This window comes from Oncorhynchus mykiss, chromosome 30 (assembly GCF_057628025.1).
Source record: "Oncorhynchus mykiss isolate SJ-2025 chromosome 30, ASM5762802v1, whole genome shotgun sequence".
Classification (NCBI taxonomy): Eukaryota; Metazoa; Chordata; class Actinopteri; order Salmoniformes; family Salmonidae; genus Oncorhynchus; species Oncorhynchus mykiss.
In genome coordinates this window covers 10,219,945-10,291,103 of record NC_143051.1, presented here as the reverse complement: position 1 = coordinate 10,291,103, position 71,159 = coordinate 10,219,945, and the positions used below count along the sequence as shown (strand labels likewise).

Genomic DNA, 71,159 nt, shown 5'->3' with positions numbered 1-71,159 from the left:
AGGGTTTAAAGGTCAGACGGCAAGACAGAGAGAGAGAGTAGACCTAGGGTTTAATGGTCAGACGGCAAGACAGAGAGAGAGAGTAGACCTAGGGTTTAATGGTCAGACGGCAAGACAGAGAGAGAGAGTAGACCTAGGGTTTAATGGTCAGACGGCAAGACAGAGAGAGAGAGTAGACCTAGGGTTTAATGGTCAGACGGCAAGACAGAGAGAAAGTAGACCTAGGGTTTAATGGTCAGACAGCAAGACAGAGAGAGAGTAGACCTAGGGTTTAATGGTCAGACGGCAAGACAGAGAGCGAGAGAGAGAGAGAGAGAGGCCACACAGGCCCGTCTACCCTACAGGGGGATCTAGGGGGGCTCAGAGTCACCTTTTGTTTATAACGTAAACAACTTCGCATACCTCCCTTTCAGCCATTCTCTTTCTCTGAATTAGCTTCCTGGAAATATACAACAACATAATATACAGTGGGGCAAAAAAGTATTTAGTCAGCCACCAATTGTGCAAGTTCTCCCACTTAAAAAGATGAGAGAGGCCTGTAATTTTCATCATAGGTACACTTCAACTATGACAGACAAATTGAGAAAAAAATTCCAGAAAATCACATTGTAGGATTTTTAATGAATTTATTTGCAAATTATGGTGGAAAATAAGTATTTGGTCAATAACAAAAGTTTATCTCAATACTTTGTTATATACCCTTTGTTGGCAATGACAGAGGTCAAACGTTTTCTGTAAGTCTTCACAAGGTTTTCACACACTGTTGCTGGTATTTTGGCTTATTCCTCCATGCAGATCTCCTCTAGAGCAGTGATGTTTTGGGGCTGTTGCTGGGCAACACGGACTTTCAACTCCCTCCAAAGACTGGCTAGGCCACTCCAGGACCTTGAAATGCTTCTTACGAAGCCACTCCTTCGTTGCCCGGGCGGTGTGTTTGGGATCATTGTCATGCTGAAAGACCCAGCCACGTTTTATCTTCAATGCCCTTGCTGATGGAAGGAGGTTTTCACTCAAAATCTCACGATACATGGCCCCATTCATTCTTTCCTTTACACGGATCAGTCGTGCTGGTCCCTTTGCAGAAAAACAGCCCCAAAGCATGATGTTTCCACCCCCATGCTTCACAGTAGGTATAGTGTTATTTGGATGCAACTCAGCATTCTTTGTCCTCCAAACACGACGAGTTAAGTTTTAACCAAAAAGTTATATTTTGGTTTCATCTGACCATATGACATTCTCCCAATCTTCTTCTGGATCATCCAAATGCTCTCTAGCAAACTTCAGATGGGCCTGGACATGTACTGGCTTAAGCAGGGGGACACGTCTGGCACTGCAGGATTTGAGTCCCTGGCGGCGTAGTGTGTTACTGATGGTAGGCTTTGTTACTTTGGTCCCAGCTCTCTGCAGGTCATTCACTAGGTCCCCCCGTGTGGTTCTGGGATTTTTGCTCAACGTTCTTGTGATCATTTTGACCCCACGGGGTGAGATCTTGCGTGGAGCCCCAGATCGAGGGAGATTATCAGTGGTCTTGTATGTCTTCAATTTCCTAATAATTGCTCCCACAGTTGATTTCTTCAAACCAAGCTGCTTACCTATTGCAGATTCAGTCTTCCCAGCCTGGTGCAAGTCTACAATTTTGTTTCTGGTGTCCTTTGACAGCTCTTTGGTCTTGGCCATAGTGGAGTTTGGAGTGTGACTGTTTGAGGTTGTGGACAGGTGTCTTTTATACTGATAACAAGTTCAAACAGGTGCCATTAATACAGGTAACGAGTGGAGGACAGAGGAGCCTCTTAAAGAAGAAGTTACAGGTCTGTGAGAGCCAGAAATCTTGCTTGTTTGTAGGTGACCAAATACTTATTTTCCACCATAATTTGCAAATAAATTAATTCAAAATCCTACAATGTGATTTTCTGGATTTTTCTCATTTTGTCTGTCATAGTTGAAGTGTACCTGTGATGAAAATGACAGGCCTCTCTCATCTTTTTAAGTGGGAGAACTTGCACAATTGGTGGCTGACTAAATACTTTTTTTGCCCCACTGTATGTGCAACAAATAATTAAAGAGCAGGAGTAAATAACAATAGCGAGGCTATAAACAGGGGGTACCGGTACAGAGTCAATTTACGGGGGCACCGGCTAGTTGAGGTAATATGTACATGTAGGTAGAGTTATTAAAGTGACTATGCATCGATAATAAACAGCGAGTAGCAGCAGTGTAAAAGAAGGGGGGGGGGGGGGTGCAACACAAATAGTCTGGGTGGCCATTTGATTAGCTGTTCAGGAGTCTTATGGCTTGGGGGTAGAAGCTGTTGAGAAGACTTTTGGACCTAGACTTGGCTATACTAGACTCTTTCCAACGAAACCCAGAAGAGGAGAGGAGGTGGTTTAGAGGAGGAAAAGAGTGTATTGGTAATGTAACCCAGAAGAGGAGATGGTTCAAGGGGGAAATGAAGACGTCATATTTGGGATTGGCTGCTATTTGATTTGATTTGAATGAAAGGCTTTGGGCCAGTAACAGAAAGGGTCACTGGTTGGAAAAGCCAAGAAAGTGACAAGTCTGTCCTTGTCACAAACGCACACAGGCCCACCTCCAGCTCTGTCTCCCAGCGGTTGATGTCCTCTGTAGACTGGTTCAACTTGTCCAACTCTCCCTGTTTACACACAACACACAGGAGACAGGGAGGAGGGAAGGAGGCAAGGATAGGAGAGAGAAAAATGAAGAGGAAGGAAAAGAGAGAGGATAGAGAGCAAAAAGAAAGTGTTGTAGAATTACATGAAATGTGTTTATAAAAGGCCAAAATGCTCCTGTGCTGAGAAAGGACAAGCAATGTATCTGATCTAGCCTATATAGGTATCTGATCTAACCTATAACCTAGGTCTACTCTGCATTGAACATTCCATTTTGTGAATAGTGATTGTTATATTGTTGTTTTAAATGACGACTATCCCAATCTAATCATCGCATTAGGAATAGTAGGCTATCTTACACACAGTACCAGTCAAAAGTTTGGACATACCTGCTCATTCAAGGGTTTTTCTTTATTTTTTAAAACTATTTTCTACCTTGTAGAAAAATACTGAAGACATCAAAACTATGAAATAACACACATGGAATCATGTAATAACCCCCCCCCCCCAAAAAAAGTGTTAAACAAATCAAAATATATTTTATATGTGTGATACTTCAAAGTAGCCACCCTGTGCCTTGATCACAGCTTTGCACACTCTTGGCATTCTCTCAACCAGCTTCATGAGGTAGTCACCTGGAATGCATTTCAATTAACAGGTGGGGCTTGTTAAAAGTTAATTTGTGGAATTTCTTTCCTTCTTAATGCATTTGAACCAATCAGTTGTGTTGTGACAAGGTAGGGGGGTATACAGAAGAGCCCTATTTGGTAAAAGACCAAGTCCATATTATGGCAGAACAGCTCAAATAAGCAAAGAGAAACAACAGTCCATCCTTACTTTAAGACATGAAGGTCAGTCAATTCTGAACATTTCAAGACATTTTTAAGTTTCTTCAAGTGCAGTCGCAATAAACCATCAAGCGCTATGATGAAACTGTCTCTCATGAGGACCGCCACAGGAATGGAAGACCCAGAGTTACCTCTACTGTAGAGGATAAGTTCATTAGAGTTAACTGCACCTCAGAGTGCAGCCCAAATAAATGCTTCACCGAGTTCAAGTAACAGTGTAACTAACGCCTGACGTCGGGAGGAGTGGACCAAAGCGTGAAGTGTTCATGATTATTTTTATTATCAAAAAACACTCGAACAAAGTAACTAAATGAAAGCGACCAGTTCTGTCAGGTAACAGAGACTAAACAGAAAATAACTACCCACAAAACACAGGTGGGGAAAAGGCTGCCTAAGTGTGATCCCCAATCAGAGGATCAAAAGAGACTTGCTCGGGCCAAGAAACACGAGCATTGGACATTAGACCGGTGGCAATCTGTCCTTTAGTCTGATGAGTCCAAATTTGAGATTTTTGGTTCCAACCGCCGTGTAGCTGAACGGATGATCTCCGCATGTGTGGTTCCCACCGTGAAGCATGGAGGAGGAGGTGTGATTGTGTGGGGGTGCTTTGCTGGTGACACTGTCAGTGATTTATTTAGAATTCAATTCACACTTAACCAGCATGGCTACTGCAGCGATACGCCATCCCATCTGGTTTGCGCTTAGTGGGACAATCATTTGTTTTCAACGGGACAATGACCCAAAACACACCTCCAGGCTTGTGTAAGGGCTATTTGACCAAGAAGGAGCGTGATGGAGTGCTGCATCAGATGACCTGGCCTCCACAATCACCCAACCTCAACCCAATTGAGATGGTTTGGGATGAGTTGGACCGCAGAGTGAAGGAAAAGCAGCCAACAAGTACCCAGTATATGTAGGAACCAGAGCCGGGGGGCCCTATACGTTCACTACGCAAATTGCGTAGGCCCCCGCAAATTACACAAATTATTACACAAATTACCCCCCACTTGTGGCAAAGCGGGTGTCAATGTGTACAACTTGGATGAGAGGATAAAGCGGAACCATCCTTCTGGTCATGAAAAGAGAAGAAGAAAAACGCCATGAAAGTGAATCCCAGGAACAGCAATCAGGTAAACTTGTCTTCTCTCCTCTCCAAGCAAAAAACAGTAACGTTAAGTTGATGTGCTAGCTGGGCAGTGCGTCTCTCTCTAGTCTGTCTGTCTTGCTAACCTAGCTGGGCAGTGCGTCTCTCTCTAGTCTGTCTGTCTTGCTAACCTAGCTGGGCAGTGCGTCTCTCTCTAGTCTGTCTGTCTTGCTAACCTAGCTGGGCAGTGCGTCTCTCTCTAGTCTGTCTGTCTTGCTAACCTAGCTGGGCAGTGCGTCTCTCTCTAGTCTGTCTGTCTTGCTAACCTAGCTGGGCAGTGCATCTCTCTCGTCTGTCTGTCTTGCTAACCTAGCTGGGCAGTGCATCTCTCTCTCTAGTCTGTCTGTCTTGCTAACCTAGCTGGACAGTGCATCTCTCTCTAGTCTGTCTGTCTTGCTAACCTAGCTGGGCAGTGCATCTCTCTCTCTAGTCTGTCTGTCTTGCTAACCTAGCTGGGCAGTGCATCTCTCTCTAGTCTGTCTGTCTTGCTAACCTAGCTGGGCAGTGCATCTCTCTCTCTAGTCTGTCTGTCTTGCTAACCTAGCTGGGCAGTACATCTCTTGGTCTGTCTGTCTTGCTTGCCAGCCACTTCCAGGGCTGTGTTTGGTTTCGTTGTGCCTGACAAAAGTGAGAGTGAAATACAACTATTTATTACGTTGGATAAACGTCAACGGGCAACGGTGTTTATAACTGCAGCTCGGGAAAGATAACCGTGTCGCGCGTGAACATGCGTTTATATGCACGAAATGAAACTCGCGCTTTCCAGCAGCAACCTCTGGGGGGACCAGTCCAGACAATATATGGGCGTGATGGCTCTCGTCATAGGCGCACATCATTTTAAAACAAGCCAATGATTATCTAGTCTCTCAGTCAAGGTTTACTTACAACTTTGGACTAATGCAATACGGAAAGCAATGGATTGCCATTGACTAGCGATGTATATATTGAATTTAAAATGTTGATTAGCTGGGCATACTGGGCAATACGGATGCACATCCCTCAGTAAATAATAACCATAAAGTATTCAACCAAGCCATAGTATAAATAATATTTTATATTTCAAAATGTATAAAATGAAATCTGGGGGAGCCATTTTGAATGGGCCTGATGCAGCCGATAAAATTAATAAAAGTATTGTTATCTATAATTTACAGGTGCTATGCTTAAGTTTGTCAGTAGAGGAGATGCTGGATAATCAGCCAGTACAAGCACAGACTCAGTTGATCCACATCCAGCCTCAGCCAGTACTAACACAGACCCAATACAGTCGTCTTCAGCAAGTACACAGACCCAGGTGACCCAGGTGAAGTGCAGGCAGCCTCAGCCAGTACTAGCACAACCAGAGGTGTACAGCCAGCATCAGATACAAGCAGCTCAGACCCTAATAGAACAGTTGCTGCTCCACCAAATGACCCAGCTGATTGGCCCCCAGTCTTAACAGACTTTATGAGGACTGAGTTAGTGCTCAGAGGTGCATTCAAACCAGGACTGGGTTTCTCTTACCCTAAAGACAAGTCTAGGAGAGGTTTCCATTCAGGCTTATTACAGAGACAGATGGCTAAATGGAGAAAAGATTACCAGGAGCTGGCTAAATGGGGAAAAGATGACCAGGAGCTGGCTAAATGGGGAAAAGATGACCAGGAGCTGGCTAAATGGGGAAAAGATGACCAGGAGCTGGCTAAATGGGGAAAAGATGACCAGGAGCTGGCTAAATGGGGAAAAGATTACCAGGAGCTGGCTAAATGGGGAAAAGATTACCAGGAGCTGGCTAAATGGGGAAAAGATTACCAGGAGCTGGCTAAATGGGGAAAAGATTACCAGGAGCTGGCTAAATGGGGAAAAGATTACCAGGAGCTGGCTAAATGGGGAAAAGATTACCAGGAGCTGGCTAAATGGGGAAAAGATTACCAGGAGCTGGCTAAATGGGGAAAAGATTACCAGGAGCTGGCTAAATGGGGAAAAGATGACCAGGAGCTGGCTAAATGGGGAAAAGATTACCAGGAGCTGGCTAAATGGGGAAAAGATTACCAGGAGCTGGCTAAATGGGGAAAAGATTACCAGGAGCTGGCTAAATGGGGAAAAGATGACCAGGAGCTGGCTAAATGGGGAAAAGATTACCAGGAGCTGGCTTTCATAATCAATCAAAAACAACACTGTCTGTTGTTTTTGCTGTAAGCTCTTTTCTTTTCTAAGTATCACCCGGTCTCTGTCTGAAAGAAACCTAGCATTCAGGGGTTCATCAGACAAACTCTTCCAACCAGATAATGGAAACTTCCTAAAAGACGTTGAATTACTGGCAAAATGTAACCCAGTAATGCAAAATCATCTCAGCAAAATTAAAAATGGAGAGACGCATGCTCATTACCTTGGGAAGCGCACACAGAATGAGCTGATACAGATTGTGAGTGACAAGATTCTAGAAGCAATAGTGACTAATGTAAGAGACTCAAAGTACTTCTCCATTTATCTTGGACTGTACACCCGACATTAGTCAACCGGAGTCAAATGTCCATTATTCTGAGAAGCTTGGCTTTAAAAAGAAAGCCAGAGATCAAGGAGCACTTCCTCGGGCTTTGTGAATGTTGAGGTTACAACAGGCTTGAATCTGTCCACTGTCAACATAGATAAGCTGAACGAGCTGAAGATTCCATTTGAAGATCGCAGAGGGCAAGCTTATGATAATGGGGTCAACATGAAGGGCAAGCGCCAAGGGGTACAAGCCAGACTGCTCCAAAAACATCCCAGAGCCGTGTTCATCCCATGTGGAGCACCTACTCTAAACCTTGTCATTGCAGATGCTGCCAAATCTTCAAAAGATGCAGGTGGGTTTTTTGGGGCCATGTGTAAAAGCTCTTCACCTTCTTTTCAGCTGGCACACAAAGATGGAGTGTTTTGAAGAAACACCTGAACATAACTGTGAAGTCATGGAGTGACACTGGGAGAGTAGGCTCCAAACTGTTCATGTAATCAGGTATCTGTCACGGCCTGACCTTAGAGATCCTTTTTATTCTCTATTTTGGTTAGGTCGGGGTGTGACTAGGGTGGGCAACATATGTGTTCTATTTCTTTGTTGGCCAGGTATGGTTCCCAATCAGAGGCAGCTGTCTATCGTTATCTCTGATTGGGAATCATACTTAGGCAGCCTGTTTTCCACCTGAGTTTGTGGGATCTTGTTTTTGCACAGTAGCTGTATAGCCCTGCAGAACTTTATGTTCGGTTTTGTATTATTATTTTTTTTTTTTTGTGTTAATTTGAAATAAAAGTAGAAGTTTGCCTACCATGCTGCACCTTGGTCTAATTTATCTCTAAACGATCGTAACAGTATCAGGCTTCTGAGGTTCGGGAGGCATTACTGGAATCCAGACAGACGATCAACGATCCTGTGGCCAAAGTGGAGGCACAAGCACTTGCGGAGGATCAGTTGCAGTTGGATCCTACCGCCTCTTGATTTGCTGTGTCGTATGGTGTGAGATACTGACAGTGTCAAACAAGGTGAACAAGCTCCTCCAATCCGCCTCAATGCAGTTGGATATCATAGTGAATTGAATCTCAAATGCAAAGGCTTCCCTCACTACATACCGGGAAACTGGATTCTCTGAGACCCAGAGAGCAGCCAAAAGCATTTGTGAAGAAATTAATGTGACGGCTGTTCTGAAAGAGAAGAGACTGAGTCGTTTTGAGCTCTGAGGCTCCTGATGAACCAGTGACTGACGCATTGGAAAACCTTCAAGTCAACTACTTCAACATTGTGGTCGACTCTGCTGTGACGTCCATGGATGAGAGAATTGAAACACTCAACCAGGTGAAAACCAAATATGGAGTGCTGCTGAACTTCAGCACTGCCTCTCAAATGTCCAGTGAATCTTTTAAAGGCTCACTGCATGGAAGTTGAAAACACTCTTAACCTTCAGAGATGACTGTGACATCAGTGGAATGGATCGGGCACACGAGATTCAGAATAGACCTGACTGCATTTGAGCTGCTTTCCTTTCTCTGTGAGAAAAACCTGGAGGAACTCTATCCTAACCTTTTGGATAGCCCTTAGAATTGCAGTCATCCTACCAGTAACAGTAGCATCGGCAGAGAGGAGATTTTACAAATGAAAGCTCATCGAAAGCTATCTGAGGTCTTCCATGTCACAGGAACGTTTGAGTGGTCTGGCCATCGGGAGCATAAATCATGAACGTTTGAGTGGTCTGGCCATCGGGAGCATAAATCATGAACGTTTGAGTGGTCTGGCCATCGGGAGCATAAATCATGAACGTTTGAGTGGTCTGGCCATCGGGAGCATAAATCATGAACGTTTGAGTGGTCTGGCCATCGGGAGCATAAATCATGAACGTTTGAGTGGTCTGGCCATCAGGAGAATAAATCATGAACGTTTGAGTGGTCTGGCCATCGGGAGCATAAATCATGAACGTTTGAGTGGTCTGGCCATCGGGAGCATAAATCATGAACGTTTGAGTGGTCTGGCCATCGGGAGCATAAATCATGAACGTTTGAGTGGTCTGGCCATCGGGAGCATAAATCATGAACGTTTGAGTGTTCTGGCCATCGGGAGCATAAATCATGAACGTTTGAGTGTTCTGGCCATCGGGAGCATAAATCATGACGTGGGGAAACACATGTCCTACGATGACATCATTGTGGTGATTTTTGCCTCAAGAAAGTACAGAAGGGGAATATGTTGATGGTAAGATTTGAATTCAAATGTTTACACACTTAGTAACATTTCAGATTCCATGGCAGAAGTGCATTTGTGTAAATGACTGCTTAGCTATGTGACATAGTTTCTCCATTTCTTCCAGATAGACTGGTACCCATGCTGATGCTGGAAATGCCCAGGCTGTAGAGGGAACCAAAGTGAATCACAGCTGCGTAGGTTTTATTAGACTATTTTGAGACGTATAGCTGCAGTCCTGGCCTATAGGCTTATGTTTACATTGTATAGACAAAGATAATTGTATAATATTGTGAGGACTGGACTAATTGCCAGGCAGCAGAGCCAAAGTTCTGTTTTATATTTTATTATTTTATATTTTCTACAATTTCTTATTTATGTTAATATTCACTTAAGATTCTATAGAAAATATTATATTCAATGAATATTGTTGTTTTATACCTCATTCTGTTCTGTATAGGTCTACTTATTACTAGACCGACAGACGGTCAAACTGTTTTAAAGGAGGGAGGATTGTAGTGGGAGCACTAGGGTATCAGGTGTGACTGTGTGGCAATGGTAAATGGTTTACATTGCTCACGGGTCAGGTAGGAGGGGCCCCTTTGGAGAATTTTGCTTAGGGCCCCAGAGAGGTCACGACCGGCTCTGGTAGGAACTCCTTCAAGATTGTTGGAAAAGCATTCCACTTGAAGCTGGTTGTGAGAATGCCAAGTGTGCAAAGCTGTCATCAACACAAAGGATGCCTACTTTTGAAGAATCTAAAATATAAACTACCTTTTGATTTGTTTAACACTTTTTTTGTTGTTGTTGGTTACTACATGATTCCACATGTGTTATTTCATAGTCTTGATGTCTTCACTATTTCACAATGTAGAAAATATAAAGAAACCCTTGAATGAGTAGGCGTGTCCAAACTTTTGACTGGTAATGTACTTCTGCAAATGGGAGGATGCTTTATTATAAAGGTGAATTTTGTGGGGGGGTGAAAATGAGCTTTCCCAAACTTGAAACCCATGAAACCCATATGTCTTAAAAGGTGATATGGCAAATCTTTACTCAGTCTAGTCTTTTTTAAGACCACAGAGATCATATATGAAATGAAAAGGGATTATATATGTTTGGGTGTCTATCTAAAATGATAACTGTCGGCTAATCACTGTACCTGGATCCGGGGGTCAACCACGTCGTCCTCGGGAGATTCACACTCTTCCACTGGCTTGATTCCCTTCTCTAACTTCTCCATTTTGTGGGGGTTCTCAGAACCAGGGTCCTCCGTTAAACACAAAACAAGACCCCCGCCGAGATGAGACTTTAGCGGCTAGTTGAGTTCAGGCGGTCCGTCGCCTCTTTCTTCACAGGGAGAAGATTCGAGTGTATTCCGTTATAATAGTATAAACACACAGCAGGCTCGCAAACACACGAATATACTGCAGACGTCCGGGATAGACAGAAAACAGCAGGAAAGCGTGTCTGTTTGTAGCTCACCACTGAAATGAATCCCAACAGGCGGTTTTGCTGAAAGCAACCTTCCCGGACAGAGACAGCGACCGGGAGAGTGAGTGAGTTTAATGAGAGGAGAGAGCGCGAAACATTTGTGGAATGAGAGCTCGGATACAACGAGAGTTGGGTTTAGTGCGTCCTCTGCTGACTACCAAGATGAATGCAGATGTTGTAGTGCGAGTGACCCAGAGAGCACGGATTTGTTGTGTTATCATTCAGGAGTAATGAACAAAAGACCTCAAGCTAAATATCTAATACTAAAATGTATTTTTCCTTTCATATTTTGTAATAGGGAAATAGGGAACGTGAGCTGGGATTAGACCGTCGTGAGACAGGTTAGTTTTACCCTACTGATGATGTGTTGTTGCAATAGGATAAACCAGCTATGTAATAACGTTTATATAAGCAGCTTTGTTAACATTTTGTTACAGAAGAACAACAGAATAGCTGATAGTTGTCTGTCAATGAAGTGACATTATTTTCTGTATTTACTGATGAAACACCATCTGCAGCCTGCTAATGGATGTCGGTGGTGGACGGACACAGTGTGGGTAACGGGTCACTTTATGCGTGTGTGTCCTACGTAACAACTCATTGGAGTGATGTCACATTAATTGATGAGGTGTCACAGTTCGCTCATGCCAAACATACACACACACACACACGCGCGCGCACTAACACATAGGCAATACACATTTCATGAGGGGTCACAGCGTTCTCTGAACTGTATGGATGACACTGACAAAGGCTGTGACGTGTATATCTACTCACCCCTGAATGAAATAAATACTAAAAAGAAACAATCTCCATTTTGAAATTCTATAAAATGTTGGTCGACGCACCTATTCCCGAACGCATTGGGCACAATAACTCCATGGTTTAATTTAAGTCAAGACTAAGTTAATTCTACTTAAATTAATCAACTTTTTTTTGTAAATGGCTTCCTGGCAAATTGCTTTAACTTCGGATGAATTTGTTCTAGACTAGGGAGTCTCAGAGTAAGGTAATGTGAGGACTAACCATTTCATCTTTGTGAAGCCAAATGAGATGAACTACGTGTATTTCGTACTGACCCGAGGATGCTTTAAAAAAACAGGGATGGGACACTAATACAAAAGCATTGATTGGAATTGGAGCAAGTAACCTGAACCAAACAATGGACGGAGGTCAAAGAAAACATTCAAAGAATTTTAATGACTTTGAAAAAAAACCTCTTGAAGCGATTAGTGTCAAACCACCAAAACAAGAAAAATAATGCCTTTGTTACCTGGCGACAGTACACTCAGCACAGGACACAAACTCATTTGAGATTGTTTATTATGTCGAAGCTTAAATTTAAAAAAATGATAATGTAGGAGAAAAATCCCTGCAAGGTGAAGTCCCCATAAAGTAACATTCAGTCTAAACCACCATCAAGTGAAATAAATATGTTAGTAAAGTGTATAAAAACAATAGAAGTACAATAAGTACAAAGTGAAATGCATAAACGGTTGTTTTTGTAGTGGCTCTGCTTTAAACATACTGTCCACGTGATACCCATCCAGGCCTGGGCAACTCCAGTCCTCGGGGCCTGATTGGTACCACACTTTTCCCCCGATCCCTAGCAAACACACCTGATTGAAACTAATTGCATTCTAAACTGAAGACCATGATTAGTTGATTATTGGAGTCAGGTGTGTTAGCTGGGGCTTGGGGCCAAAGTGTGACACCAATCAGGCCCCCGAGAGAGAACTGGAGTTGCCCAAGGCCTACATGGAACACTAGATCCTTATCTCACCCATACAGCAGTTTCAAATGATGTTATCATCGACTCCACATGGACCACTAGATCCTTATCTCACCCATACAAATTAAAAAAGTAAACAAAAGGATGCTACAACAACTTCCATCCAGTAAGATACTGCATTTATTGTTACAAATCCGAGTCACTTTTAAATGTTTGTTTTCTTGTTGTAACACAACACAGTGGGGCCTAAATGTATTTGTGTGACAGAAATGTAACACAAACAATATCCTACATAATTACTAATATAATTTCTTTATTGTCTTGACATTCTAAGGTCCTGTGGAAAAACGTAAAAAATGAACTTAAAGAAGACAAAGGCTCTTGCTTGTGGGCAGTGTTTCAAGGCCGGTGGTGGACCCCCAGTAAGACCAGAGACGGATGAGCTGGGGGACTTTTTGACCGAGATCATTGATAGCCAGCAACCCCTGGAAGGTATCGCCAACAACAAACATTTGGACAGTTCAGATAGGGGACCGTTCATATCTTCATTTGGTAGGACACATTCAGTCAACATGTGCCGTCCCCGGACTGCAGGGAATATGTCATGTTGTCAGTCATCTCTTGCACTCCCATGTCACGTTGTCAGTCATCTCTTGCACTCCCATGTCATGTTGTCAGTCATCTCTTGCACTCCCATGTCATGTTGCCAGTCATCTCTTGCACTCCCATGTCATGTTACCAGTCATCTCTTGCACTCCCATGTCATGTTGCCAGTCATCTCTTGCACTCCCATGTCATGTTACCAGTCATCTCTTGCACTCCCATGTCATGTTGTCAGTCATCTCTTGCACTCCCATGTCATGTTGTCAGTCATCTCTTGCACTCCCATGTCATGTTGCCAGTCATCTCTTGCACTCCCATGTCATGTTGCCAGTCATCTCTTGCACTCCCATGTCATGTTGTCAGTCATCTCTTGCACTCCCATGTCATGTTGTCAGTCATCTCTTGCACTCCCATGTCATGTTGTCAGTCATCTCTTGCACTCCCATGTCATGTTGTCAGTCATCTCTTGCACTCCCATGTCATGTTGTCAGTCATCTCTTGCACTCCCATGTCATGTTGTCAGTCATCTCTTGCACTCCCATGTCATGTTGCCAGTCATCTCTTGCACTCCCATGTCATGTTGTCAGTCATCTCTTGCACTCCCATGTCATGTTGTCAGTCATCTCTTGCACTCCCATGTCATGTTGTCAGTCATCTCTTGCACTCCCATGTCATGTTACCAGTCATCTCTTGCACTCCCATAAGAAAAATTATGTAATAAACTTAATTCTTGAACATATAATGTTCTTTAGTGCAGCAATGTCATCATTTTCTAGAGGTAGATGATTACCATATATTGATCACCATAGCTTGATTACCATAGCTCGATTACCATAGCTTGATTACCATAGCTTCATTGTGAAACCATGCTGTTTGAGGTCATTGTGAAGCCCTGGGAAGCCATGCTGTTTGAGGTCATTGTGAAGCCCTGGGAAGCCATGCTGTTTGAGGTCATTGTGAAGCCCTGGGAAGCCATGCTGTTTGAGGTCATGGTGAAGCCCTGGGAAGCCATGCTGTTTGGGGTCATTGTGAAGCCCTGGGAAGCCATGCTGTTTGAGGTCATTGTGAAGCCCTGGGAAGCCATGCTGTTTGAGGTCTTTGTGAAGCCCTGGACAGCCATGCTGTTTGAGGTCATGGTGAAGCCCTGGGAGGCCATGCTGTTTGAGGTCATTGTGAAGCCCTGGGAAGCCATGCTGTTTGAGGTCATTGTGAAGCCTTGGACAGCCATGCTGTTTGAGGTCATTGTGAAGCCCTGGGAAGCCATGCTGTTTGGGGTCATTGTGAAGCCATGCTGTTTGAGGTCATTGTGAAGCCCTGGGAAGCCATGCTGTTTGAGGTCATTGTGAAGCCCTGGGAAGCCATGCTGTTTGAGGTCATTGTGAAGCCCTGGGAAGCCATGCTGTTTGGGGTCATTGTGAAGCCATGCTGTTTGGGGTCATTGTGAAGCCATGCTGTTTGAGGTCATTGTGAAGCCCTGGGAAGCCATGCTGTTTGAGGTCATTGTGAAGCCCTGGGCAGCCATGCTGTTTGAGGTCATTGTGAAGCCCTGGGAAGCCATGCTGTTTGAGGTCTTTGTGAAGCCCTGGACAGCCATGTTGTTTGAGGTCATTGTGAAGCCCTGGGAAGCCATGCTGTTTGGGGTCATTGTGAAGCCATGCTGTTTGAGGTCATTGTGAAGCCCTGGGAAGCCATGCTGTTTGAGGTCATTGTGAAGCCCTGGGAAGCCATGCTGTTTGGGGTCATTGTGAAGCCATGCTGTTTGAGGTCTTTGTGAAGCCCTGGGAAGCCATGCTGTTTGAGGTCATTGTGAAGCCCTGGGCAGCCATGTTGTTTGAGGTCATTGTGAAGCCCTGGGAAGCCATGCTGTTTGAGGTCATTGTGAAGCCATGCTGTTTGAGGTCATTGTGAAGCCATGCTGTTTGAGGTCATTGTGAAGCACTGCTCTTGCAATTATGACAATGCAGCATCTTCTTGGTTGAAAGTGCAATGTGTTTCTGAGACACTGGAAATGACTCCTCCATACACCAAACATGTGCTCCACTGCACCTCTGGTGCGGATATGAACTTGGTTGTACCGTTGTTTCTTAGCTCCTATTGCATGAAGATAAGGAGGTGAACAAGAAGTTGGTCTGTGCGTACCCACTGTCACCATGGATACCCACTGTCACAATGGATACCCACTGTCACCAAGTATGATTCCACTATGTTGTCCTCCTTCGAGCTGAGCATATAAAGAGGAATGTTGGAAAACCCTTGAGTCATGAGTTGCGCCTTTCCAACGTGCAACAATGTTGGAGATCTGCAAAATTGGGAGTGCACACATTTTGTACATTTATTGAGAACCAGTTTTTATTCCTTTACTCCTCAGCATCTGCTGTAGATGGACACTTGATGGAAATATGACATTCATCTATAAAGCCAATGACTCCTAGGATGTTCCCATACTCATAGAAATCTACCTGGTAGTTGGCCTGGGCAGCAGCATCAGGAAATGTTATGTAATTCTGCATACATTCTGTTCACTTACACTACACAAATCTCTTGTTTCACGATGGAAGGTTCCAGATGCCAAAACCCTCAAGGTGATCAGTACTTCTAAGGAAGGAGGGATTGGCTTTCCCCTAAGAGAGTCAGATAAAAGCCTTGGCTCAAGGTGATCAGTTCTTGTAGGGAAGGAGTCTAGGATTAGGCTTAATCTATGTCTGTGAAATCTAGCCATAGAGTTCAGTTTTCAGGGTGCCATATCTATGATATCATCATTTAACGGTGGACCAGTGGTTCATTTCACCAGAGAGGGGCAATATAGATTGGGTGCTGCTGCCACCTAGCGGTCAGAAACGGTACTGGCTATGTCAGGTCCACACTGTACAGCAGGGATCATCAACTACTAGATTCAGCCTAGATTATTTTTTTGTTGAGCTGATGGTGGCGGGCCAGAACATAATTACATAAATCTGTAGACTGCAAATTGACGAAAGAATCCCTAACAGATATTGACTAAAACATAATAATTTCAAACCTTGTTTATGTTCGTACACAATCACGTGTCTCTCTATTATGCGTGGGAATATTTGGGAACAGTTTTCTTAAATTAAAAATCACTTGGAGCTGATTTCCTGGTGTTTTTACAATATTTTATATCCAACAATGAAAATAAATATATATTAAAAAAACAGTTTTTTGTGGGGTTTTTTGCTCAGAAAACTTGGGGGGCTAAATGAGACCACCAGTTGGGGAACACTGCTGTACAAAATGTATTTATGGTAGCCTACACACCCATATTCTGTGCGCTTTATGAACTGAAAAGCATCCCTCATTCATTCAAAGGCAAGAGGTTGTGGAAATAACCTTCAGTAGCCTAAACAACATTGGCAAAAGGTGTTAGTTAGCCTATTATTAAAATACGAAGCAATAAGTAGCCTAGCATAGGCTACAGCTTTTAGCCTACTTGTTGTGATTACACTTACTGTTCGGTATTATAACATTTATAGACAGTGCCTATAAAATACAATTGGGCATATATAGGATACAATGAATGTATTATTGGGAATACATCTGAAACGACACACTAGGCTATTCCCATGCTCTGTTGAGAATAAAAGCACAGAATCTATTGATGACAGCCCGGTGCTGCTTCTCAGCCTGTCGTCATCGCGTTGAATCGTTAACGGACGTATTAACGTTCCAGGCCCTGTGCGTAACGTGTGTAGGCTATGCAGACCCAGAACCGACAGCGTCCCGCTGATCTCATCGGTTAACGGACTAAAGAAAGGATGAGGGCTTGAGAAAACACCGTATCGTTACCGAATACCGTGACGGAAGTGTAATGCAACAGTGAAGATATCTTGTCGCTCACGCCATGCGGATGGCGCGTTAGGTGAAACTGTAAGCTAATGTATGTCCGGTCAGCTGTTTTTATTCACCGAGAGACAGCAGCATCACCGGGACGTGTGCACGAGACCACAGACTAGCCTATACCGGCGATCCGGACCACCACAAACGGGCAGGACTAACGGAGAGGAGGACGCAGAGAGAGAAAATAAAAGAGTGTGAGAGTGAGAGATGGAGTTTAAGCAGCTGGTGGAGGTGGCGGAGAAGTGGTGTTCGTCGGTTCCGTTCGATCTGATCTTCGCGGAGGAGGATGATGAGAGAAGACTGGACTTCTACGTAGAACCGGGAATCTCTTTCTATGTCCTTTGTCCGGATAACATGACGGGAGGGATTGAGCATTTCGTAAGTGTGTGTTCGCGCGCGCACGCGTACGCGTGTGTGGTTTCGGTGTTTTGAGGTTTGCCTCGGGTCCCCCGGCGCAGTGTGTGTCTGTGTGTGCGCAACGGGAATGATGTCACTGCACCTGACAATAGCACGCATGTTGTTTTGGCAGCATTATTTAGGCCGCCTGTCCTGCGCATGGACACAAGCCTGTAATAGCAGTGCTGTTGTTGTTTTGTTAGAGAAGCGTCCACTGCTCTCTAGTCCCCACTCTCCATCAGCCCGCCGGGGTCAGAGGACAGGGACCACAGTTCTCCTGGCCTGGCGCCAGGTGTAAAAATAGGCAGCAGCTGCGGTACCAGAAGGTCTCAGAGCCATGCATCCCCTCTTAGCAACTGGCAGTAATACTTCATGTTGTATACATTTTATATGCAAATATGTAATGCAAGTAGAGCGTCACTCAGCTTCTCCCCTCTCTGGTCTGTCTGTGAATGTTTACTGCACTAGGCCCCATCCTACCCTTCCCCATCGCCCCCACTTTCTCACCCTCCCTCTCTCTTTCTCAGTCTGTCTCTCTCTCTATCTCACTATCATTCTCTTTCTCAGTCACTTTCTCAGTCTGTCTCTCTCTCTATCTCACTATCTCTTTCTCTCTCAGACCTCCATCTTCTTGTTATTGCCCTGTATCAGGACAGACTTCCTGTTACAACCCCTGTATCTGGACAGACTTCCTGTTACAACCCCGGTATCTGGACAGACTTCCTGTTACAACCCCGGTATCTGGACAGACTTCCTGTTACAACCCCTGTATCTGGACAGACTTCCTGTTACAACCACAGTATCTGGGCAGACTTCCTGTTACAACCCCTGTATCTGGACAGACTTCCTGTTACAACCACAGTATCTGGGCAGACTTCCTGTTACAATCCCTGTATCTGGACAGACTTCTTGTTACAACCTCGCTATCTGGACAGACTTCCTGTTACAACCCCTGTATCTGGACTGACTTCCTGTTACAACCCCTGTATCTGGACAGACTTCCTGTTACAACCCCGGTATCTGGACAGACTTCCTGTTATAGCCATATATCTGGAAATACTTCCTGTTATTTCTGGACAGACTTCCTGTTATAGTCCTGTATCAGGAATCTAGAAAAAAAGGCGAGGTGTTGGCTAGCGGAGTAGAAAACTTGAAAATAAAAGAGAGCCGCACACTAGGAGCTCAGAGCTAGGAGCTCTGTCTTCATCAGGGTATAACTTCCTTCATCAGGACAGACTTCCTGTTAAAGCCCTGTATCTGGACAGACAGACAGGTCTGATGTATCCATCTATCACTGGTTCTCTGTTCAGACACTCTCCTATAGCCATCCCTAGCACAGCTATAGGTGGCCCCCTCCCTGATATTCAATATACCAACTAACAAACCCATTTCACCCATCTCCCACACACACACAGATGAGATCCTGTTACCATGCCGATCAATACTGCTAGGGGGGGGGGGGGGGATCCTGGTAAGCTCATCTGTGTGTCAAGGCTTTAGTTCAGGAGGCTAACACAGGTTCAGTTACACATGTGTGATTCACTTACGTCCATGTTTGTCTGAAGTTGTTATCTCTCTCTCTGTGTTCTACTGATTTGAAGTTGTTATCTCTCTCTCTGTGTTCTACTGATTTGAAGGTGTTATCTCTCTCTGTGTTTGAATGTTCTGAAGATGTTATCTCTCTCTTTGTTCTACCTCTAGTGACTGTTCATATCTACCAACATCTACCATATACAGTATAATATAATAATAACATCTACCATATACAGTATAATATAATAATAACATCTACCATATACAGTATACTATAATAATAACATCTACCATATACAGTATAATATAATAATAACATCTACCATATACAGTATAATATAATAATAACATCTACCATATACAGTATACTATAATAATAACATCTACCATATACAGTATACTATAATAATAACATCTACCATATACAGTAATAATGGTAATAATGTGGTAATGTGGCTATATGGGTCAGGTTAATAACCTGTGTGTGTGTGTGTGTGTGTGTGTGTGTCTACAGCATGTATGGAGTGAGAGTGAGGACTGCCTGCCATTCCTCCAGGTAGCTCAGGACTACATCACTTCCTGTGGAAAGAAAACACTTCTAGAGGTCCTGGACAAAGTGTTCACTTCCTTTAGACCTGTAAGTACATAGACAACGCTATACACAATATTACAACTACATTACTAAAGAATACAGCATAACAACTGTTAAATGTCACCCTCTCCCTCATGTCTTTACATACATTACTAACTGTACGTCCACTGGATAAGAATGTCTGCTAAATGACTCAAATAGGCTGGATACCTTTTGGGGGGGGGGGGGGGGGGAGTGGTAGAGGGTCTTCTCTTTCATTTAACATAACCAGATGTGTTAGTGCAGGGCTGGAACTAAAGCCTGCACACCCTGCCGCGAAGCTCTTCAGGACTGGGTTACACTTGTCTTTGACAGGGAGGATACACATCAATCTTGAAGGGCTGGAGTTAGCTTTAAAGCTCTCTTCTCCCTTTCTCTCGAGTCTCACCTCTCTCTCCCTCTCTTATTTTCTCTCTCTCTCTCTCTCCAGTTGCTGGGTCTACCGGACATAGATGATGAGACGTTTGAGCAGTACCATGCAGGCATGGAGGAGGAACCAGAGGCAGACCACCAGCAAATGGGAGTCAGCCAGCAGTGATGCCCACAGATGAGGTGTCCAGTAGGGCTACAATAACTACCCATTCCCCTGGTCTCATCACCTACAACAACACACAGGCCCAACGCCCCTGTAGCGACTATAAACAGTCATAATGTATACTCACACACACACACAGGACAGCCTGCTTCTCCAAAGCTTTGCTCCCCAGATTGTGCAGTCCCTGCCTCCCTCCCCCACACACACACACACACACACACACACACACACACACACACACACACACACACACTAGAGGTCGACCGATTAATCGGAATGGCCGATTAATTAGGGCCGATTTCAAGTTTTCATAACAATCGGAAATCTGTATTTTTTGGGCGCCGATTTGCCAATTTAAAAAATGTATTTTTTATGTATTTATATAAACCTTTATTTAACTAAGGCAAGTCAGTTAAGAACAGCTTCTTATTTTCAATGACGGCCTAGGAACAGTGGGTTAACTGCCTCGTTCAGGGGCAGGACGACAGATTTTCACCTTGTCAGCTCGGGGGATCCAATCTTGCAACCTTACAGTTAACTAGTCCAACGCAATAACGACTTGCCTCTCTCTTGTTGCACTCCACAATTTGCCTGTTACGCGAATGCTGTAAGCCAAGGTAAGTTACTAGCTAGCATTAAACTTATCTTATAAAAAACAATCAATCATAATCACTAGTTAACTACACATGGTTGATGATATTACTAGATATTATCTAGCGTGTCCTGCGTTGCATATAATCAGACTAAGCATACAAGTATCTAAGTATTTGACTGAGTGGTGGTAGGCAGAAGCAGGCGCGTAAACATTCATTCAAACAGCACTTTAGTGCGTTTTGCCAGCAGCTCTTCGTTGTGCGTCAAGCATTGAGCTGTTTATGACTTCAAGCCTATCAACTCCCGAGATGAGGCTGGTGTAACCGAATTGAAATGGCTAGCTAGTTAGCGGGGTGCGCGCTAATAGCGTTTTAAACGTCACTCGGTCTGAGCCTTCTAGTAGTTGTTCCCCTTGCTCTGCATGGGTAACGCTGATTCGATGGTGGCTGTTGTGGTTGTGTTGCTGGTTCGAGCCCAGGGAGGAGCGAGGAGAGGGACTGAAGCTATACTGTTACACTGGCAATACTGTGCCTATAAGAACATCCAATAGTCATTGGTTAATGAAATACAAATGGTATAGAGGGAAATAGTCCTATAATTCCTATAATAACTACAACCTAAAACTTCTAACCTGGGAATAGTGAAGACTCATGTTAAAAGGAACCACCAGCTTTCATATGTTCTCATGTTCTGAGCAAGGAACTGAAACGTTAGCTTTTTTACATGGCACATATTGCACTTTTACTTTCTTCTCCAACACTTTGTTTTTGCATTATTTAAAACAAACTGAACATGTTTCATTATTTACTTGAGGCTGAATTGATTTTATTGATGTATTATATTAAGTTAAAATAAGTGTTCATTCAGTATTGTTGTAATTGTCATTATTACAAATTAAATTAAAAAAAAAATCATCTAATTAATCGGTATCGGCTTTTATGGTCCTCCAATAATCGGTATCGGTATCGGCGTTGAAAAATCATAATCAGTCGACCTCTAACACACAAACGCACACACAAACACACACACACAGCCGTGCCCCAGCCTTGCCATAGAACTAGATTATTATGACCAATCACAACAGACAGCAGTTATACATATAGTAGACTACAACATGACTAGAGTTACTGTTACTAACCACCTGCAGGCTGGTTCTAGCATGGTAAATACATCACTCCCCAAGCCGTCTCAGCACCCCCCCCAAGCCGGCTCAGCACCCCCCACCCCTCCAAGCTAGCTCAGCACCCTCCCCCCAAGCCGGCTCAGCACCCCCCCGCCCCCCCCCCAAGTCGGCTCTGCACCCCCCCCCCCCAAGCCGGCTCAGCACCACCCACCCCCCCAAGCTAGCTCAGCACCCCCCCCCCCCCCCCCCCCCCCCCTCAGCCGGCTCAGCAACTCCCCCCCCCCCCCCCCCCCAGGACCTACAGAGAACCTACAGAGAACTGTCAGTGTCAACCATGTAACACCGTACCGTAACCATCCACTGTACCACACAATGTTAACCAGCACATTGCTGTGTCCTTGTAACAATGTCAGCGGTGAAAGTAGAGGGAGGAATAGAACAGAATTGTAATCCTACGGTAGAAACTGTTCCATGTGTACTGCTGTGAGGTCGGCTGCTCCATCTATGTGTGTGTGTGTGTGTGTGTGTGTGTGTGTGTGTGTGTGTGTGTGTGTGTGTGTGTGTGTGTGTGTGTGGCACCACCATCAGTGCACTGCTTTGCTTTTACTTTCCCCACGGCCCTGAAGGAGTAGGATGAGGTTGTGATCACAGGGGCAAGGTAAACTGATCCTGGATCTGTGTCTACAGGCAACGTCTGTCTACCTGGGGCGGCAGGGTAGCCTAGTGGTTAGAGCGTTGGACTAGTAACCGCAAGGTTGCAAGTTCAAACCCCCGAGCTGACAAGGTACAAATCTGTGGTTCTGCCCCTGAACAGGCAGTTAACCCACTGTTCCTAGGCCATCATTGAAAATAAGAATTTGTTCTTAACTGACTTGCCTGGTTAAATAAAGGTTAAATCAAAATAAATAAAATACCTGCAGTCACCTTCTTCCACCACACTGAACCACACATGTATCTACAGAGCCTTCAGAATGTACTCACACCCCTTGACTTATTCCACATTTTGTTGTGTTACAGACTGAATTTCACAATGGATTAAATGCTCAAAGAGATATTCATTGTCTGTTTTTTCACCCCATCTACCAATAACCCTTCTTTGTGAAACATTGGAAAACCTCTCCGTGGTGTTTGTGGTCTAATCTGTGTTTGAAATTCACTGGTCGACTGAGGGACCTTACAGATAACTAACTGTATGTGTGGGGAACAGAGATGAGGTAGTCATTCAAAAAATCACGTTAAACACTATTATTGCACACAGAATTAGTCCTTTTTTTTAATTAATTAGCAAAAATGTCTAAAAACATTATTCCACTTTAACATTATGGGGCGTTTGGTGAAGGACAGTGACACAACATCCTCAATGTGATCTAAAACTCTGGACCTCGAAGCCAGTCCCACTGCATTTTTCAGTGTTCGTCTCTAAACAGGGACTAGTTTAGACCTGGGACACCAGGTGGGCGATTCCCCACTAATCAGGGACTGGTTTAGACCTGGGACACCAGGTGGGTGATTCCCCTCTAATCCGGGACTGGTTTAGACCTGGGACACCAGGTGGGCGATTCCCCTCTAATCAGGGACTGGTTTAGACCTGGGACACCAGGTGGGCGATTCCCCTCTAATCAGGGACTGGTTTAGACCTGGGACACCAGGTGGGTGATTCCCCTCTAATCAGGGACTGGTTTAGACCTGGGACACCAGGTGGGTGATTCCCCTCTAATCAGGGACTGGTTTAGACCTGGGACACCAGGTTAGTGATTCCCCTCTAATCAGGGACTGGTTTAGACCTGGGACACCAGGTTAGTGATTCCCCTCTAATCAGGGACTGGTTTAGACCTGGGACACCAGGTGGGTGATTCCCCTCTAATCGGGGACTGGTTTAGACCTGGGACACCAGGTGGGCGATTCCCCTCTAATCAGGGACTGGTTTAGACCTGGGACACCAGGTGGGTGATTCCCCACTAATCAGGGACTGGTTTAGACCTGGGACACCAGGTGGGTGATTCCCCTCTAATCAGGGACTGGTTTAGACCTTGGACACCAGGTGGGTGATTCCCCTCTAATCAGGGACTGGTTTAGACCTGGGACACCAGGTAGGTGATTCCCCTCTAATCAGGGACTGGTTTAGACCTTGGACACCAGGTGGGTGATTCCCCTCTAATCGGGGACTGGTTTAGACCTGGGACACCAGGTGGGTGATTCCCCTCTAATCAGGGACTGGTTTAGACCTGGGACACCAGGTGGGTGATTCCCCTCTAATCAAGGACTGGTTTAGACCTGGGACACCAGGTGGGTGATTCCCCTCTAATCAGGGACTGGTTTAGATCTGGGACACCAGGTGGGTGTAATTAATTATCTGTAGAACAGAAACCCAGCAGGCTTCGGACCTCGTAGGGTAAGAATTGAATAGCCCTGCTGTAACAACAAAATGTGGAGTATTTCAAGGGGTATGGATACAGTGCTTTCTACTCTAAAGGCACTGTATCTCTGAACATGGCGACTATAATACATTTAACTTTCTCTCTGAATAGTCTTTACTTTGTCCTATAAACATGTCTCTTGATTTGTATTTAAATGATTTATAACTTGTTTTTTGTTCAAGCTAATCTAATGTGTGTTTTCTGTTTAACCTCCAGTGTGTATGAAGCTATTCAATAAAACTGTTGGAGGAAGCAACGAGTCTGACTTTCTATGCAAATACACCGTACATATTAAATAAATCTATATTACATATTTAGTGGTCATGTCTGACTGGCTTTTTATAAACACCTACTATGTCTATACAGGGGTTCCCAAACTCCCTGCATGGTTAGTTTTTTTTCCCTATCACTACACCATTCATTCAAATAATAAACTAATCATCAAGCCGTGATCATTTTAATCAGCTGTGTACTGTTCGGGCAAAGACCAACACGTGCACGCACCGCTTGGGGTCGTGAAGACATCGTTTTGGAAACGCTGTGTAATGATCTGTGTCCGTGCAACTGTTGCTCATGGGGTTGACGTCACTTGACCTGTCACACACACACAAGAGGAAGAGGGCATTAGGGCAGCTCCTGCTTCTCTCTCGTCAACAATCACAGTCAGCAGACTAGATAGACTACAGCAGAGCAGCTCGAACTCAGAGCGACGCCGCTTTCTTTTAGACACTCGTGAGATTGTAATAGCCTATATTTTAAATTCAGTTTGTAATCGAGAAGTGTGCATATAGTCACTAAAGTGGGTCAGTCGCGGTGTAGGAGTTGTTGAGTTGTTGTGCGGCAAACCACCCATGACCAAAGCGCATGGAATATTGGAATAATTCTGCGACGCACGAATACACGTCGAACTGAAGCAGCGAGTTGGGAGTGCATTTTGTCCATCGAAAATAATTCCGTTCTATATTGGAGGTTACTTTTATTGACTTTTCAAACCACTGATATTTCTTTGTCTGTTTCCCTTTGTTTTGGCTGTCTACACGACTGCTGGACTGGACACAGTCATGCGCTCTCTGTCTCTCTATTGTGACATCGAGTTTCCAGCATTTTTCCTAGGCTATTTATGGTTTATTTGAATAGGGACAGATATAATCAAATTGATATAGCGAATAAACAATTATCTGAAACTTTGCACAGTGTGTAGGACCATTTTCAACACCTGACCCTCGATGGGATTTTGGAAAGCTTTATGAGACTGTAGAGGACTGGCTAGAACTTCTGTTTCACAGACCTTACAGGACTCCACACAGACCTTACAGGACTTCATATTTTGTGGACAACAGGACAGGAGCCATCATGGGTGTCAGGCAGAGTAGCCCCATGGCTGAGAGTCGAACCCGGGCATATTCTAGCCCAGTCCCCTCCTCTGGAGGCAGCACTACCCCAGTGTTCAGATACACAGCTGGGCCTGGTGGGCCCCAAATTCACTACACCGGATGGAACCGACCCAGCTCCTACCACCAGGTGTGTATGAGTGTAATGGAATTGGTTTGGGACAACAGTTACATGATGAGTAACTGCCTGACACATGGAGATTTGTTTTAGCTCACCAAGCCAATGCCAAGGCTTTAGTTCAGGAGGCTAACACAGTCTTGTTTTAGCTCACCAAGCCAATGCCAAGGCTTTAGTTCAGGAGGCTAACACAGTCTTGTTTTAGCTCACCAAGCCAATGCCAAGGCTTTTAGTTCAGGAGGCTAACACAGTCTATGAGGTACACAGGTTAAAAACATGGTCAGTTATGCCTGTGTAATTCAGCCATATCTATGTCCAGTATCTTGACGTTGTGTGTGTGTGTGTGTCCACCAGATTAATGTAACTCATGGCGGGCGGAGCAGGACGGATGTGTTCGGTAACAGTCTGGACCAGGAGGAGCCAGACTGGGAGAGAGGAGAACACCAGCTGATGATTGGCTCTCTACCACTTCACCTGTCCCCTAACCTACTGGGAGGTACGTGTGTATTCCTGGGCTTGACTGTCTACACCACATCTTATATCACAACTGGGCTGTTCTCACCCCCCCTCCCCTCGCTGGGCTGTTCTCACCCCCTCGCTGGGCTGTTCTCACCCCCTCCCCTCACTGGGCTGTTCTCACCCCCTCGCTGGGCTGTTCTCACCCCCCTCCCCTCGCTGGGCTGTTCTCACCCCCCCTCCCCTCGCTGGGCTGTTCTCACCCCCCTCCCCTCGCTGGGCTGTTCTCACCCCCCCTCCCCTCGCTGGGCTGTTCTCAGCTCCCCTCCCCCTCGCTGGGCTGTTCTCACCCCCCCCCCCCCCCCTCGCTGGGCTGTTCTCACCCCCCTCCCCTCGCTGGGCTGTTCTCACCCCCCTCCCCTCGCTGGGCTGTTCTCACCCCCCCTCGCTGGGCTGTTCTCACTCCCCCCCCCCTCGCTGGGCTGTTCTCCCCCCCCCCCCTCGCTGGGCTGTTCTCACTCCCCCCCCCTCGCTGGGCTGTTCTCACTCCCCCCCCCCTCGCTGGGCTGTTCTCACCCCCCTCCCCCTCGCTGGGCTGTTCTCACCCCCCTCCCCCTCGCTGGGCTGTTCTCACCCCCCCCCCCCCCCCTCGCTGGGCTGTTCTCACCCCCCCCCCCCCCTCGCTGGGCTGTTCTCACTCCCCCCCCCCCTCGCTGGGCTGTTCTCACCCCCCTCGCTGGGCTGTTCTCACCCCCCCTCGCTGGGCTGTTCTCACCCCACCCCCTCCTCGCTGGGCTGTTCTCACCCCCCTCCCCCTCGCTGGGCTGTTCTCACCCCCCCCCCGGGCTGTTCTCACCCCCCCCCCGGGCTGTTCTCACCCCCCCCCCCCCCCCTCGCTGGGCTGTTCTCACCCCCCCTCCCCCTCGCTGGGCTGTTCTCACCCCCCCCCCCTCGCTGGGCTGTTCTCATTCCCCCCCCCCTCGCTGGGCTGTTCTCACCCCCCCCTCCCCCCCCCCCCCCCTCGCTGGGCTGTTCTCACCCCCCCTCGCTGGGCTGTTCTCACCCCACCCCCTCCTCGCTGGGCTGTTCTCACCCCCCTCCCCCCTCCCCCTCGCTGGGCTGTTCTCACCCCCCCCCCCCCCCCCCGCTGGGCTGTTCTCACTCCCCCCCCCTCGCTGGGCTGTTCTCACCCCCCCTCCCCCTCGCTGGGCTGTTCTCACCCCCCCTCCCCCTCGCTGGGCTGTTCTCATCCCCCCCCCCCCCCCCCCCCCCCCTCGCTGGGCTGTTCTCACCCCCCTCGCTGGGCAGATAAGAAGAGGACCTTGTGGTCCTCCAATGGTTGACTTGTGACCTATTTGTGTGTGTGAGCGCTGACATGTCCGGTTCTATATTTCCCAGGGTTCCACTGTCCTGTGTGCAGTAAGTTTTTGGTGTCAGATGAGATGGAGATCCACCTGATCATGTGTCTCACCAAGCCACGACTCGCCTACAACGGTCAGTGTGCGTGTGTTATGTCTAGTTAGTCTGCCTGTCCGTCTGGCCTTCTGATTGGCTAGCATGGTGATGATAATGTGGTGTGTTTTGTCCCAGAGGACGTTCTGGAGAAGGATAGTGAGGAGTGTGCCATCTGTCTAGACGAGATGGAGCAGGGAGACACCATCGCTAGACTGCCCTGTCTCTGTATCTACCACAAAGGGTAACTACACACACGCACACACACGATCACAGTAAGATGCTGTTACTTTACTCGTGGTTCCCTCTCTCTCCGGCTCTCAGGTGTATAGACGAGTGGTTTGAGGTGAATCGTTCGTGTCCAGAGCACCCCTCGGATTAAAGCTTCAGATACCCACGGCATGTCCACTATCTACCTAGTTCATCCAGATGCTGGCCTATGAATCTACTTTACCTAGATCTACTTCCTCATGACATGCTGGCCTATGAATCTACTTCATCCAGATCTACGTCCTCATGACATGCTGGCCTATGAATCTACTTTACCTAGATCTACGTCCTCATGACATGCTGGCCTATGAATATACTTTACCTAGATCTACGTCTTCATGACATGCTGGCCTATGAATCTACTTTACCTAGATCTACGTCCTCATGACATGCTGGCCTATGAATCTACTTTACCTAGATCTACGTCTACATGACATGCTTGCCTATGAATCTACTTCACCTAGATCTACAGCTGACCTGCTGGTCTGTGAATCTACTCTACTTATATCTACGTCTGACCAGTGTTTGAAGAATGACGACTAGCCTGAAAAGTGCAGCCTACTCTTTTGCCTCACCAAGATACCCCTAATTTGCCTGGAATGCTCATTTAGAGATGCTCACCATAGACTTCAATAGACTGGGCCAGGACCCATTTTCTGAGAGTTGTACCTCAGCTGACTGACAATGAAGACGCTGCTCATGCTTATATAAGACACTGATGAACGATGACTTGAGGAACACGGTGGTGTATGGACACACAGCGAGACTTCATATTCCTCTCAGATCTACTCTAGTGGGTAGGGGTGGATACCTTCATTGTTAGTATTACTGTATTATAACAATGGAATAATGGGTTTGATTTTAACGGTGTAGAATGAGGGTATTTAGACAGCCGTTTCTACTGTAATAAGACACACGGTCTGAGTGCTGTGGCTGAAACATGCAGTTAATTCTGACCTTCATTTGTACGTATGTCAATTATGAAATCGCATGTTCTGTTGACCTTCATTTTTATTTCTGTGGTTGTGCAAAATCAATTTAAAGGTAACATACAGGGAATTAAAACCTTTGATTTACTCCAGACTTCACTGTGATATGTATATTTTGCATAAGAGCTTGAATTCATTGAATAAAGAACTAAAGCACAAATCAGCTCCAGAATATGTACTGTAAAAATATAGTGAATATATATGTACACTATCATTAATGTATGTTTAAATCATGGGTGTTAGATATGTACTGTGTTTTTAATATTACTGAATCAGGACTTTCAGAGGTTTTAAGAAACTAAGAATAAAAATGTATCAAATTCATTTCTGAAGTAACTCATTCACATTCCTTATATGTGTCTCCTGTTTCAATTGAACCATTCATCTCTCCAAGCCCACATCCAATTCATGTCAGTCTTCATGGAGTCTGTCTGGGGACCCTAAACCCTACAGAGTGCACTACTTTTGACCAGAACCCAATAGGGATGAACCTCTTGGCCATGTTCTGTTATAATCTCCACCCGGCACAGCCAGAAGAGGACTGGCCACCCCACATAGCCTGGTTCCTCTATGTTTCTTCCTAGGTTTTGGTCTTTCTAGGGAGTTTTTCCTAGCCACTGTGCTTCTACACCTGCATTGCTTGCTGTTTAGGGTTTTAGGCTGGGTTTTTGTACAGCACTTTGAGATATCAGCTGATGTACGAAGTGCTTTATAAATACATTTGATTTGGATCAACTAGATTCAGCCGTAAACTATTTTTTTCTTGGTCAGGGGCGGAACAGGCAGGGTCAGCAGGTAGCCTAGCGGTTCAAAAAAGCGCTGGGCCAGTAATCGAAAGGTCACTGGTACAAATCCCCAAGCCGACGAGGTGAAAATCTGCAGATGTGCCCTTGAGCAAGGCACTTCATTCAAGGTGTAGTCCTGCAGGGGTTGGGGGGGGGGGGGGGGGGGATGGGAAACGGAAAGAAATACCCTTTGTAACAGGCACATTTTTCAAATCACATTTTATTTGTCACATGCGCTGAATACAACAGGTGCAGACCTTACCGTGAAATGCTTACTTACAAGCCCTTAACCAAGAATGCAGTTAAGAAAATATTTACTAAATAAAAAGTTAAAAGTAATAAAATAACGAAGCTATATACAGGGGGTACCGGGTCAATGTTTAGGGGGTACAGGTTAGTCAAGGCAATTTGTAGTGACTATGCATAGATAAACAGCGAGCAGCAGCAACGTGGGGTTCGGGGGGCAATGTAAATAGTCAGTGTAGCCACTTGATTAACTGTTCAGCAGTCTTATGGCTTGGGGTTAGAAGCTGTTAAGGAGCCTTTTGGACCTCGACTTGGCACACCGGTGCAGGAAGAACAGTCTATGACTAGTGTGGCTGGAGTCTGACAATTTTTCACTGCGTAAGTGAGGACAATATTATTCCATTTCTATTGTTGTCCCTTCTATTCTTTATATGGACTGGAGAAATTAATATCCTCTGTGTTATTGTTAAACTCCATGTTACTTGGTGATCTCCTTCCTACAAGCTACGTCAGGAGAGTCTGAAATATTCAAACGAATCGTAGCTAGCCTACTTGTCCATTACCTTCAGTCGGACGGTGCAGCGAAATATAGCCGTGTTTCGCAGCTGGAGTCTGGACCAAAACCTTGAGATAGTAAGCAAGTTACCAACCAGGTTCATGCGAGAATGCCAGCCTTGAAACCATATAAAAATACATGTTAAAATATGTAAAAGTGAAATAGCGATATAATAATTTACACTTCACAACCCATCATCGCCCATGCAGTCGGCATTCTTAGTGTGTCCGGCTCATCTCATTGGCTAAAAGGGTCTCACTAGGTTAAGGCATAGTGCATGACTTAGGAGTGTTCATGGCTACAGTACAAACGTTATTTGGCCATCGGGAGAAATGTCATTCACAGCTAGGTTTATAAAATATTTAATACTCAATATCTTAGTTTAATTAAACCTGTTGGTTTTCTGAGCAGTGCTGAAAAAGACTACCAAAATATAAAATGCAACATTTAACAATTTAAAGACTTTACTGAGGTACAGTTAATTTTAGTCAAATCATTCATTTGAAATTAATTCATTAGGCCCTCGTCTATAGATTTCACACGACTGGGAATAGAGATATGCATCGGTTGGTACCTTTAAAAAAAAGGAGCGTGGATCACAAAACCAGTCAGTATCTGGTGTGACCACTATTTGCCTCATGCTCACACATCTCCTTCGCATAGAGTTGATCAGGCTGTTAATTGTGGCCTGTGGAATGTTGTCACTCTTCAATGGCTGTGCTAAATTGCTGGATATTGGCGGGAACTGGAAGATGCTGTTGTACACGTCAATCCAGGGCACTCCAAACTGGCTCAATGGGTGACATGTCTGGTGAGTATGCAGGCAATTGAATAATTGGGACAATTTCAGCTTCCAGGAATTGTGTACAGATCCTTGCGACCACGCTGAAAAATGAGGCGATGGTGGCAGATGAATGGCACGACAATGGGCCTCGGGATCTGGTCAAACTATCGCTGTGCATTCCAATTGCCATCGATAAAATGCAATTGTTGTCCATACCGTAAGCCCACCTCCACCAAGGGGCACGCCGCTCACATCAGCAAGCTGCTAACCCACACACACGTGCTCTGCGGTTGTGTGGCCGGTTGGACATGCTGTCAAATCGGAGGCGGCTTATGGTCGAGAAATCAACATTAAATTCTCTAGCAACAGCTCTGGTGGACATGCCTGCAGTCAGCATGCCAATTGCACACTATCAAAAGTTGAGACATCTGTGGTGTTGTGTGACAAAACTGCACATTTTAGAGTGGCCTTTTATTGTCCCCAGCACAAAGTGCACCTGTGTAATAATGCTGTTTAATTAATCAGCTTCTTGATATGCACACCTGTCAGGTGGATAGATTATCTTGGCATAGGAGAAATACTCACTAACAGGGATGTACAAAATTGGAGAGAAGCTTTTTGTGCGTATGGAACCTTTCTGGGACGTTTTACTTCAGCTTGTGTTTATGTTTTAGTTTCGTGCAAATCCCACTAACGCTATATTATTTATATATTCCCTTAGTCATATCCTAATTCCCTTTCTAACCCTGAAAAAAATGTCATCTAAACAGGGCAACATATCTCCACATACAGTTCATCGGCATGATAGAGAAAATCATGTTATTTATTATATGTCATTCCAAAGACCTGCGGCCCGTTCTGAATTCAACGTGATCCATTGACATCTTTACCATCCTGGCCCAGTATTTATCAGTAGCACTACGGATGGGTTACCAGGTGGCGGATATTTGGTAAACGTGTTATAGATGGACAAAGAATAAACTAGCCTCATCCACCGTCCTGACCCGCCCTGTAAGCTTCCGAGATCAAGACGGTGGAACGCGGTTAGCACAAAGGATCAAACGTAGCGTTTTCACGCGGCTGAAACATTATCATTCATTTACAAGATTTGATCCAGTCAGCCCACCCAAAAAACGTTCCTCTGGAATAACGCCTCAGACGTGTTCAGATACAGTTCTGAACTACACAACGTGCACATCAACTAAAGAAAGGCAATAAAGCACAGACACTTAATTTGCTGTTCGTGTGAAACATCTTTAATGTACAAAATAAGAAAAAAAGAAAAACATGGCTCGGGATTCAAAAGTTTCCTGAGGAGAAAAAAGACAAAAAAACGTTGCTGTACAAACAGTAGGACAAGACTGACATCTGCGTCGTCATGGCGATCATCTCCTGGGCCCTCCCCTGCCTCGGCCCCTCCCCCTGCCACGCCCTCTTCCTCTGCCCCTTCCACGCCCAGCCACTGGAGAGAGATTGAAGAGAGAGGGAGAGAAAGAGCGAGGGAAGAAATGATTATAGAGAGACGAGTTACACATCACAAATGTCTAGACTGTCCTATTCCTTGGGTCTCGTTGGTCTTTGTTGGGAGAGGTCGCTGACTGAACAGCATTTGTCTCATCAATACATTAGGCGGGATTGCCAGTTTTGATTTAAGTCTGATGAAGCAAATCTTTTGAAGGCGAGAACTCAGTCATGGCATCATCAGAAGGATGCAAGGCTGACTCCATTTAGTCGACAAGCTGTTGGTAAACCCGAGATTATTTTAGTCAAGCAGTAACCTACACCACACCGGTCTGATTCGCGTCTGTCTGAGTGGACTAATCCATTGTGGAGGTCGCGGGGATGGTACAGTCCATCACTAAGACGTGCTACTGATATTGTATACGGTTATATTACATAATGGTGCAACACTAATAAAATAAAATATTTTTTTTTATAACAAATGTCTCCGGTGTTGGATAGTGATTGCTGACCGCGGTTCTGAAACAGCGCGCTGTTGAATTGTCGCCTTGTCCTAGACCATGTTGCTATGTGCATAATAGCAAAGTTAACCAGCATATTGGCGTTGAGAACAATGCTGTGGAGGCAGCAGTGGAGTTAGGACACGTGAAAACAGTCCTTTCCTTAATTGTCTAAGAATATGGGTGAAATGGCATCTTAAATTAGGTCTATAATCAATAGCCTACCTGTTAAATGTGCCCGGATTTATAAATCATCAATATATACACAGTGCCTTCAGAAAGCATTCAGACCACTTGACCGTTTCCACATTTTTGTTAAGATAGCCTTATTCTAAAACAGATTAAATAAAACATCCTCAGCAAACAAAATGGAAACAGGGTAGAATGTTTTTGCAAGTTAATAAAAATAAAACAAAAATACCTTATTTACATTAAGTTTTCAGACCCTTCGCTATGAGAATCGAAATGGAGCTCAGATGCATCCTGTTTCCATTGATCATCCTTGAGATGTGGACTCCAATCAAGTTGTAGAAACATGTGGTAAATTCAGTTGATTGGACATGATTTGGACATAAGGTCTCACAGTTGACAGTGCACGTCAGAGCAAAAACCAAGCCATGAGGTCGAAACAATTGTCCGTAGAGCTCCGAGACAGGATTGTGTCGAGGCACAGATCCGGGGAAGGGAACCAAAACATTTCTACAGCATTGAAGGTCCCCAGGAAAAGTGGCCTCCATCATTGTTAAATTTGTAAGTAAAATTCAGGAGAAATTGGTGTTCAAATAGCAAAAATATTTTTTTTTAAAAGTGCCAACTATTTAAAAAAAATGTATCTAATCTTGTTCCCATGCCTACCACAGCACAAAGACACCCTTAGTTAAAGCAGTAAATTATCATAGAGCCAACACAGATGCCAAACAAGTCTGGCAAACTCTTGGATTTAAGTGATGCATTTGACACTGTTGACCATGATGTCCTTCTGGACAGACTGGAGAGGTGGGTTGGGCCTCTCTGGTCCAGTTCTAAAATTGGTTTAGGATCTATTTAACAGGTAGTGTGTTTTTGGTCACAATTGGTGAACATCACTCACGAGAAAATCCTAATGACACGAGACGCTCCACAAGGTTTTATTTTTGGGTCCGGCACTGTTTATATACACACTGTACCGGTCAGAAGTTTGTACACCTACTCATTCCAGGGTTTTGCTTTATTGTTTCGTATTCCTACATTGTAGAATAATAGTGACAACATCAAAACTATGAAATAACACATATGGAATCATGTAGTAACCAAAAAAAGTGTTAAACAAATCAAAATATTTTATATTTGAGATTCTTCAAAGTAGCCACCCTTTGCCGCGATGACAGCTTTGCACTCATAGCATTCTGTCAACCAGCTTCACGAGATAGTCACCTGGAATACATTTCAAGTAACAGGTGTGCCTTCTTAAAAGTTAAATTTGTGTAATTTATTTTCTCCTTAATGCGTTTGAGCCAATCAGTTGTGTTGTGACAAAGTAGGGGTGGTATACAGAAGATAGCCCTATTTGATAAAAGACCAAGTCCATATTGCAAGAACAGCACAAGTCCACCATTACTTTAAGACATGAAGGTCAGTCAACACGGAAAATGTCAAGAACTTTGAAAGGTTCTCCAAGTGCAGTCACAAAAACCATCAAGCGCTATGATGAAGCTGGCTCTCATGAGGACCGCCACAGGAATGGAAGACCCGGAGTTATCACTGCTACAGAGGATAAGTTAATTAGAGTTACCAGCCTTCAGAAAATGCAGCCCAAATAAATGCTTCAGAGTACAGACACATCAACTGTTCAGAGGAGACTGCGTAAATCAGGCCTTCATGGTCAAATTGCTGCAAAGAAACCACTACTAAAGGACACCAATAAGAAGGAGAGACTTGATTGGTCCAAGAAACACAAGCAACACAAGCAACTGATAGACTGGTGGAAATCTGTCCTTTGTTCTGATGAGTCCAATTTAGAGATTTTTGGAACCAACCACCGTGTCTTTGTGAGACGCAGAGTAGGTGAACGGATGAGCTCCGCATGTTTGGTTCCCACCGTGAAGCATGGAGGTAGTGGTGGGATGGTGCGTCGCTGGTGTCACCGATTTATTTAGAATTCAATGCACACTTAACCTGCATGGCTACCACAGCATTCTGCAGCGATACGCCATCCCATCTGGTTTGAGCTAAGTAGGACTATCATTTGTTTTCAACAGGACAATGACCCAACACACCTCCAGGCTGTGTAAGGGCTATTTGACCAAGAAGGAGAGTGATGGAGTGCTGCATCAGATGACCTGGCCACCACTATCACCTGACCTAAACCCAATTGAGATTGTTTGGGATGAGTTGGACAACAGAGGAAAGGAAAAGCAGCCAACAAGTGCTCAGCATTTGTGGGAACTCCTTTAAGACTGCTGGAAAATCATTCCAGGTGAAGCTGGTTGAGAGAATGCCAAGTGTGTGCAAAGCTGTCATCAAGGAAAAGGGTGGCTACTTTGAAGAATCTAAAATATATTTCAATTTATTTGACACTTTGGTCACTAGATGATTCCATGTGTTATTTCATAGTTGATGTCTTTACTATTATTCTACAATGTAGAAAATAGTAAAAATAAAGAAAAACCCTTGAATGAGTAGGTGTGTCCAAACTCTTGACTGACACACACATCCCCGTGGCATCGTTATCAGAAAGCACAGCATTGATCTTCCCTGCTACACAGACGATACACAACTTTTACATTTCTGTGTCAGGGGATTTTAAGCGCCACAGATTAATTTAAACTGTATTAGCGATTGAAATACTTTGGATGGGATCACAACTTCCTCCAGCTAAACCAAGACAAGTTACTTGTTGTTGGAGCCAAAGCACAGAGAGAATCTGTGTAGCACATTTTAATTCACAGACAATAAAGATAAAACAGCAGGTAAACAAACCTAGGTGTTATTTTAGACTAGGAATTAAATTTCTAATCAAATTAGGAATGTGAACAAAAAAGCTTATCATCACTTGAGGAACATTGCCACGGCGTGACCGTTTCACTCTCGGGCTGATACAGAGAACTCATCCATACAAAGCAGACTTGACTGCTGTAATGCTCTCCTGTCCTGCAAAAACATACAGAATGCTGCAGCACGGGTACTGACCAAGACCAGACTGAGTGCATACCTTTACACCGGTTTTAAAAGGTATCCGCACTAACTGCCTGTGAGTTTTAGAATTCATTTTAAGATTCCTCTATTGGTTTTTAAATCAAGCCACAATTGTGCATCACAATACATGTCAGACATGAGTTTTGGGGGGGGGGGACGGACGGACGGACGGAGGACATAATAGGTCCCTCAGGTTCTCTGGACTTTTAAGCCTAGGACCAAGAGGCATGGAGAGGCAGCCTTTAGTTACTATACCCCCAGCCTCTGGGGGGGGGGGGGATGTGGACATATTTAAAAGAGATCTTAAAATAAATATTTGTAGCTTTGCTATTTAGTCATTTGGTTTTTCATTATTTAGTTATTTTCTTTCTTGTTTGTGGTGTAGTAAAATGTTTCAGCTTTTATTTAAATTTGTTTTTCCACGTTGCATTCCATGTTTGAAATTTGGCTGTATAAATAACATTTGATTTGAACTAGTTACAACATGCCTCAACTAGTAGTTTAACAGACGTGGCCTTTGCTCTTGGCCCTGAACCGCTGTAGTGAGTACAGGTTTCAGTTACAGCCAAACGACCTAACACCTGACTGAATTCACCAGAAAGTCTTTGGCTAGCCAACTCTGCTGTGTTGGTTCTGGGCTGGCAAAAAAGCCTTCAGTCTATACCAGGGGAACTAAACTAAACTGATCCTACGAGGGCCAGTACCTGTTGGGTCTCTCTTCTAACTGATAATTCATTGCACACCTGGTATATCCCAGGTCTAACACAGTCCCCGATTAGAACAGAACAATGAAAAAAAATGCTGTGGAACTGGCTTTCGAGAACCAGGAATGAACTGACTTTGGTGGAATCTAAAAAGTATTCCTCGATTTCCCTCTGATCCCCAGAGGGAGGCAAGGACAGGAACCTTCGATATTCCACTGATATGTTGACCAGACTCACTCTCCATCCTCCCAGTCTGCTTGTGTACTCACCAGCCTCTCTCTTCTTGGACTTGACCTTGGGTTCAATGTCGACCAGCAGGGTGTCCAGCGGCAGACTGTCCGGCAGGATGAAGTATCTGATGTTGTTGCCGCGGATACTGAGGCTCTCCAGCTGGGTGGGCTCGCGGTTCTTCAGAGTCATCTTCACCGCCTTCAGGTGAGTGTTCATACTCACGTCCACACCTGAGGCACACAGTTAATGACCATCGTTAAGGTTACGGTAATGCACTCTCATTCACATCTACCCTTACTCATAGGTGTCTGACAAAGAGCGGCAACATAAAACACCAACTTTAATCTAACCGTGGAGAGTTTCCTAATAAAAACATCACTTGGGACAACAGGCTACAATAGTAAACATTGTTTGGACTGAGCAGCTACAGCACCCTAAACTTGACTTTTGTCCTTGTTTACATTGGATGCATCTCAATAGTCCTAAGTGGAGGTGTAGCCATTGTTCAGCCAGACATGAGGGGTCCATACCCGTGATTGTCCCATGGACCTGGGTTCCATTCTTCAGCTCAATGGTCACAGTCTCATGGCTGAGTTTCATCAAAAAACTAGAGGGGGAAACAACAGCTTGGTTATGAGTAGAGGCAATGTTACAAGAAATGCTGTTTCATCAAGTTGTGAATATCTCTTACTAACTTAACGAGCCATTGTTTTGACACAAACGGTTTTAAAAACACGTTTTTATCCAGGGTCTCTTATTTTTCGCCTGTAGGCCATTCTAGACCACTCAGTAGGGTACCAAGTTCTCCCACTTCTACAGGTGGAAAATGGAAGACCCTGGATAAAAACGTGTTTAAAACGCTAATTTGATAGCTAAGGAACACATTCAACCCGACGAATCGTAAGTATTTTGGTTAAACTGAGTAGTTTAGATTGGATTGATCAAGTACGCCAGGCTACGGAAGCTCCCGCAACGAGCCATCAGTCTAAACAATGTTGGCTCGTTGCGGGACGAAGCAAGTGGTAAGTAGCTACTTAGTTTACTGTGTGCAATGTCCAAAACAAACGAGAAAGATCAACACGAACCAGAACACTAGACTAGTTCATAACAATGCTGTGCTCTTTTGTTGGTGGGAAACCATCCAGGGCCCTTCCTGCACTGTGGTTTTCTAGCTTACTGTTAGCAAGCTAACGTCAATAGCACGTTAGCACATCTGTGGTTAGCAGATAACAATGGCGTATAGAAAGTCGCCAGGTAGTTCAAAGGCAGTCGTAGGATCGTGTTGCATATTATTTTCGCGGTTGAAAGCCCGTTCATTATATAACAATTTAGCTAGTCGCTTTTGCATATCTCTCATGTAATCACATCAACTAAAGCTGACTACTTTCAGCGAACAAACTCGCGCTCCAAATCTAAATCAATCCAGCTACTCAACCCCATATTTTTCACCTTGCATTGAAGCATAAAACTAAAGATGGACTTTTAGAATATGCTTACCGTACGAGTTTCATGTTGGTGATGGATTAGACAAATCCTCCACCAAAGACAAAACAAAATAATTACAGCGTACAAGTGGGATCACAGGCCGCTGCTGTATGAAATACGTTTTCGTTGCAGGATCACCGACGTCATAAAAACTCGACCGAACCAGGAAATGCAAAAAGAAAAGATAGGTGAACATTGCCTTCTAGCGGTTGATAGAAATGCATGACAGTAAAGATTGAGTCATCTAATTTTTTTTCGGGGTGCTTTTTAATTATTATTATTTTTTAAATTCACGATACAAAAATCGACCTTTATTGCTACATCAAACATGTCTAACAAAACAAAACACAGGTATTAACAAGAAAATACTCAAACATACAAAAAATATCAAGAAAATAATACAAAAAAAATAAACAATTTTAGTGCAATTGTATTCACTCTGAAAAAATCTTATTATGATTCAGGAAGATGTTATTCTTGTTGTTTCACTAGGGTTAATGTTTTAATAAGATAGTTGAATTCAATCAGAAAAATGTGTAATTTTGGTATAGAATTTTGGAATTTTTGTTTTTGTGTATGAAGTACTTGGCAACAATAATTTAAAAAATTAACAATAATTTCAGTGGTCTTGTCATCATTGCAATTGTAACATATTATATATTTAATGTCAAAACATAGGCAGTGTTCATAATGGTAAATAAGTATTTTGCAAGGTTTTCCCAAAATTCTGACACAAATTTAGATTCAAAGAACAAGTGAGACAGATTCTCACCTTCTTTTACACAGAAAAGAAAGAGTAAAGATTGTGTGAGTCTTAAGTATGACGAGACTGATAGTATGAGCAATTGTTGGCGCACCTTAATCAATGTTTGTTTTATGAGGTTGTCCAACTCATGTTAAAAGCATTTACACTGTAACAAGAAGCAAGTGTTCTATAGTGACAAAATGAAATAAAAGTACTTTGAAAGACGCAAATAACACCAATGTTTATGGTCGCCAGGGTTACAGTAATATAAAAAGCAGACGTCTGGGTTACAACCCCACTGGCCTCGAAACATTAAATAAAATGCCAAGAAAATACAAAATTGAATAGAAACCTTATCGTGAACAAAATTGCGATAAACAAACAATTATCTTAGCAATGGTGTCGTACAAAAATATAAAGTTTCCAAATCCATACTCCATCGTTCCAGGTTATGGTTTGTATGATCTGTGCGCATCACGTTACACCCTACTATACACTACTGCACTACTAAAGTAACGTAAAGCATTTCGCTGCACCAGATATAATATCGGCTGAACTGTGTACATGACCAAAAACATTTAGATTTACTTCCGATGGTTACATTTACATTTGAGCCATTTAGCAGACGCTCTTATCCAGAGCAACGTACAGAGGCAATTAGGCTTAAATGCATTGCTCATGAGCGCCAACATAATTTTCACATGTTTGGCTCGGGGATTCAAACCAGCAACCTTTCGGTTACTGGCCCAACGCTCTTAACCACTAGGCTGGTTGCACACTAAACTTTAGAAAAATGCCCTAAACCCAACAGTGAAGTTAAACCATGATTGCCTTTTCTGATTGATTTCTAAATCCAATGACTACTTTTATTAAGTAGAACATGGCTTATTAGAATTAAACACATTATTTCAGAATTTATATTATAATCTTGTAAAGTGACTAGACAACAGGATAGATAATTGACAGTAACAACAGTATACTGTAGGTAGGGGTAAAGGATAGATAATAGACAGTAACAGCAGTATACTGTAGGTAGGGGTAAAGGATAGATAATAGACAGTAACAGCAGTATACTGTAGGTAGGGGTAAAGGATAGATAATAGACAGTAACAGCAGTATACTGTAGGTAGGGGTAAAGGATAGATAATAGACAGTAACAGCAGTATACTGTAGGTAGGGGTAAAGGATAGATAATAGACAGTAACAGCAGTATACTTACTGTATGTAATCAGTATATCATGTAGTAATCAAAAAAGTGTTAAACAAATCAAAATATATTTTATATTTGAGATTCTTCAAATAGCCACCCTTTGCCTTGATGACAGCTTTGCACACTCTTGGCATTCTCTTAACCAGCTTTATGATGTAGTCACCTGGAATGTGTTTCAATTAACAGGTGTGCCTTGTTAAAAGTTAATTTGTGGAATTGATTTCCTACTTAATGCATTTGAGCCAATCAGTTGTGTTGTGACAAGGTAGGGTTGGTATACAGAAGAGCCATATTTGGTAAAATACCAAGTCCATATTATGGCAAGAACAGCTCAAATAAGCAAAGAGAAATGACAGTCCATCATTACTTTAAGACATGAAGATCAGTCAATTCTGAAAATTTCAAGAACTTTGAAAGTTTCTTCATGTGCAGTCGCAAAAACCATCAAGCGCTATGATGAAGCTGGCTCTCATGAGAACCGCCACAGGAATGGAAGACACAGAGTTATCTCTGCTACAGAGGATAAGTTCATTAGAGTTACCTCTCTCAGAAACTGCAGCCCAAATAAATGCTTCACAGAGTTCAAGTAACAGAATTTTCTCAACATCAACTGTTCAGAGGAGACTGAGTGAATCAGGCCTTAATGGTCAAATTGCTGCAAAGAAACCACTCCTAAAAGACACCAATAAGAAGAAGAGACTTGCCAAGAAACACAAGCAATGGACATTAGACCGGTGGAAGTCTGTCCTTTGCTCTGTTGAGTGCAAATTTGTGATTTTTGGTTCCAACCGCTGTGCCTTTATGAGACGCAAAATAGGTGAACAGATGATCTCCGCATGTGTGGTTCCCACCGTGAAGCATGGAGGAGGAGGTGTGATGGTGTGGAGGTGCTTTGCTGGTGACACAGTCTGTGATTTAAGGCACACTTAACCAGCGATTCTACAGTGATATGCCATCCCATCTGATTTGCAGTTTGTGGGACAATCATTTGTTTTCAACAGGGCAATGACCCAACACACCTCCAGGCTGTGTAAGGTCTATTTGACCAAGAAGAGTGATGGAGTGCTGCATTAAATGACCTGGCCTCCACAATCACCCGACCTCAACCCAATTGAGATGGTTTGGGATGAGTTGGACTGCATATGTGGGAACTCCTTCAAGACAGTTGGCAAAGCATTCCAGGTGAAGCTGGTTGAGAGAATGCCAAGAGTGTGCAAAGCTGTCATCAAGGAAAAGGGTGGCTACTTTGGAGAATATAAAATGTATTTTGATTTGTTTAACACTTTTTTGATTACTACATGACTCCATATGTGTTATTTCACACTTGATGGCTTCACTACTATTTTACAATGTAGAAAATAGTAAAAATAAAGAAAAACCCTTGAATGACTGAAATATCATAGTTGCATAAGTATTCAGACCCTTTACTCAGTACTTTGTTGAAGCACCTTTGGCAGCGATTACAGCCTAGAGTCTTCTTGGGTATGACGCTACAAGCTTGGCACACCTGTATTTGGGGAGTTTCTCCCATTATTCTCTTCAGATAATCTCAAACTCTGTCAGGTTGGATGGGGAGCATTGCTGTGCAGCTATGTTCAGGTCTCTCCAGAGATGTTCGATCGGGTTCAAGTCTGAGCTCTGGCTTTGCCACTCAAGGACATTCAGAGACTTGTCCCAAAGCCACTCCTGCGTTGTCTTGGCTGTGTGCTTAGGGCTGTTGTCCTGTTGGAAGGTGAACCTTCACCCCAGTCTAAGGTTGTGAGCGCTCTGGAGCAGATTTGCATAAAGGATCTCTCTGTACTTTTCTCCGTTCATCTTTCCCACGATCCTGACTAGTCTCCCAGTCCCTGTGCTGAAAGACATCCCCACAGCATGATGCTGCCACCACCATGCTTCACCGTAGGGATGGTGCCAGGTTTCCTCCAGACATGACGCTTGGCATTCAGGCCAAGAGTTCAACTTTGATTTCATCAGACCAGAGAATCTTGTTTTTCATGGTCTGAGAGTCTTTAGGTACCTTTTGGCAAACTCCCAAGCGGGCTGTCATGTGCCTTTTACTGAGGAGTGGCTTTCGTCTGGCCACTCTACCATAAATGCCTGATTGGTGGATTGCTGCAGATTGGTGGAGAGCTGCAGAGATGGTTTTCTTTCAGGAAGGATATCCCATCTCCACAGAGGAACTCTGGAGCTCTGTCAGAGTGACCATCGGGTTCTTGGTCACCAAGCCCCTTCTCCCCTAATTGCACAGTTTGGCCGGGCGGCCAGCTCAAGGAAGGTCACGCTGTCTGCTCTACTCTCAGCTCCACACAGCTTCAGTTGATTCCAGCACACACTTCACCACCCTCTCCATCTCCCTCTCCCCACCTCCCTCTCCTCTTCTCTCTATCTTCCTCTCTTCTCTCTCTGTCTTCTCATGTCAACAGCATTACAACATCCTGACACGGATTCAAAGCAAATCACAGTTTACAATTGTCAAAAATGATCAACCATAACAACCACTCGCTTTTCTTGGCATGGTGTGTTTACAACACATAGCTTATAAGTGTTCATAACATAGCATTTATAACACAGTGTTCATAAGCTTATCATGGTGAAGTTGGCCCAGCACACGTAGCTACTTCAATTTTCACACCATGGATGAAATCCCAAGAACAATACACAGTGTGCTAAGTGTCAGACTCCATAAAGAAATAAAGAATGTCGCAGATTCTAATTATGTTCCCAAAAATGTAATGGGTATAGCAACCAACGTTTCGGCAACGCAGTGCCTTCTCCAGGGTTGAGGTTTAAGGATCAGACTCAACATAAGGGTTAGCTAGCTAGCTAAAAAAACAAAGACCCTGTCTGACTCTGCATATGGTTGTGTCCAGGCAACACACCATGTAGCTGAATCAACTCCACTCCCCCATGTAGCCTAGCCTGGCTAATTGCTTTATTCCTTGGTCTCTGGCTCTTTCAACAGGCTAGCACTTGTTAGCTAGTGACTAACTAATAATTATAATCATAGCCAGGGCCATGTATTTCTGTCTATATGCCGTCGGTCATCGTTAGCTAGCTACATGGCTAGCTAGTTGCCCACCGCCGTTCTGCTACAGAACTGGCTGATGTGAATATCTGGATGTGATGCCAAGTTAGGCTGGTTCAAGCTGATGCCAGGGCTGTTTATTTTTTGGGGCAATTTTTTTGTTGTTGTATGGTTTAAATGGTAAGAGCTAGGTAGCTAGATACATAGAGAGTACATCGTTGTTGGGCTCTCAATTTAGTGTTGTTAAATCATTAAAACTACCTAGCTACAACTGTCTAAAACAGCTAACGTTAGCTAACAAGCTAGCTAATGATACAGCATCTAGCTGATAGAATCTAACGTTAATTAGCTAGCTATCAATCTACTACTTACACCACCATCGATTCACTTGGTCACCAGTCGGACATCCAAACATTCACACTGGCAGAATATTATTTCATTATTTTCCTTCTCGATATAATAACCTCAGTTATTCTGAGTGATGATTCGAGATGCTGCTGTTTCTGTTGTTATTGATCCAGGAAGAGGCATCATGCGCATGCGCAGCACAAGCTGTCTCTGGCCACTTGCACCTGATTGGTCAATAAATGTCTTCGTCTCCGAGTACTCTGTCTCAAAGACTGTTTAGAAAGGTTGCTAAACGTGCCTCAAATTTGGCCAAATCATTGACATAAAAAACACTCGAAACACAGGAAAGTCTTCCCATTCTGTATGTTTATTACACATAATACATGTTTACTACACACATAATACATGTTTACTACACACATAATACATGTTTACTACACAACTCCAATGTACAAGTAAGTTATGGATAAAAAATTAGGTCATCGCTATTGATAGTACATTACATTAGGCTACATAAAGATTGTATGGAGTCCTTAGGCACATAATAGATAGTGCTGTTCTTAATATTTTTACAACCAATTCTAGACAGCATTAGGATATACGTTCCCCTCACTGTCTCTCTGTCACACACACACACACACACACACACACACACACACACACACACACACACACACACACACACTTGATCTCTTTTTCTCTACTCTTGACAGCAGATGCCCAGTCTGCAGGCTTCACACAGGGCTTTCTCATGGGGCCTCCTCGACACCTCCTCTTCTTCCTCCTCCTCCTCCTCCTCCTCTTCCTCCTCCTCCTCCTCTTCCTCATCTTCCTCCTCCTCATCCTCGTCGTAGCAGTTCTTCTTAATTTTTCCAAACAATCCAAGCAGTGCCTCCTCCACCTCGTTCTGGGAGAAACCTGGGAGTTCAAACTCTTCCCGGCAGCGTTTGCATGCCTGGCCGTACGGCCGCATCAGCACGGTCCCCCTGGCTGTCGTATCCCGTAGACGGTACCGGAACATTAGCACCACCCGTGCCGACCGCCACGTCTTAGAGCACCCACCACACTGGAACCTGAGGGAGAGAGAGGGGGAGGGGGGAAGGAGAGAGAGAGGGGGAGAGGGAGAGAGAGAGAGGGAGAGGGGGGGAGAGGGAGAGAGAGAGAGGGGCGGGGAGAGAGGTAGAGGGGGAGAGAGAGAGAGAGGGGGGGAGAGAGGGGGAGAGGGAGAGAGATAGAGGGGGAGGGGAGAGGTAGAGGGGGAGAGAGCGAGAGAGAGTGGGGGAGAGTTAGAGGGGGAGAGAGAGAGGGGGGGGGGAGAGAGGGGGAGGGAGAGAGAGGTAGAGGGGGAGAGAGAGAGAGAGGTAGAGGGGGGAGGGAGAGAGAGAGAGAGAAAGAGAGAGGGAGGGAGGGAGGGAGGGAGGGAGGGAGGGAGGGAGGGAGGGAGGGAGGGAGGGAGGGAGGGAGGGAGGGAGGGAGGGAGGGAGGGAGGGAGAGAGAGAAAGAGAGAATTTTAATGAAAACATGTCTATCCGTGCATTTTAGACAAGTGGTCCGTTTCCACTGGTGCTGCAGTGCCAATCTTCTGAAAGTGTGAGCTCTATGTGGAACTGAGTCGGGAAACCACAGGCATACACAACACATAACAAGCATAAAGACAATGACAGTAAGAGAAAGAGATACCTACCGTCCATAGGCACAGTGGCTGTACACCCTCCATCCTCTCCTCCTCTCCTCCTTGGTGAGTGCTTCTGTCAGGCCATAGTTGAAGTGGAAGGCCCACTGGTCACTGCTGTCCAACTCCTCATCCAACATCTCCTCAAAACACTCTGACCACAGGGTGGGTGTCCAGTCTGGGTTACACACGCACACACACACACACACACACACACACAATAACAAGCACACACACATAGACAAACATGCAAGCGCACGTATGCAAACACACACACACACTTAGACAGGACCGGACTAGTTCGGACAGTGCAGCAAGGGCTTAGCTATTAAATAACTTTCCTGATTAATGCATATCAAAAAGCCTAGACCTTCTTCCTTTATGCAAATAAATAAATAAACAAACAAGCTAGATCACAGATCATATGTCCAAAACAAAAACGGCATAATAAGATAAAAGAAAGTAAATAAAAAGTATTCATTGCGTACCTGTGCTCATGATCGTCAATGTCGGAGAACAAATGGAAAAAAAATGCTGTTGAAGAACAAATTATCTATTTGTGTGGTTATGATATTGTCCGGTATGAGCTGAATATTTTATATGGTCCTGCTGGTATTCCCCTGACGTTGAGATTTGGAAAACGAAACTTAACGTCTGTTTTCTCTTCCCCACAGCCCAGTCCTTACGCAGTATGCAGTCTGTCACTGTGCCCTATTGAAGACCAGCCCTTTCAGCACAGTGTCCATTATATTGACCAGGGACCTCATGTATCAATATTGCGTAGAAACTATTCTAAAATATTACATAAAAAGTGTAATTTATCAAACAATCCTACGAGCGCCATAATGTACACCGATAGGAGATAACCATTAATAAATACAAATTGTTCTCAGCCTCAGCGCTTGTGCACGACCTAGGCTATTTGGATTTCGAAACGCCTCTATTTAACCAGATATGGTGAAAATCATCCATTTAAAGCCCGTGGGGAATATCCAGATTTTATTTTTTACATTTATATATATTTTTTATCTTTTGTTCTTATTTATTTATATATATTTTTTATTATTATATATTTTTTTTGTGGAATACACCTTTTTCCAGTACATGACAAATTTACATAACGCACAGATGCACGCTACTCTTGGTGGCAGTAACATGCTGACCACACCGCTCTCGTCGCGTGCGCGAGCGTTTCAACATAAATGTTATTCAATCATTGCACCCTTACTGCTCACGCGCGGTCTGCGTTGCCAGGTGCTAACATTTAAGTTGCTTCTGTTTGTGGCGCAGAACGCTCTGCAAGTCCTGCCTCTCCCATCTCCTCATTGGTTTATAGAAGCAGATACCCACATGCCATCTCATCATTGGTTATACCCACATGGCTTATTGAAAGATGAACTGAGGTCAGTAGTCATGATGGAAATATTATTAGATGCTAATCTCAATATAATGTCCAAAGAAGAAAAAGCCTGGAAGTAGGACAAATTAGGACAAATTAGCTAGCAACATTAAGCTAGCTAAATAGGACAAATTAGCTAGCAACATCAAGCTAGCTAAATAGGACAAATTAGCTAGCAACATCAAGCTAGCTAAATAGGACAAATTAGCTAGCAACATTACGCTAGCTAAATAGGACAAATTAGCTAGCAACATCAAGCTAGCTAAATAGGACAAATTAGCTAGCAACATCAAGCTAGCTAAATAGGACAAATTAGCTAGCAACATTAAGCTAGCTAAATAGGACAAATTAGCTAGCAACATCAAGCTAGCTAAATAGGACAAATTAGCTAGCAACTGCAAGCTAGCAAGCTAAATTGCCATAAATGTTTAATGCTTTTCGACCTGTCCCAAATTAATGTAATTGGTTCAGAGTTTGTTTAGATATTTCAACCTGCATGTCGAGATTGCGTTTGGTTTGGGGGGACAAAATCAATTTGCGCAGGATGGCGCATGCGCGTGACCGGTTTGGGTACGGTGTAAGAAAGACATCTTCATCTGCGCCCATTCAACATAGCCTACATTTACATTTTTATTTCTTACAAACAAAATCATTTTGGGCGGGGGTGCTTGAAAACTCTCTAAGATTGTATTTGGTTGTGATATTTGGAAAATGACTATTTTGGTTGCAGTATTTGTTAGCTAGAATGCTAACGCTCATTGATATCATAGGCTGTAGCAAAAGCTAGCCAAAGAGCCATTTTATTTAACGAGGCAAGTCAGTTAAGTACAAATTCTTGTTTTACAATGACGGCCTACCCGTCCCCTAACCCAGATGACGCTGGGCCAATTGTGCACCGCCCTATGGGACTCCCGACCACGGCCGGTTGTGATACAGCCCCGGATCGAACCATTGACACCTCCAGCACTGAGATGCAGTGCCTTAGACCACTGCAACACGTTGGAGCCATTACACTGGTTGGAGTGTTTTTTTTAACATGTAATGCAGTTGATTTGCGATGACACAAACATTATATTAAGCAAGACATTCATACAAGCCTTAAAATCCAATTATAATCCAAAAGTAGTGTGAAATAAGCAACATGTAAATAGATGTTTGTTTTTTGTTGCTGGTGTTCTATAAGAACTCTCCCTTGTTCTGCCACCAATTTGTGCGCATGGCCCTCGTGCGGCAATGTTTGAAAACACAAAATGGGCTCCGTATGCAGACCTAAGCTTGTCACCTGTTTTTCTTCCTTCAGGCAGTGTTTCAGCTAAATAGAAAAAGTAGCCAGCCAGGGCGTTACAAAGAAAGCAAACTATATTTTAGTGTCCTTGATTCCATCCATCTTGTAATGCCTTGATTCCCATTCAAAATACACAGATAAATTATTGAATACTTTAACGACTTTATCTCCCAGATTGGTAACATTTGTTGTGGTATTGTGTAGAAAGACATGACTTTACAATTAAAATGACTGAAAATTTATGAATTCAGTGTATTGTTAATTGTTTTGGATATTATCTAGTCCTAGGACTATATGATAACCTTTTTGTACCATTAAACTTGTCTCCTCTTGATATTAAAGTCATATTTACAGTTTTACTGCAAGATATGAAATGCCACAATGTTTGTTTTTCAAAATATTGATTTTATTTTCTCTCCTGCTGTGGAGAGCCAATGTGTCGTTTTGTAATTTGGGCGAACTATCCCTTTAAAAGTTTGGCCTGTCAATCAATCACTGTAGGTGGGATTGTCAGGGGAGGTGGCATGATGTTTGTCTGGTGACATTTGTCTGGTGAAGTCCACAAAGCAAATATTGCATATGTAACCGATGTGAAATGGCTAGCTAGTTAGCAGGGTGAGCACTAATAGCGTTTCAATCGGTGACGTCACTCGCTCTGAGACCTTGAAGTAGTGGTTCCCCTTGCTCTGCAAGGGCTGTGGCAACAAGGACTGTTGTCGATGTGTGCAGAGGGTCCCTGGTTCGAGCCCAGGTAGGGGCGAGGAGAGGGACGGAAGCTATACTGTTACACATATACAAACAGTTAAATGACCTGCAGCATGGTCAAGCAAGTTAATGTTTTTGAGAGTTTTACTAAACAAATACTGATTTAGACCCACAGAGTTACCTGCAGTCAGCACAAAGACAACAGGAGCACTGCTTCCGTTATTCCAGCACCATTTACACTTAAACATTTAAACATCATCAAATCAACTAGGCTATATAAACTTAGTTTAATGCACTGAAAACAAACTTAAAGATACCAAAAACAATTCAGTCCAATTCATTTAGCTAAATATCATGTGGCTGTCCACGGTACTGATTTCTCTCTCTGTGTGTGTGTGTGCGTGCATAAGATTTTTTTTGAGGGGAGAACTCACCCAACTTGTAGACTAGTTGAATGCCACCCTCCTCTCTTTCATGTTGGCAAAGCGGTCTATGTCTCTGTATGCTTTTAGTTTTCATTTTCATATACCACCTAGCTAAAAGCTAGCTACTGCACGACATCAACACAAGCAGATGAGAAACTGACGTGTTTTTCTTACAATTATGACGTTTCGCTTACGATGTTATTTGATTGGTGTGAAGCCAAAGCCAAATTGGCTTTGCGGCGCCAGGACAACCCACAGTTGAGCTCACCTCAATGCTGATTGGCAATTTTTTATTTTTTATTATTAGGCTAAATGCTAGCATCAATCAATCAAATGCTACGGCGGCAACAAGCTATACTCTTTTGGTTCAGACAGCATCCGATAAATGGGCATCACATACTGAGAAAGAGGGGAGCTGTTTCCCTCGCTCTGATCATTTCACCAGTGAGATTCAGCCTCTTGTGAATTGACAGAAAATTATGAAAATACAGAGATGAAAGAGAAACTATTTTATAGTTGTTATTTTTTCACAGATTTGTCAACCCCCTTATGTTTTTACTTAATAACAAAACAAATATTGATTCTGCCCACTTACCTCCCTTGTCTAAATCTTACCAAGCTTTTTTCCCTGTCAGAAAATAGACATATAGGCAACATATATACCAAAAAGAGAGTTGTTTCCATTGTGGTCCTCTATCTAGTGTAGAGAGTGAGGTCAGCATCTTACCAGTGAATAGAGAAGCATGAACTGTGCTGCCTGAGTCAGGTAGACAGACGTTCATCTAAACAACAATGGAAATATCTTCAGATATGTGTATGACATTAATATCAATATGGCAGAAGAAATACGTCATTCTAAGATAATGGCAATTACATTATAATTAGTAAGGTAGTTCATTACCATCTTATTTCAGTATACCAATTTTTACCACTTCATTTAGCCAATTATTTCATTTGAAAAGGTTTTGATAATGCTTAATTCTCTTAATTCTCTTAATTATTAATTATTCCAGAGTGCTACTCGTACACTTGGTTTTTCACCATATTTTTTCCAAAAGTGGTGATGACTGTTAGGTCAGATTACTCGTTGGTTATTACTGCATTAGCGGGAACTAGAAGCATTTCGCTACACTCGCATTAACATCTGCTAACCATGTGTATGTGACAAATAACATTTGATTTGATTTGATTTTGACTGAAGAGCAGGAATAAACCCATGCAACCTATAGCTCTCCCGCCATCCTATTGGAGGGATCCTGGTGAATGATGTATGCCTCACAGGTGTAGTTCCCAGCATCCTCCTTGGTGACATTGTTGATGATCAGGGTGGCCCTTCCATTTGTTTGTATTGTTTTTAATCTTTTTAATGAACTTATCTTTGTTCTAGCTAGCTATTTGTTTAGGTAGCTATCAAGTAAACACCAAATGGTTGTTCCATGTGTTGGAGGTCGCCCCTGTCCCAGCGGGCCAGCTGCAACCCCCCCCCCCCTGAAGTCAGCATTCTCAATCCCATGGTTGCATCTCAGCCTGCCCTCCTGACCTACCATAGTTTTCCATTGGATGGCTACAGGTGCTTCACCATGACAACACAACATGCAGATAGGCAAGTTGTTGCTTGTAGAGTTGAAGGGGATAGTTTGAACATTCATAAACCATATATAGTTGACAGGTGGCCAAAAGCAGTGTTACTAACCACAATTCTTTCATTTTCAAATAAACCTCTGAACCCAAGGCCAATAACCTTTACTCCGGTCTACCTATGCAAATAGAGATGGTAGATAAACCTCATATACAACATACCGTAGAATATGATAGGTCTAGCCTCATATACAACATACCGTAGAATATGATAGGTCTAGCCTCATATACAACATACCGTAGAATATGATAGGTCTAGCCTCATATACAACATACCATAGAATATGATAGGTCTAGCCTCATATACAACATACTGTAGAATATAATAGGTCTAGCCTCATATACAACATACTGTAGAATATGATAGGTCTAGCCTCAAATACAACATACCGTAGAATATGATAGGTCTAGCCTCATATACAACATACTGTAGAATATGATAGGTCTAGCCTCATATACAACATACCGTAGAATATGATAGGTCTAGCCTCATAAACAACACACCATAGAATATGATAGGTCTAGCCTCATATACAACATACCGTAGAATATGATAGGTCTAGCCTCATATATAACATACTGTAGAATATGATAGGTCTAGCCTCATATACAACATACTGTAGAATATGATAGGTCTAGCCTCATATACAACATACCGTAGAATATGATAGGTCTAGCCTCATATACAACGTACCGTAGAATATGATAGGTCTAGCCTCATATACAACATACCGTAGAATATGATAGGTCTAGCCTCATATACAACATACTGTAGAATATGATAGGTCTAGCCTCAAATACAACATACTGTAGAATATGATAGGTCTAGCCTCATATACAACATACTGTAGAATATGATAGGTCTAGCCTCATATACAACGTACCATAGAATATGATAGGTCTAGCCTCATATACAACATACTGTAGAATATGATAGGTCTAGCCTCATATACAAGAATCTGATAGGTCTAGCCTCATATACAAGAATATGATAGGTCTAGCCTCATATACAACATACCGTAGAATATGATAGGTGTAGCCTCATATACAACATACTGTAGAATATGATAGGTCTAGCCTCATATACAACATACTGTAGAATATGATAGGTCTAGCCTCATATACAACATACTATAGAATATGATAGGTCTAGCCTCATATACAACGTACTATAGAATATGATAGGTCTAGCCTCAAATACAAGAATATGATAGGTGTAGCCTCATATACAAGAATATGATAGGTCTAGCCTCATATACAACGTACCATAGAATATGATAGGTCTAGCCTCAAATACAACGTACTATAGAATATGATAGGTCTAGCCTCATATACAACATACCGTAGAATATGATAGGTCTAGCCTCATATACAACACACCGTAGAATATGATAGGTCTAGCCTCATATACAACATACTGTAGAATATGATAGGTCTAGCCTCATATACAACGTACCATAGAATATGATAGGTCTAGCCTCATATACAACGTACTATAGAATATGATAGGTCTAGCCTCATATACAACATACCGTAGAATATGATAGGTCTAGCCTCATATACAACACACCGTAGAATATGATAGGTCTAGCCTCATATACAACGTACTATAGAATATGATAGGTCTAGCCTCATATACAACATACCGTAGAATATGATAGGTCTAGCCTCATATACAACGTACTATAGAATATGATAGGTCTAGCCTCATATACAACATACCGTAGAATATGATAGGTCTAGTCTCATATACAACATACTGTAGAATATGATAGGTCTAGCCTCATATACAACATACTATAGAATATGATAGGTCTAGCCTCATATACAACATACCGTAGAATATGATAGGTCTAGCCTCATATACAACGTACTATAGAATATGATAGGTCTAGCCTCATATACAACATACCGTAGAATATGATAGGTCTAGCCTCATATACAACGTACTATAGAATATGATAGGTCTAGCCTCATATACAACATACCGTAGAATATGATAGGTCTAGCCTCATATACAACATACTGTAGAATATGATAGGTCTAGCCTCAAATACAACATACTGTAGAATATGATAGGTCTAGCCTCATATACAACATACTGTAGAATATGATAGGTCTAGCCTCATATACAAGAATCTGATAGGTCTAGCCTCATATACAAGAATATGATAGGTCTAGCCTCATATACAACATACCGTAGAATATGATAGGTGTAGCCTCATATACAACATACTGTAGAATATGATAGGTCTAGCCTCATATACAACATACTGTAGAATATGATAGGTCTAGCCTCATATACAACATACTATAGAATATGATAGGTCTAGCCTCATATACAACGTACTATAGAATATGATAGGTCTAGCCTCAAATACAAGAATATGATAGGTGTAGCCTCATATACAAGAATATGATAGGTCTAGCCTCATATACAACGTACCATAGAATATGATAGGTCTAGCCTCATATACAACGTACCATAGAATATGATAGGTCTAGCCTCATATACAACGTACTATAGAATATGATAGGTCTAGCCTCATATACAACATACCGTAGAATATGATAGGTCTAGCCTCATATACAACACACCGTAGAATATGATAGGTCTAGCCTCATATACAACGTACTATAGAATATGATAGGTCTAGCCTCATATACAACATACCGTAGAATATGATAGGTCTAGCCTCATATACAACGTACTATAGAATATGATAGGTCTAGCCTCATATACAACATACCGTAGAATATGATAGGTCTAGTCTCATATACAACATACTGTAGAATATGATAGGTCTAGCCTCATATACAACATACTATAGAATATGATAGGTCTAGCCTCATATACAACATACCGTAGAATATGATAGGTCTAGCCTCATATACAACGTACTATAGAATATGATAGGTCTAGCCTCATATACAACATACCGTAGAATATGATAGGTCTAGCCTCATATACAACGTACTATAGAATATGATAGGTCTAGCCTCATATACAACATACCGTAGAATATGATAGGTCTAGCCTCATATACAACGTACTATAGAATATGATAGGTCTAGCCTCATATACAACATACTGTAGAATATGATAGGTCTAGCCTCATATACAACGTACCATAGAATATGATAGGTCTAGCCTCATATACAACGTACCGTAGAATATGATAGGTCTAGTCTCATATACAACATACTGTAGAATATGATAGGTCTAGCCTCATATACAACATACTGTAGAATATGATAGGTCTAGCCTCATATACAACGTACCATAGAATATGATAGGTCTAGCCTCATATACAACATACCGTAGAATATGATAGGTCTAGCCTCATATACAACATACTGTAGAATATGATAGGTCTAGCCTCATATACAACATACCGTAGAATATGATAGGTCTAGCCTCATATACAACGTACTATAGAATATGATAGGTCTAGCCTCATATACAACATACCGTAGAATATGATAGGTCTAGCCTCATATACAACGTACCGTAGAATATGATAGGTCTAGCCTCATATACAACATACCGTAGAATATGATAGGTCTAGCCTCATATACAACATACTGTAGAATATGATAGGTCTAGCCTCATATACAACGTACCATAGAATATGATAGGTCTAGCCTCATATACAACGTACTATAGAATATGATAGGTCTAGCCTCATATACAACGTACCATAGAATATGATAGGTCTAGCCTCATATACAACGTACTATAGAATATGATAGGTCTAGCCTCATATACAACGTACTATAGAATATGATAGGTCTAGCCTCATATACAACGTACCATAGAATATGATAGGTCTAGCCTCATATACAACGTACCATAGAATATGATAGGTCTAGCCTCATATACAAGAATATGATAGGTCTAGCCTCATATACAACATACTGTAGAATATGATAGGTCTAGCCTCATATACAACATACCGTAGAATATGATAGGTCTAGCCTCATATACAACATACTGTAGAATATGATAGGTCTAGCCTCATATATAACATACTGTAGAATATGATAGGTCTAGCCTCATATACAACATACCGTAGAATATGATAGGTCTAGCCTCATATACAACATACTGTAGAATATGATAGGTCTAGCCTCATATACAACGTACCATAGAATATGATAGGTCTAGCCTTATATACAACATACCGTAGAATATGATAGGTCTAGCCTCATATACAACGTACTATAGAATATGATAGGTCTAGCCTCATATACAACATACTGTAGAATATGATAGGTCTAGCCTCATATACAACATACTGTAGAATATGATAGGTCTAGCCTCATATACAAGAATCTGATAGGTCTAGCCTCATATACAAGAATATGATAGGTCTAGCCTCATATACAAGAATATGATAGGTGTAGCCTCATATACAAGAATATGATAGGTGTAGCCTCATATACAAGAATATGATAGGTCTAGCCTCATATACAACATACCGTAGAATATGATAGGTCTAGCCTCATATACAACATACCGTAGAATATGATAGGTCTAGCCTCATATACAACGTACCATAGAATATGATAGGTCTAGCCTCAAATACAACATACTGTAGAATATGATAGGTCTAGCCTCATATACAACATACTGTAGAATATGATAGGTCTAGCCTCATATACAACATACTGTAGAATATGATAGGTCTAGCCTCATATACAAGAATCTGATAGGTCTAGCCTCATATACAAGAATATGATAGGTCTAGCCTCATATACAAGAATATGATAGGTCTAGCCTCATATACAAGAATATGATAGGTCTAGCCTCATATACAACGTACCATAGAATATGATAGGTCTAGCCTCAAATACAACATACTGTAGAATATGATAGGTCTAGCCTCATATACAACATACTGTAGAATATGATAGGTCTAGCCTCATATACAACGTACTATAGAATATGATAGGTCTAGCCTCATATACAACATACTGTAGAATATGATAGGTGTAGCCTCATATACAACATACCATAGAATATGATAGGTCTAGCCTCAAATACAACATACTGTAGAATATGATAGGTCTAGCCTCATATACAACATACTGTAGAATATGATAGGTCTAGCCTCATATACAACATACTGTAGAATATGATAGGTCTAGCCTCATATACAACATACTGTAGAATATGATAGGTGTAGCCTCATATACAACATACCATAGAATATGATAGGTCTAGCCTCATATACAACATACTGTAGAATATAATAGGTCTAGCCTCATATACAACATACTGTAGAATATGATAGGTCTAGCCTCATATACAACATACTGTAGAATATGATAGGTGTAGCCTCATATACAACATACCATAGAATATGATAGGTCTAGCCTCAAATACAACATACTGTAGAATATGATAGGTCTAGCCTCAAATACAACATACTGTAGAATATGATAGGTCTAGCCTCATATACAACATACTGTAGAATATGATAGGTCTAGCCTCATATACAACATACCGTAGAATATGATAGGTCTAGCCTCAAATACAACATACTGTAGAATATGATAGGTCTAGCCTCATATACAACATACTGTAGAATATGATAGGTCTAGCCTCATATACAACATACTGTAGAATATGATAGGTCTAGCCTCATATACAACATACTGTAGAATATGATAGGTCTAGCCTCATATACAACATACTGTAGAATATGATAGGTGTAGCCTCATATACAACATACCATAGAATATGATAGGTCTAGCCTCATATACAACGTACCATAGAATATGATAGGTCTAGCCTCAAATACAACATACTGTAGAATATGATAGGTCTAGCCTCATATACAACATACTGTAGAATATGATAGGTCTAGCCTCATATACAACATACCATAGAATATGATAGGTCTAGCCTTATATACAAGAATATGATAGGTCTAGCCTCATATACAAGAATATGATAGGTCTAGCCTTATATACAGTGCCTTGCGAAAGTATTCGGCCCCCTTGAACTTTGCGACCTTTTGCCACATTTCAGGCTTCAAACATAAAGATATAAAACTGTATTTTTTTGTGAAGAATCAACAACAAGTGGGACACAATCATGAAGTGGAACGACATTTATTGGATATTTCAAACTTTTTTAACAAATCAAAAACTGAAAAATTGGGCGTGCAAAATTATTCAGCCCCTTTACTTTCAGTGCAGCAAACTCTCTCCAGAAGTTCAGTGAGGATCTCTGAATGATCCAATGTTGACCTAAATGACTAATGATGATAAATACAATCCACCTGTGTGTAATCAAGTCTCCGTATAAATGCACCTGCACTGTGATAGTCTCAGAGGTCCGTTAAAAGCGCAGAGAGCATCATGAAGAACAAGGAACACACCAGGCAGGTCCGAGATACTGTTGTGAAGAAGTTTAAAGCCGGATTTGGATACAAAAAAAAATCCCAAGCTTTAAACATCCCAAGGAGCACTGTGCAAGCGATAATATTGAAATGGAAGGAGTATCAGACCACTGCAAATCTACCAAGACCTGGCCGTCCCTCTAAACTTTCAGCTCATACAAGGAGAAGACTGGTCAGAGATGCAGCCAAGAGGCCCATGATCACTCTGGATGAACTGCAGAGATCTACAGCTGAGGTGGGATCAGTCGTATATTGCACAAATCTGGCCTTTGTGGAAGAGTGGCAAGAAGAAAGCCATTTCTTAAAGATATCCATAAAAAGTGTTGTTTAAAGTTTGCCACAAGCCACCTGGGAGACACACCAAACATGTGGAAGAAGGTGCTCTGGTCAGATGAAACCAAAATTGAACTTTTTGGCAACAATGCAAAACGTTATGTTTGGCGTAAAAGCAACACAGCTCATCACCCTGAACACACCATTCCCACTGTCAAACATGGTGGTGGCAGCATCATGGTTTGGGCCTGCTTTTCTTCAGCAGGGACAGGGAAGATGGTGAAAATTGATGGGAAGATGGATGGAGCCAAATACAGGACCATTCTGGAAGAAAACCTGATGGAGTCTGCAAAAGACCTGAGACTGGGACGGAGGTTTGTCTTCCAACAAGACAATGATCCAAAACATAAAGCAAAATCTACAATGGAATGGTTCAAAAATAAACATATCCAGGTGTTAGAATTGCCAAGTCAAAGTCCAGACCTGAATCCAATCGAGAATCTGTGGACAGAACTGAAAACTGCTGTTCACAAATGCTCTCCATCCAACCTCACTGAGCTCGAGCTGTTTTGCAAGGAGGAATGGGAAAAAAATTCAGTCTCTCGATGTGCAAAACTGATAGAGACATACCCCAAGCGACTTACAGCTGTAATCGCAGCAAAAGGTGGCGCTACAAAGTATTAACTTAAGGGGGCTGAATAATTTTGCAAGCCCAATTTTTCAGTTTTTGATTTGTTAAAAAAGTTTGAAATATCCAATAAATGTCGTTCCACTTCATGATTGTGTCCCACTTGTTCTTGATTCTTCACAAAAAAATACAATTTCATATCTTTATGTTTGAAGCCTGAAATGTGGCAAAGGGTCGCAAAGTTCAAGGGGGCCGAATACTTTCGCAAGGCACTGTACAAGAATATGATAGGTCTAGCCTCATCGCATGCTCATTGATTTACAACAGAAATGTCACTTAATTCCCGTGCATAAGTTCTCTTATATTCTTCTAGAAGGCGGGAGAAAGACAGTGGTTGGGAACTTTGTTCTGTCATCAAATGACGCAGAATGAACACGGGTATCCTTTCTCTTCTGTACAGGACCACAACCACGGACAGATGAAATGACAGTGAGATGAAGCCATGACCTTTTAACCTTTTCTTACAATCCAGAATCCTGAGAAGAGACAACAGAGAAACCAACAGCCAGACAAACAAACAACAAACAAATTTGAGGAGGAAGGATAGAGTGTATTTTAGAGACAAACAGACAGACCGTGGGATCACGTGTTGGACAAAAGCAGTGGTGTTGACCACAATCTTTTCATTTTCACATAAACCTCTGAGTGAACACGGGTATTTCATTGTCTTCTTTACCGAAACCACAGACAGAGGAAATTACAGTGAGACGAAGCTTGACTATGACCTTGTAATAACACATGACATGACCTCAACCACTTCCTTGTCTAACCTCTAACCCCTGCTGTACACTTCCTTGTCTAACCTCTAACCCCTGCTGTACACTTCCTTGTCTAACCTCTAACCCCTGCTGTACACTTCCTTGTCTAACCTCTAACCCCTGCTGTACTATCTAGACCAGACTGGGAGGAGTTAGTTGAGTTTGGAGGGGATTAAACATTAAATAAAACACAGACACACACGTTTTGTATTATTGGTATTATTATTACCTAAAATTGATTTCCATTCAAAATCCTATTTTCCTTAACCCCTAAACCCTACCCCTAACCCCTAGCCCCTAAACCCTAACCCTAAACTAAACTAAACCCTAACCCTAAACTAAACCCTAACCCTAAACTAAACCCTAACCCTAAACTAAACCCTAACCCCTAAACTAAACCCTAACCCTAATCTAAACCCTAACCCTAAACTAAACCCTAACCCCTAAACTAAACCCTAAACTAAACCCTAACCCTAAACTAAACCCTAACCTTAACCCTAACCCTAAACTAAACCCTAACCCTAAACTAAACCCTAACCCCTAAACTAAACCCTAACCCTAACCTTAACCCTAACCCCTAAATCTAAACCCTAACCCCTAAACTAAACCCTAACCCTAACCTTAACCCTAACCCCTAAATCTAAACCCTAACCCTAAACTAAACCCTAAACCCTAAACTAAACCCTAACCTTAACCCTAACCCTAAACTAAACCCTAACCCTAAACTAAACCCTAACCCCTAAACTAAACCCTAACCCTAACCTTAACCCTAACCCCTAAATCTAAACCCTAACCCCTAAACTAAACCCTAACCTTAACCCTAACCCCTAAATCTAAACCCTAACTCCTAAACTAAACCCTAACCCCTAAACTAAACCTTAACCCCTAAATCTAAACCCTAACCCCTAAACTAAACCCTAACCTTAACCCTAACCCCTAAACTAAACCCTAACCCCTAAACTAAACCTTAACCCCTAAATCTAAACCCTAACCCCTAAACTAAACCCTAACCTTAACCCTAACCCCTAAATCTAAACCCTAACCCCTAAACTAAACCCTAACCCCTAAATCTAAACCCTAACCCCTAAACTAAACCCTAACCCTAACCTTAACCCTAACCCCTAAATCTAAACCCTAACCTAAACCCTAACCCCTAAATCTAAACCCTAACCCTAAACTAAACCCTAACCCCTAAATCTAAACCCTAACCCTAATCTAAACCCTAACCCTAAACTAAACCCTAACCCCTAAATCTAAACCCTAACCCTAAACTAAACCCTAACCCTAAACCCTAACCCCTAAATCTAAACCCTAACCCTAATCTAAACCCTAACCCTAAACTAAACCCTAACCCCTAAATCTAAACCCTAACCCTAAACTAAACCCTAACCCTAAACTAAACCCTAACCCCTAAATCTAAACCCTAACCCTAAACTAAACCCTAACCCTAAACTAAACCCTAACCCCTAAACTAAACACTAACCCTAAACTAAACCCTAACCCTTAAACTAAACCCTAACCCTAAACTAAACCCTAACCCCTAAACTAAACCCTAACCCTAAACTAAACCCTAACCCCTAAATCTAAACCCTAACTCCTAAACCCTAACTCTAATTGCAATCATAACCCCTAAGAATAGCCTTTGTCCTCGTGTGGACCTGGGAAATGTCCCCATGAGGGAGAATGTTCCTTGTGGGGATTTCAGGTACCCCATGAGCATAGTAACATAAGCACATACACACAGTAGATGGCAGCGTTGTACAGTAGATGGCAGCGTTGTACAGTAGATGGCAGCGTTGTACAGTAGATAGCAGCGTTGTACAGTAGATGGCAGCGTTGTACAGTAGATGGCAGCGTTGTACAGTAGATGGCAGCGTTGTACAGTAGATGGCAGTGTTGTACAGTAGATGGCAGGGTTGTACAGTAGATGGCAGTGTTGTACAGTAGATGGCAGTGTTGTACAGTAGATGGCAGTGTTGTACAGTAGATGGCAGCGTTGTACAGTAGATGGCAGTGTTGTACAGTAGATGGCAGTGTTGTACAGTAGATGGCAGCGTTGTACAGTAGATGGCAGCGTTGTACAGTAGATGGCAGCGTTGTACAGTAGATGGCAGTGTTGTACAGTAGATGGCAGCGTTGTACAGTAGATGGCAGCGTTGTACAGTAGATGGCAGCGTTGTACAGTAGATGGATGTGTAGTTTATGGTGTCGCTGTTTTATTAAGTTCAGGCACAGAGTTTTACCTCATAATACACTATGCCACTCTGCTCACACGCACCCACCCCCACACACCTACCCACTAACCCACACACCCACACCCACCCACCAACCCACACACTCACACAAGTCAGTGTCAGCTTTGGCCACATGACTTTATTACAATACATTTTTTGTTAAAACATGACATCATAAACCTCAATAGAATTTTAAAAGAGAACCTTATTTCTCCGCTGTGCTCTATCCCTTTAATTCTGATATTACTTACTGTCTCATTACAGTTATTAATCATAATGTAGATGACACAACCAATGCCTGGTGATAGGCTATCACCCATCCATCATATTTACACTAAGAGCCCTTATCATGAACTCATTATTCAGAACTATATTCCCTCACTAAGTGTTTTTTACAGAGTGTGTTCATGTACTTGGAAATGGTATTTACACGTCTTTGGTGTAGTGGACAGAAAGAGACAGACAGAGACAGAGACAGACAGACAGACAGACAGAGACAGACAGACAGACAGACAGACAGACAGACAGAGACAGACAGAAAGAGACAGACAGAGACAGACAGACAGACAGACAGACAGACAGACAGACAGACAGACAGACAGAGACAGACAGAAAGAGACAGACAGAGACAGAGACAGACAGACAGACAGACAGACAGACACAGACAGACAGAGACAGACAGAAAGAGACAGTCAGAGACAGACAGACAGCCAGAGACAGACAGACAGACAGCCAGAAAGAGACAGCCAGAGACAGAGACTTAAGGCGTGGCAGTTTATATAAGATACAACTCTGTTCCAACATTTTAGAGATGCATCTTTCCTTCCTTCCTTCCTTCCTTCCTTCCTTCCTTCCTTCCTTCCTTCCTTCCTTCCTTCCTCTAAGTGGAAGGAAAGCTCATAACAATGTCTGGAACAGACCAAATGGAATGGCATCAAACCAGTGATGTAAAGTACTTAAGCCTCTGGCCTGGCAGGCTCACTAAACACAAATGCTTCATCTGTATGTATGAGTGTTGGAGTGTGTCCCTGGCTACCCGTCAATAAAAAAAAAAATATATAAAATTATGCAGTCTGGTTTGCTTAATATGAGGAATTTGAAATGGTTTATACTTCTACTTTTGATACTTAAGTATATTTTAGCAATTACATTTTACTTTTAAAACCAAATACTTTTAGACTTTTACTCAAGTAGTATTTTACTGGGTGACTTTCACTTTTACTTGAGTTATTTCCTATTAAGGTATCTTTACTTTTACAAAAGTTGTTTAATTGAATACTTTTCCCACCACTGCATCAAATACACACCCCTGTGTTAGATGTGTTTCATACAATTCCACTGATTCCACTCCAGTCATTACAACAAAAGCCCATCCTCCCCAATTAAGGTGCCACCAACCTCCTGTGCTCTGTCTCTTTAATTCTGATATTACGACTGTCTCATTACAGTTATTAATCATAATGTAGATGACACAACCAATGCCTGGTGATAGGCTATCACCCATCACTTGTTACAGTATTAACAACAAGCCTGTTTTATCTAACTACAATATTTACACTAAGAGCCCTTATCATGAACTCGTTATTCAGAACTATATTCCCTCACTAAGTGTTTTTTACAGAGTGTGTTCATGTACTTGGAAATGGTATTTACACGTCTTTGGTGTAGTGGACAGACAGACAGACAGACAGACAGACAGACAGACAGACAGACAGACAGACAGACAGACAGACAGACAGACAGACAGACAGACAGACAGACAGAGTCTTAAGGCGTGTCAGTTTGAATGCTCTTATATAAGATACAGCTCTGCTCCAACATTTTAGATACTTCCTTCCTTCCTTCCTTCCTTCCTTCCTTCCTTCCTTCCTTCCTACCTACCTTCTTTACCATCCTTCCTCAAAGTGATGTCTGACCTAACTACACTGGATAGGTGAAGATTTTGTGGTGGAAATATCACTCAGACCCAATCCAACTCTCTAAGGCCAGACCCAATCCAACTCTCTAAGGCCAGACCCAATCCAACTCTCTAAGGCCAGACCCAATCCAACCCTCTAAGGCCAGACCCAATCAAACTCTCTAAGGCCATACCCAATCCAACTCTCCAAGGCCAGACCTAATCCAACTCTCCAAGGCCAGACGCAATCCAACTCTCCAAGGCCAGAGCCAATCCAACTCTCCAAGGTCAGACCCAATCCAACCCTCTAAGGTCAGACCCAATCCAACCCTCTAAGGTCAGACCCAATCCAGCTCTCTAAGGTCAGACCCAATCCAACTCTCTAAGGTCAGACCCAATCCAACTCTCTAAGGTCAGACCAGGAAGTAAAGGAACTGAAGGATGGATGTTTTCAAGGAACCTGTATTCACACAGGGCTGAAACAAAACAGTATTGATGTCAACTTGTCATCTAAAGTACTGCTGATTAATTAATAAAATACTTTTTGTAAAGACCTCTCTCTCTTTCTTACTGACTGTCGGTCTGTCTTGTTCCAGCTCCTTCAATCTGTATTTTTCCTCTCTCCCTCTGTCTCCCTCTCTCTCCCTCTCTCTCACCCTCTCTCTCTGTCTCCCTCTCTCTCTCCCTCTCTGTCTCTCTTTCCCTCTCCCCCCCTCTCTCCCTCTCTCTCTGTCTCTCTCCCCCCCCCTCTCTATCTCTCTCTCTCTCTCTGTCTATCTATCTCTCTCTCTCTATCTCTCTCTCTATCTATCTCTCTCTCTCTCTCACCCTCTCTCTCTCTCCCTCCCTCTCTCTCCTTCTCTCTCTCTCCTTCTCTCTCTCTCTATCTCCTTCTCTCTCTCTCCCTCTCTCTCTCTCTCTCTCTCTCTCTCTCCCTCTCTCTCCTCTGTCTACTTCAGAGACGGGTTAATAATAGTGCTGAGTTTGGTGAGTGACGTGGCGCTGTGTAAACCCACAGACATACTTTCAGCATTACCAGTTTACACACACACACACACACTGGGAGTTTGCAGGTCTGTACAGGCATGGTTTATGGCTGGGCATGTTTTCAGTTGCTTTCCTGCAGTAAAACATGAACACACTCTCTCTCTCTCTCACTCCAGGTGTTTGATGAAGGGTTGCAGTGAATTAGTGAAGAGTTGTCCCATAGAATCCATATAAGGCAACATAACCAACCAGAGAAGACCAGCTTTGGCACACATATGGGTACAGTTTCAACTTGTGTTTTTTGTAGTCCGTTTTTTAAAAGATTTAGAACTGTGTCTGACTGTATCCAGGAAGACTGCAGTCTGATGACAAAGCTATCTACTGTTGTTGTGTTTTGTGTTCTCTCTCTCTTTCGGGGGTTCTGATGATGCGTTTGCCACATCTGTTGGTGAACTGGGAATGGTGTGTGTGTTTGGGAGCCCTCCTCGCACACTAAGCTTCCAGTCAATAGCTTCCTCAGCCATCTTTAGTTATCCCAGGTTATTCCCCATCTGCAGAACAACAGGAACAACAGTGAGTGGAATACAATTTGACTCCCTCTCTCACCCCCTTTCCCTTCCTCATCCCCATCCACCCCCACTCTCACCCCCTTTCCCTTCCTCATCCCCATCCACCCCTCTCTCTCATTATCCCCCATTCCCTTCCTCATCCCCTTCCACCCCTCTCATCCTCCTCCTTTCCCCTCCTCATTTTCTATCCACCCCTCTCTCATCCCCCTCACACCCCCTTTCCCTTCGTCATCCCCCTCCACCCCCCTTCCTCATCCCCCTCCACCCCCCTCTCTCATCCCCCTCACACCCCCTTTCCCTTCGTCATCCCCCTCCACCCCCCTTCCTCATCCCCCTCCACCCCCCTCTCTCATCCTCCCCCTTTCTCTTCCTCACCCCACTCCACCCCCCTCTCTTATCCTCCCCCCCTCCACCCCCCTCTCTTATCCTCCCCCCCCTTCCACCCCCCTCTCTCATCCTCCCCCTTTCCCTTCCTCCCCCCCTCCACCCCCCTCTCTCATCCTCCCCCTTTCCCTTCCTCCCCCCCCTCCACCCCCCTCTCTCATCCTCCCCCTTTCTCTTCCTCACCCCACTCCACCCCCCTCTCTTATCCTCCCCCCCCTCCACCCCCCTCTCTCATCCTCCCCCTTTCCCTTCCTCCCCCCCCCTCCACCCCCCTCTCTCATCCTCCCCCTTTCTCTTCCTCACCCCACTCCACCCCCCTCTCTCATCCTCCCCCTTTCTCTTCCTCACCCCACTCCACCCCCCTCTCTTATCCTCCCCCCCCTCCACCCCCCTCTCTCATCCTCCCCCTTTCTCTTCCTCACCCCACTCCACCCCCCTCTCTTATCCTCCCCCCCTCCACCCCCCTCTCTCATCCTCCCCCTTTCTCTTCCTCACCCCACTCCACCCCCCTCTCTTATCCTCCCCCCCTCCACCCCCCTCTCTCATCCTCCCCCTTTCGCTTCCTCACCCCACTCCACCCCCCTCTCTCATCCTCCCCCTTATCCTTATCAAACTATCTGTAAAACAATACAAATAATTTTGTGTAACATCTTTCAATAGCAACATCAACTCCTCAACTCAACTCCTTACACCTCTCTACACTCCATATAGCCTCCCTCTCCCCCCCTCTCCTCTTCCTTCATTCAGACCTCCTGTCTACTACAGTAGAGTACCTCAAAACGGCTGTAGACCTTCTTCTCCTTCCTCATGCTCTCCATCCTCTTCAGAAGGCTGTCTCTCTCCTGAGGGTTGCCCTGGGGCCTTAGGATGCGGTTCCTCCCAAGCAACGGATTCCTCTCCAACCCTCCTTTCTCTCCTGCCATGTCTACCTCCTTCTCCCCTCCGGCCTCCTCTCCTCCTCCTCCTCTCTCCAGACGGTTCTTCTGGCTATTGGCAGAAATCTGTTCCAGGATGACCTTGGTGTCATCTCTCAGGTTGCTACTGAACAGAACCGAGCCGCTGGAGGTCTGGTATCGAGACGGACCTGTCATTTTGTGATTGTCTGAGGAAGTCACGTAGTCTGTGGCTTTAGCGTCGGCAGTAGACGAGGAGCCTAGGCGTGAAGCTGCGGCCCCAGACTCCTCGGAGCTCTCCACCACAGTTCTCATCGTCTTGTTGTCTCCGCTGGACGCCGATGTCACACCCCCGGAGCTCTTCTTGTCCTTGGGTCCCAGGAAGCCTTTGTATTAAAGAATGAACGAATGAACAAATTTACTCATTAATAAATTCAAATCTTAATTGCTCTGAAGGGAATTTGTTTTATAGATCATTAGCACAGCAATTAAAAAATAAAGGATGACAGGCAGACAGACAGACAGACAGACAGACAGACCAGACCAGACAGACAGACAGACAGACCAGACAGACAGACAGACAGACAGACCAGACCAGACCAGACCAGACCAGACAGACAGACAGACAGACAGTACAACATACCTTTGAGTTTCTGGGTCTGCTTCTTCAGGAAGTCCAGGGGCTTGGTGTCGACCTTGCCTTCCCCTCCCAGGGTGTTGAGGGAGGTGCTGGAGCCCAGGTTCTTTCCCTCCTTGGACTCAGCGCGAGACATACTGGACAAGCTTTGGGAGCGAGATTTCTTCAGCTCGCTCTTCTCCGCGTCCGTGGCATCTGTTGTTAGCGTTTCCTCATCGCAGGAGACGCGGCGAGGGTGGGAGCTCTTGAACGGCTTCAGAGAAGAGAAAGGCTTCAGAATCTTACTGGGCTCCTTGTCTTTCCTCTGTGACTCTGAGCTGCTGTCTTTCCTCTGTGACTCTGAGCTGCTGTCTTTCCTCTGTGACTCCGAGCTGCTGTCTTTCCTCTGTGACTCCGAGCTGCTCTCTTTCCTCTGGACTGTGGTAGAAGGCTCAAAGGTTTTGAATCTTGAGGTGATGGACAGTTTGCGTGTTCGCTCTAGTGTGGCTGAGACTTGTGGTTTCATCGGGGCAGGCTCTGGAGCAATCACAGAGAAAGAGGGGACTTTGGGGGCTGAGATGGTGGTGGGGGAAGGGTTGGGGGTGGAGGAAGTGGTGGTGGTTGACGAAGTGGTGGTGGACGAAGTGGTGGTGGAGGAGGAGGTGGTGGGGGAAGAGGTGGTGGTGGAGGAGGAGGTGTTGGTGGTAGAGGAGGAGGAGGGGGTGGGGGAAGAGGTGGTGGTGGAGGAGGAGGGGGTGGGGGAAGAGGTGGTGGTAGAGGAGGAGGAGGAGGGGGAAGAGGTGGTGATGGAGAAGGAGGAGGTGGTGGTAGAGGAGGAGGAGGGGGAAGAGGTGGTGATGGAGGAGGAGGTGGTGGAAGAAGTAGTGTTTGAGAGGTCTGGTGTCTTCTGAAGTGGTCCTTTCATCGCGGCCTCTTTGGATGCGTTTCTCTTAGCAGCCAGCTCCTTGAAGTACTGCAGTCTATTGGCAGGGTCATTCATGTTCAACGGCTGGGTGGGCTCTATCGATACTGGGGCGACTATGGGGGGCATAGCCTCCTCTTTCAACACAACCTCTTTCTCTTCGTCTTTCTTCTTCTTCTCTCTCTCGTTCTCCTCTGCCTTCTTCCGCCACTCGAAGGGTTCCCGGGAAAATCTCTTCTCCAGGATCTGTTGGACGATGGAGGTGGTGTGTAGCATGTCGGATTCCTCATCCTCCTCATTGGCCACCTGCAGCAAATCAAATCAAGCTTTATTTGCATGGCACATACATTTTATGCAAGGTAGCGATACAATGTGCAACAAAAATAAACAAAAAATCCAAATCCAAATTAAATAAAACCCATCAGAGATGATCTGGAAGGTAATAAAGACCTTCATGCCCAGGCCTCCCAGGTGGGTCTCCGTCTTGGAGGAGGAGAAGATGAGGGAGGAGCGCAGCCGGGAGCTTCTCTGGAGCATCGGGTTGATCCGTGTCCGGAACGACTCGTGTTTGGAGAGCACGACCTCTCCCGAAGCCTCCCTCGACGATGGCATCTCCACATCCACCCCAACCTCCCTCCCCCCCACCTCCCTCTCTCGGTCTTTCTCTCTCGCTCTCTCCCGCTCTATGGTCCTGCTCTCGGGCAGGAAGGGCTTGCCGTACCGTGGTGGTCGGATATCCGGTCTAGGCTTGGAGGGGACATTCGGAGGCTCTCTCGCTTCAAAGCGGGATACAGACCCCTCACTGGCGTATGGGTTCCCCTCAGACTCTGGGTCTTGGAAAGCATCAGGGCCCAGAGGTTGTGGCAGCCCCTCCTCTCCTGTGTCTTCGTAGGTGCTGAGGTAGGAGTTGATCCTCCAGCTGCGGAGGCCCTGTCTGGCTTTGGGGTCCTGGTCTGCCACTGCTGGGACTGGGAACAGCTGCTTCTCTGGGGGGTTGGGATGGGTGGGGGAGGACTGGCAGACGTAGGGCTGGCCCACCGTCGGCCTCTTGTGGTCGCTGCCACCTCCGTACCTGGAGAGGTGAGAGGGGGTTACTTTAGTTTAGCCACATTTCTTCTGATATGGTTGAGACAACATTTTGACCTAAACTCTGTGTGTGTGTCACTAAACGCTTCATAAAATAACTGTAGTGGGAGCATTCAACAGTGAAAATACATTAGTTATCATTCCTCAGTCCAGTGGACCCTCCAGACCACATACCTCCCCCCTGCCGGTGGTGGTCCCGGGTTGTGTTTCAGGTCCTGAGAGGAGAGGTAGTCTCTGCCGTAGTCCTCTGGACCAGGAGGTTCCTCATGAGGGTAGCCTGAGTCAGAGTACTGGTCCAGCGCTGGTCTGTTCCTCAGCCTGTCGTAGTGTCCATGGCCTGACCCATGGCCTCCCAGCCCTGAGCCTAGCCCTGAGCCCAGCCCTGAGCCCAGCCCTGAGCCCAGCCCCGGCATTAACCCAGGTCCCTCACCACCCTGGTAGTAGTGGCTGGACTGGCTCTGCTCCCTGGAATATAGAAATAGTCATAAATCATCATCATCATAACCCACCCAACATGCTTTACATGTCAGATTATTTTATTAAAGATTATAACATGCTTTACATATCAGATTATTTTATTAAAGATTATATCATGATTTACATGTGACAGATTATAAATAGGGCCAGAGTTTTGCCTGATTTGATCACAATATTTATTCCAACTGACAAAGACAACATAAACAAACTAACCAACTAGTGAACTAACTAACGAACTAACTATCAAACTAACTAATGAACTAACTATCAAACTAACAAACAAACTAATTAACTAACTATCAAACTAACAAACTAACTAATGAACTAACTATCAAACTAACAAACTAACTAAGGAACTAACAAACTAATGAACTAACTATCAAACTAACAAACTAACTAATTAACTAACTATCAAACTAACAAACTAACTAATGAACTAACTATCAAACTAACTAATGAACTAACTATCAAACTAAAACTAACTAAGGAACTAACTATCAAACTAACTAATGAACTAACTATCAAACTAACTAAGGAACTAACAATCAAACTAACAAACTAACTAAGGAACTAACTATCAAACTAACAAACTAACTAAGGAACTATCAAATGAACTAATGAACTAACTTTCAAACTAACAAACTAACGAACTAACTTTCAAACTAACAAACTAACGAACTAAATATCAAACTAAAAAACTAACTAATGAACTAACTATCAAACTAACAAACTAACTAATGAACTAACTATCAAACTAGCAAACTAACTAATGAACTAACTATCAAACTAACAAACTAACTAATGAACTAACTATCAAACAAACTAACTACTGAACTAACTATCAAACTAACAAACTAACTAATGAACTAACTATCAAACTAACAAATAACTAATGAACTAACTAAGGAACTAATTATCAAACTAACTAAGGAACTAACTATCAAACTAACTAATGAACTAACTATCAAACGAACAAACTAACTAATGAACTAACTATCAAACTAACAAACTAACTAATGAACTAACTATCAAACTAACAAACAAACTAATGAACTAACTAAGGAACTAACTATCAAACTAACAAACTAACTAATGAACTAACTATCAAACTAACTAAGGAACTAACTATCAAACTAACAAACTAACTAATGAGCTAACTATCAAACTAACAAACCAACTAATGAACTAACTATCAAACTAACTAAGGAACTAACTATCAAACTAACAAACTAACTAAGGAACTAACTATCAAACTAACTAAGGAACTAACTATCAAACTAACTAAGGAACTAACTATCAAACTAACAAACTAACTAAGGAACTATCAAATGAACTAATGAACTAACTTTCAAACTAACAAACTAACTAATGAACTAACTATCAAACTAACTAAGGAACTAACTATCAAACTAACAAACTAACTAAGGAACTAACTATCAAACTAACTAAGGAACTAACTATCAAACTAACTAAGGAACTAACTATCAAACTAACAAACTAACTAAGGAACTATCAAATGAACTAATGAACTAACTTTCAAACTAACAAACTAACTAATGAACTAAATATCAAACTAACAAACTAACTAATGAACTAACTATCAAACTAACAAACTAACTAATGAACTAACTATCAAACTAGCAAACTAACTAATGAACTAACTATCAAACTAACAAACTAACTAATGAACTAACTATC

The 71,159-nt window shown here is 43.4% G+C and overlaps 6 protein-coding genes and 1 long non-coding RNA gene across 8 annotated transcripts in view; 2 read left to right on the top strand and 5 right to left on the bottom strand.

The window, feature by feature from the left end:
- LOC110487905 (SH3 domain-binding protein 5) overlaps positions 1–10,901 on the bottom strand; it is a 34,610-nt gene extending 23,709 nt beyond the window's left edge. The window contains exons 1-2 of the mRNA XM_036971391.2: positions 10,463–10,901; positions 2,588–2,650 (exon numbers count right to left, since the gene is read on the bottom strand). Of these exons, the coding sequence (XP_036827286.2) occupies positions 2,588–2,650; positions 10,463–10,543 (144 nt within the window). The 5' untranslated portion in view covers positions 10,544–10,901. The remainder of the gene's footprint in view (positions 1–2,587; positions 2,651–10,462) is intronic.
- Positions 10,902–16,782: 5,881 nt separating this feature from the next.
- On the top strand, positions 16,783–21,867 carry LOC118946517 (maturin). Its single transcript, XM_036971650.2, has 3 exons — positions 16,783–17,362; positions 19,428–19,550; positions 19,975–21,867. Exons 1-3 carry the CDS (start codon positions 17,192–17,194, stop codon positions 20,080–20,082), a joined length of 402 nt encoding a protein of 133 aa, XP_036827545.1. The 5' UTR covers positions 16,783–17,191; the 3' UTR covers positions 20,083–21,867.
- A 114-nt stretch (positions 21,868–21,981) lies between these two features.
- On the bottom strand, positions 21,982–23,062 carry LOC149970195 (uncharacterized). The gene is made up of 2 exons (XR_016493613.1): positions 22,711–23,062; positions 21,982–22,498 (listed from the first exon to the last, which is right to left on the bottom strand). It is a non-coding gene; the product is annotated as an uncharacterized LOC149970195 (long non-coding RNA).
- A 1,738-nt stretch (positions 23,063–24,800) lies between these two features.
- On the top strand, positions 24,801–29,211 carry LOC110517675 (E3 ubiquitin-protein ligase znrf2). Its single transcript, XM_036971388.2, has 5 exons — positions 24,801–25,734; positions 26,077–26,218; positions 27,577–27,672; positions 27,769–27,874; positions 27,955–29,211. Exons 1-5 carry the CDS (start codon positions 25,567–25,569, stop codon positions 28,010–28,012), a joined length of 570 nt encoding a protein of 189 aa, XP_036827283.1. The 5' UTR covers positions 24,801–25,566; the 3' UTR covers positions 28,013–29,211.
- Positions 29,212–32,489: 3,278 nt separating this feature from the next.
- LOC110487904 (small nuclear ribonucleoprotein Sm D1) lies at positions 32,490–44,337 on the bottom strand. Of its 2 annotated transcripts, none has more exons than XM_021559822.3 (4): positions 44,168–44,337; positions 37,861–37,937; positions 37,369–37,560; positions 32,490–32,722 (listed from the first exon to the last, which is right to left on the bottom strand). In XM_021559822.3, exons 1-4 carry the CDS (start codon positions 44,173–44,175, stop codon positions 32,646–32,648), a joined length of 354 nt encoding a protein of 117 aa, XP_021415497.1. In that variant the 5' UTR covers positions 44,176–44,337; the 3' UTR covers positions 32,490–32,645. The 2 variants fall into 2 exon arrangements, with proteins under 2 accessions (XP_021415497.1, XP_021415496.1); XM_021559821.3 differs by lacking the exon at positions 44,168–44,337 and adding an exon at positions 38,828–39,001.
- A 154-nt stretch (positions 44,338–44,491) lies between these two features.
- Positions 44,492–46,518, bottom strand: LOC110489373 (receptor-transporting protein 3). Its single transcript, XM_036971644.2, has 3 exons — positions 46,304–46,518; positions 45,828–45,993; positions 44,492–45,216 (listed from the first exon to the last, which is right to left on the bottom strand). The coding sequence occupies exons 1-3, from the start codon at positions 46,311–46,313 to the stop codon at positions 44,844–44,846; spliced, it is 549 nt and encodes a 182-aa protein (XP_036827539.2). The 5' UTR covers positions 46,314–46,518; the 3' UTR covers positions 44,492–44,843.
- Positions 46,519–62,448: 15,930 nt separating this feature from the next.
- The window catches only part of LOC110489372 (scaffolding CK1 anchoring protein H-B), a 39,733-nt gene continuing 31,022 nt past the window's right edge, over positions 62,449–71,159 (bottom strand). The window contains exons 9-13 of the mRNA XM_090227531.1: positions 69,159–69,449; positions 68,349–68,970; positions 67,004–68,204; positions 66,241–66,746; positions 62,449–65,065 (exon numbers count right to left, since the gene is read on the bottom strand). Coding sequence (XP_090083657.1) covers positions 65,045–65,065; positions 66,241–66,746; positions 67,004–68,204; positions 68,349–68,970; positions 69,159–69,449 — 2,641 coding nt within the window. The 3' untranslated portion in view covers positions 62,449–65,044. The remainder of the gene's footprint in view (positions 65,066–66,240; positions 66,747–67,003; positions 68,205–68,348; positions 68,971–69,158; positions 69,450–71,159) is intronic.

Excerpts from the sequence above, each read along its gene's own strand:
- LOC110487904 (XM_021559821.3), bottom strand. Across the intron at positions 37,561-37,860 it reads GGTCCATGGGACAATCACGG|GTGTGGACGTGAGTATGAAC; the intron begins GTATGGACCCCT and ends TGTGTGCCTCAG. Across the intron at positions 32,723-37,368 it reads GTCCAAGAAGAGAGAGGCTG|TGGCTGGGCGTGGAAGGGGC; the intron begins GTGAGTACACAA and ends ATCTCTCTCCAG.
- LOC118946517 (XM_036971650.2), top strand. The coding sequence starts at position 17,192 with ATGGAGTTTAAGCAGCTGGTGGAGGTGGCGGAGAAGTGGTGTTCGTCG. Across the intron at positions 17,363-19,427 it reads CGGGAGGGATTGAGCATTTC|CATGTATGGAGTGAGAGTGA; the intron begins GTAAGTGTGTGT and ends GTGTGTCTACAG. Across the intron at positions 19,551-19,974 it reads TGTTCACTTCCTTTAGACCT|TTGCTGGGTCTACCGGACAT; the intron begins GTAAGTACATAG and ends CTCTCTCTCCAG.
- LOC110489373 (XM_036971644.2), bottom strand. Across the intron at positions 45,217-45,827 it reads AGCCACTGTGCCTATGGACG|GTTCCAGTGTGGTGGGTGCT; the intron begins GTAGGTATCTCT and ends TCTCTCCCTCAG.
- LOC110517675 (XM_036971388.2), top strand. The coding sequence starts at position 25,567 with ATGGGTGTCAGGCAGAGTAGCCCCATGGCTGAGAGTCGAACCCGGGCA. Across the intron at positions 26,219-27,576 it reads GTCCCCTAACCTACTGGGAG|GGTTCCACTGTCCTGTGTGC; the intron begins GTACGTGTGTAT and ends TATATTTCCCAG. Across the intron at positions 27,875-27,954 it reads CTCTGTATCTACCACAAAGG|GTGTATAGACGAGTGGTTTG; the intron begins GTAACTACACAC and ends TCCGGCTCTCAG.